General features: G+C 46.9%; 2 protein-coding genes across 22 annotated transcripts in view; one reads left to right on the plus strand and one right to left on the minus strand.

Moving 5' to 3' along the window:
• The first annotated feature begins 5,656 nt into the window (after window positions 1–5,656).
• MAP3K12 (mitogen-activated protein kinase kinase kinase 12) lies at window positions 5,657–33,556 on the plus strand. Its single transcript, XM_035100429.3, has 13 exons — window positions 5,657–6,149; window positions 10,082–10,265; window positions 12,069–12,260; window positions 13,630–13,788; window positions 16,359–16,517; window positions 17,749–17,857; window positions 19,257–19,366; window positions 21,683–21,799; window positions 24,073–24,210; window positions 26,884–27,439; window positions 29,227–29,297; window positions 31,294–31,564; window positions 33,333–33,556. The coding sequence occupies exons 1-13, from the start codon at window positions 5,687–5,689 to the stop codon at window positions 33,429–33,431; spliced, it is 2,628 nt and encodes an 875-aa protein (XP_034956320.3). The 5' UTR covers window positions 5,657–5,686; the 3' UTR covers window positions 33,432–33,556.
• Window positions 33,557–41,295: 7,739 nt separating this feature from the next.
• The window catches only part of PCBP2 (poly(rC) binding protein 2), a 24,736-nt gene continuing 3,475 nt past the window's right edge, over window positions 41,296–62,556 (minus strand). Inside the window, exons 5-15 of one of the 21 annotated variants that reach the window (XM_035100452.3) lie at window positions 62,071–62,187; window positions 59,774–59,905; window positions 57,978–58,106; window positions 56,888–56,962; window positions 55,028–55,114; window positions 54,156–54,197; window positions 52,932–53,004; window positions 52,528–52,566; window positions 51,429–51,481; window positions 49,393–49,562; window positions 41,296–41,680 (exon numbers count right to left, since the gene is read on the minus strand). In XM_035100452.3, coding sequence (XP_034956343.1) covers window positions 41,644–41,680; window positions 49,393–49,562; window positions 51,429–51,481; window positions 52,528–52,566; window positions 52,932–53,004; window positions 54,156–54,197; window positions 55,028–55,114; window positions 56,888–56,962; window positions 57,978–58,106; window positions 59,774–59,905; window positions 62,071–62,187 — 954 coding nt within the window. In that variant the 3' untranslated portion in view covers window positions 41,296–41,643. Of the gene's footprint in view, window positions 41,681–44,270; window positions 46,377–49,392; window positions 49,563–51,428; window positions 51,485–52,527; window positions 52,567–52,931; window positions 53,005–54,155; window positions 54,198–55,027; window positions 55,115–56,887; window positions 56,963–57,977; window positions 58,107–59,773; window positions 59,906–62,070; window positions 62,188–62,556 lie in introns of those variants that run through there. The other 20 variants (XM_035100442.3, XM_060272054.2, XM_035100581.3 and 17 more) reach the window with 20 other exon arrangements.

Raw genomic sequence — 62,556 nt, forward strand, 5'->3', positions numbered from 1 at the left:
GTCAGGAACAATGCGCTGTGTGAAGACCCAGGCGCACGCGCACACACATACATGCACACAAACCTTTCTCAGGCAGGTGTCCAAGAATTAGGACTGCTCCTCTCACCCCAAAAGCCTGCATAGGTAGGTAGGTAGGCAGGCAGGCATATTTATTCATTTATTGTATAGAGTTGTAGCCTGCTTCGCATCCCCGAAGCAGCTCACAGTCATACAGATGGATGCATTAAAAGCAACACAATAGCAAGCAAACAAAAGAGTTGGTTATCCATTCATTCATTCATTTATTAACAAGCAAACAAAAGAGTTTAGTTAGAGCATGATCAAGTGTCGACTGTTGTTTTTCCCATTATTGAAAATATTAATAGATGCTCTGCTGACAGACGTCATCTGGATCATTTACTGTGGTGCTGTTGTTACTGTCACTGTCTCCTGCCTCTGTCTTGCCCTTTCATGCAGGGCAATTAAGGACACAACTAGAACCTTGGTGGATCAGGCCAAAGGCCCATCTAAGCCAGCATCCTATGCAAAAGGCCATAAGCAGGAGATAAGGGCAACAGCACTCTTCCCCTCCTGTGGTTTCTGGCCACTGGTATTCAGTGGCATCCTGCGTCTTGGTGGCAGATGGCACCATGACAAGAAAAAGGGTATTCCTGTTGCAGCTGACGCTGCCAAAGCTGTGTTCCTCTTCCCTTTGCTCCTTCAATCACCAAACAGCCCTTCCGCAATCATCCTTGCCACTTGGCAAGCACATGACAGCAGCAAGTGGACTCAAACAGTTTTCTCCAGCTCGGAGTTGAGAAGGGGCAGAGGGATCCTCCTTGTTTGTATGGTGCTTGGGGGGGGGGTTCCCAAAGCTCAGTACAACTGTGTGCATGCGCTGCCGAGACCATATAACACAGGTCTTGGAAGACCTACATTGGCTCCCAGGACATTTCCAAGCACAATTCAAAGTGTTGGTGCTGACCTTTAAAGCCCTAAACGGCCTCGGCCTAGTTTACCTGGAGCATCTTCACCCCCATCATTCTGCCCGGACGCTGAGGTCCAGTGCCGAGGGCCTTCTGGCAGTTTCCTCCCTGCAAGAGGTGAGGTTACAAGGTTACAGGGAACCAGGCAAAGGGCCTTCTCGGTAGTGGCTCCCTTCAGATGTCAAGGAAATAAACAACTATCAGACTTTTAGAAGACATCTGAAGGCAACCCTGTTTAGGGATGTTTTTAATGTTTGATGTTTTATTGTGTTTTTAAAATCCTTTTGGAAGCCGCCCAGAGTGGCTGGGGAAACCCAGCCAGATGGGCGGAGTATAAATAAATTAGTAGTAGTAGTAGTAAAGGTAAAGGGGCCCCTGATCGTTAGGTCCAGTCGCGGACAACTCTGGGGTTGCAGTGCTCATCTTGCTTTATTGGCCGAGGGAGCCGGCGTACAGCTTCCGGGTCATGTGGCCAGCATGACTAAGGTGCTTCTGGCAAACCAGAGCAGCGCACGGAAACGCCGTTTACCTTCCCACCTATTTATTTACTTGCACTTTGACATGCTTTTGAACTGCTAGGTTGGCAGGAGCAGGGACTGAGCAACGGGAGCTCACCCTGTCATGGGGATTCGAACCGCCGACCTTCTGATCGGCAAGCCCTAGGCTCTGTGGTTTAACCCACAGCGCCACCCGTGTCCCTAGTAGTAGTAGTAGTTTGCAAAAATCACAATGCAGGGAAAACCGTGAAGCCAGCCAATGTGGCAGCATCCTTATTTCAGACATTGTGATATATTGGTATCAGTATGTCGCGATGTTTAGCTGGTGATATATCGCAATGTTGTAAACCAGATATTGCCCAGCGCTAGTTACAACCTACAGCACCTCATTGCAGTGGGGCATCTACAGCACCCAGATGTTGTAGGGCTACGACTACCATAACCCCTGAATATCGGCAATCTAGGCTGGGGACCTGATGCCTGACATCATCGGGAGGACCATTTGTTCCCCATCCTTGGTTGAGAGCATGAATTATGAGCTGAATTCACAGCTCAGCCATGAACTCACCAGATGGGCTCGCACATCCCCTGCCACATGGGGGAAATAAATGCCGACCTTCCTATCTGAACATGTGCATGGTTGTGCTGGAGAGCTCTCTCCTTCTGTATTGTAATACAAACCAAGGTGCTCGTTGCAAGCATTGCTGAGATGATCTGCCCAAAAGGGTCGATACGAATGCTAAAGTTTATTCAAATTTTAAAGCGCTTATGAGAAATGTTTGCTCTTGGGGTTTAGGGAATGATATTCATGGCTGGTCATCTAGCTTTGCACGTATACATGTATAGCTGTGCAAGGAGGAGGCAGGATATGATTCATTTTTATTTTTATTATGATTAATGTAGTAAATGCTTTTCTCTCGAACACGCACACACATGTTCCTTTGTGTTCCTTAGGTTTTCAACAGCCTAGTTCTTCCTTTTCTTCTGAAAAGAACCAAGATACATTGCATCTAAGTGGGGTTTTTTCCCCCCAAGTGAGAGATTTTTTCCCCTTGAAAAATAATGGCAATTGACAGCCTTGGGATATGAGAAGAATTGATTGCTTTGGGGCCCTTCTAAGGCTAGAATCAGATGCAGAATTTCCTTTGCACACCATAAAACCCTGGCCTTGATCTCCCAGAAGAAGGAAGCCAAACAAACCCAGCTCTCCACAGGCTCTCAACATGCTGTCTTGGCACACAGATGTTTCCATCAAAGGACTGGTTCACACTGTCTTTTTTTACTTTATTGAAACAAAACCCTCCCCCGCCTCCATCACTTCTGATGGACTTTGAATTCTTTTCATCTGACATACGCCTGTCATCTTCTGTTTCCCGTTTAAGATAAAATATCCAAAAACTTGTTTGTTCTACCTTTGGTTTCTTGATCCTATCAAGACCCATATCTGCAACAGAGGCTTCTCTTCTTCTGCTAATAGCAAGAAGAATTCTTTTTTAAAAACAAAACAAAAAAACCTGCCTCTATGCCTCAGTTCTGAGGTCTCACAAGGGCTGTTATTTACACTATTAGAAAGATCCACCAAATATTGCGTGGTAACTTCAGCATCCTGACTAGTTTGGCCCTCTTGCTTGCAATTAATTTTAAATATTAACATTTCTGCTATTAGGAAGATTAACAAGGTGATAAATAAATGGGTAGCCATTTTTTAAAAGGCAGCCTGCCTAAAGCATGCCATTTTTTTTATTTAATATGTTTATATGCTACCTTTCCACATGAAAGTCTGAAAGGTGGGTAACATAAATATATAAAATACCATTCAGATTTTTTTTTAAAAAAAAAAAGAACACACAACCCATCATACTAAGGGTTGTAGCCAATGCTCATTCTACACAGAGTAGACCTACTGAAGTTATTGGACATAGCTAACATAGTTGGCTATAACTCTAAAAATGTAAGTGTATTCAGAAACAGGTCCCACTGGGCTTATTCCCAGGTAAACAGACAGAGGATTGCAGCCTTAAACACACAAAAATAATGAGAGTCAAGCATGGGCAAGAAAGGACGAGACTCAAAGCTGAACATTTGATCAACTGAATTGCAAAGGTGGTGTGTGTGGGTGTGTGGGTGTGTCCGTCCGTCCATCCCTGAAGCTGAGAGATGCCCTGCGAGTTCTTCTTTTATCCGTCTTCGCTTTCTGATGCTAAACTTCCTTTTCTTGCTCACTGCTCTGATCGAGTAATCCCCGTGGCACTTTCAAGACCGTCTTTGTTGGTTTCGCCATGCACTATATTAACATGAAAGCTTCTTAGCATCCTTTCTAAAGGTCTCGTGTCCTTTTCTTTCTGGCTTTCCATTAAGCATCCCATTTCTTCCAGGCCACCAATTCCATCTCCTTAATCAGTCCATTTGTTTGGGGCTCCCATACATGCCGTGTAGCTTTTCCCCATGCCACCCAGCTCTCTCTCTCTCTCTCTCTCTCTCTCTCTCTCTCTCTCTCTCTCTCTCTCTCTCTCATCTCCTTTCTTTTACATTGTCCATATGCAAGTCCCCTTTTGAGACCTGCCTTTGTTACACTGCTTCCGGGGACCCAATTTTAGAAGAAAGCCTCTGAATTGTTTTCCCTAGCAGCCATTTTTAACTTGTGTCATGTTTTAGCTGCTTTGCATTTAACTGCTGCTGAAATCAGCTAGGGCCTGTACCAAAGGACTTTCAGTCTCCTTTAGATGGACTGGAGCAGGTTAGGGAACATCACGGCATATTGCAAGGGGCTCCTTGAGCAGAGTGGGAAGCTGTCGCATTAGACAAATGCCTTTGAGTTACGGAATGAGCAGCTAGAAGTTCCAAGTTCCTCCTTGTCCCAACAAAAGGGGGACCTACAGCTTCAGTCCTGCAGTTTTTAATTAAACCATTTTCTCCATGCCATCACAAACACTTGCCGGGGACCCCCCCCCCGGGCTGTAGACCCAGGAAAGTCACCACTGCCCATCAAGGTAATAATGTTGTCTAGTTCAATGGCTAGTCCATTAGTGTTGCTTTAAATTGGGGAAGGGACTGGGCTAAATCTAACTGAATGAATGAATACATAAGCAACAAATAATGAATGACTCAAATAGTGGCTTAGGAATGAGCCTTAACAGGAAAGAGTGTTGACTGGCTTATAGCCTTGGATCTCGTATCAAACAATATGCAAACTCATATAATACCAGTGGCTGGTTCTTGGAGCAAAAAGAGAGGCGTTAGTGCCATTGTGTAACATCGGCAACCATTAATCCATTCCTGTCTCCCACTCCACACCAGTTGAGGAGTGGTGATGTTCACCAGAGAAGCATTATTTTCCCATTGGAATTCTCTCCCCAGCCACTGACCCCTAAGATTCCTTCCATAGATGTGCTACTGTCACAAACATACATCTGGAAATAAAGGGGGGGAGGGAATCACAACAGAAATGTAGTGTACGGGAGAAGGATGCAGCAATCCACACATACGGCAATTCTTCACTCACAATCACCTCCCATTGGGGTTGAAATACATGGCCTACAACTCCCATGATCTTTAGCTAGCAGGACCAGTGGTCAGGGATGATAGGAATTGTAGTCCAAAACATCTGGAGGGCCGAAGTTTGGGGATGCCTGAAATACATGCCCTTGTAAGTCATGTGCAGTTTTGCTCCTTGAACTGTTCCCTGTGGGCAGTTCTGCAGCAGTCAGATGAAAAGGGACTTTTGCGATGGGCAGCAACAGGGCCAGAGCTGCCAAGTCTCCCGTATTCCCCGGGAAACCCCCATTTTTCCAGCTGTTCCCATCCGAAAAAACAGATTTTTTTTGTTTTTCCCCGGTTTATTCTGGCACGGCGGCCATTTTGGAACTGGGTGGAGCATGCTCAGAAGTGACTTTTGATGCTGCTTTGCCCAGTTCCAAAATGGCGGCAGCGCTACTTCCGGTCTGCTACTTCCGGTCCACTCCCTTATTTCTCAGGCTGGAACTTGGCAGCTATGAACAGAGCAGGATTATGGAATACTGTATAAGATGTAACTAACTCTATGATCCAATTCCCCTTTTGATACCCAGGCTCAGGATATAGTTATGAATATGTCAAAACGTTGCTCTTCAGATCTGGCAAACTCAGTAATGATATTGGTAGTCTTAATCACCATGCTTTCTTTTTGTCTCTATCTCTTTCCCCCTTTAGGGACGAGCTGGACGTCACCTCAAGCTAGACACCGCCATGGCGTGCCTCCACGAGACCCGCACACCTTCACCATCCTTTGGCAGTTTCAACACTATCTTAACGGAGAGCTCCCTCCGCAAGCTGGACCCCGACGCCTCGGACTGCACCCCTGAGAAGGACCTGACGCCCACCCAGTGTGTCCTGAGGGATGTGCTGCCCATCGACGGGGGTGGAGGCGGCGGCAGCGGGCACAGCCCCAGCCCCAGCGAGGAGGGGCACGACCAGTTTGCCAACAGTGTCCTGCAGCTCCACGAGAATGAAGCTGGCGGGGGAGGCGGGGCCGGCGCAGGGGCCGGCGCCGGGAACCCCGAGGTGCGGCCTACCCGTTACCATGCCGACCAAGTCCGGATCCACTGCCACGCGGGGAGTGGCTTCCTGGAAGGCCTGTTTGGTTGCCTCAAGCCAGTCTGGACCATGATCGGCAAGGCCTATTCCACCGAACACAAACAGCAGCAGGAAGGTGAGGAGACAGTGGTGGGGCATTAAAGGAATCTTAGTGCGATAGGGACAACAATGGAAGGGGGCAGAGTACGTCCTCTGTGTGCAAAAAGTCCTGCATTTGATCACCTATTTTTTATTATTATTTAAACATGCTGCTTTTTATTTACTTACGCAATTCAAAGTGACTTACAGCAATAAGTAAGCAATCAAAAAGCAGTAGGTAAGCCACTTTCCAGCATCTCGGGTTTGTTCTATCCTGAGATGTGAAGCTAATAGCTCCCCCAGATGGTCCTGTTTATTGAGCATTCATCCTGATTTGCTTGCACAAAGTTTACGCGGTGGTTAGATTATATCTGGCCTTTATTGCACTTTCGTTCCAATTTGTTTGTGGGCTGGTTAATACAACAATGAGCATTCATCCTAATTTTCTTGTGGGGTGTTCGCAAATCTTCCTGTTAGGTCACCCCACACTTTTCCGTGCATCCCTTCTCCACTTTCCAAGCTGCAAAAAGTTTGGGATTTTTTGGTTTGATTTCGAAAAGCAGATTTGTAGCTCCAGAGTGACACAACCGTTTAATAATGCACTTTAAAGGTGGAAACCTAAAGTAGGGCGTGTGCTTGAATTTGTCCCACAAATTACTGGCAATCTGGAAGTGCCCTAAGTCGGATGTGGTGGCAGCAGGGAATGGCCAGAGGCCATTCATTTGCCCTGTGATCTTTCTGGCTCATTACTGCCCAGACAAACACGGCAACGCCAACCTCTCGGGTGGCATCTGTGCCCAGGCGTGGCTCCGACCAGCTTAACTGGTTATATCCTTGAGATGCAAAGTGCATCCTTGGGAGAATCAGTCTCCATCCTGGGGACACATTCAGTGGTCAGGGATTGCTGCAATGCGCTCTACCTGGGATTGCCTTTGAAACGGCAGCTGATCCAGAACGCAGCCATTAGACTCTTAATGTTTTCTAGCCAGAGGGATTGTATTGCATAATTCTCTCCTGAAAAGATCTGCGCTATTTGCCAGTTTGCTTCTGGGCCCAAGTCAAAGTGCTGTTTTCGACCACTGAAGCCTTCAGTTAAATAACTGCTTATTTAACGTGAGCTGCTCCAGTTAACCTGCAAATACAAAGAACTGCAGGGAGAAGGAACATCCTCTAGCAGCGTGTGCCTAACCATTGTAATATAGATTGAGTATGTGCACCTGCCAAGATGGGTTTTGTTACAAATCCCGCGGGGAGATTTTTCCGTCCTAGGCAGTAATTGTGGTAGGTGTCGTTTGCTCGAATTCATTCTCTATACTCCAGGCTTGTTAAGCAGGGAAGCTTAACCCTTTCCTTACAGTGAGGTGCGTTGATTGCTTACTGTGCAAATAGATGTAAGGTGAGGAACAGGATTGGATTAATGGCTGCTGATGTCACTCATTGGTAGTAATGTGCCTCCATAAATAGGAAGCTGTCTTATACAGAGTCAGGTCATTGGTCCATGTAGCTCAGGCGTGCAATGCCTGGCAGATGCTCGCTAGTTTTTTCAGACTGGATTCCCTCTCAATCCTTCCTGAAGATGCTGGGGCAGGGGTCAGCAAAAATTTTCAGCAGGGGGCTGGTCTACTGTCCCTCAGACCTTGTAAGGGGCCAGACTATATTTTGAATGAATATATATTTGAATGAATTCCTATGTCCCACAAATAACCCAGAGATTTTTAATAAATAAATTGCATTTTAAATAAAAGGACACATTCTACTCATGTAAAAACATGCTGCTTCCTGGGCCAGATTTAGAAGGCGATTGGGCTGCATCTGGCCCCCGGGCCTTAGTTTGGGGACCCCTGTGCTGGGGTTTAAACCTGGGACCTTTTGCATGCAGATGAGATGATCTACTGCTGAGCTACACCCCTACATCTGGGGAAAGTACTGCCATGCAGCTTATAGACAGAAGAGGCGTATGGGGGGCCCCTTACAGAATTCCCCAAGCAAAGGCTTACCTTTCCTTGCCTCTCAGTTTTCTGATGATGCCTCTCTCCCATTGACTACCCCTGCTCTAGAGTCTGCTAGTTGTGGCCTTGCAGCTTTGTGAGCTGGCAACCCTAAGGACTAATAAGTAGCAAATGGGGTGGGTGTTGATGACCTCACACCATCCAAGTGAATGTGGACCATCATTACGATGCTGGTGTGTGTGTGTGTGTGTTAATACACAAGGGGTCATCAGCCCATTTTCTCTCACCTGTGGTCTTCTGAAACAAATAGGACAGGTATTTCCAGCTGTTACAACTGAATGCTTCTTACCTACAGTGGTACCTTGGTACTCAAACGGCTTGGCTCCCGAACAAATCGGCTCCCAAACGCCGCAAACCCAGAAGTAAGTGTTCTGGATTGTGAACATTTTTCGGAAGCCAAATGCCCGACGCGGCTTCTGCTTGAGTGCAGGAAGCTCCTGCAGCCAATCGGAAGCCACAACTTGATTTTTGAATGGTTGCGGGAGTTGAACGGACTCACGGGACAGATTAAGTTCGAGAACCAAGGTACCACTGTACTTCCTCCTCCTCTGAAAACACGTGGATGGGTCAGGACAATTTTCAGGCTCAAAATGTAGAATCAAGTCCCACGTTTATGGCCCCATGATGTGGGCAGGGGCCAACTGCCTGTGGAGAAGCAAAGAACTGTGAGGAGCATTGGCCCATGAGGCAAGGGGAGGTGACCACCTCAGGGGGCAGGATCCACAGGGGCAGCAGATCCCCATGTAGATATTCATTCCCCCTTTGTTCCTCTGATGTAGGGAACTGTTCCTTGGCAGGGAAGGCGGGCACCATTTTGTGGTTGTACTCAGGTGCCAAAATGTATTGGAGCAGGCAGTGCTTCGTCACAGGGACATACGAACCTCCTCTACAGAGCCAGACTGTTGGTCCTTCTAGCTCAGTATTGTCAACACTGACTGGCAGTAGCTCTCCATGGTTTCAGGGAGGAGACATTCCCAGCCCTACTTGGGGATAGCAAGGGTTGAACCTGGGACCTTCTGCCCTTCCCCTCAGCCCTGGAAATCCCTCCCTCCCTCCCTCTCTCTCTCTCTCTCTCACACACACACACACACACACAGAGAGAATTATTATTATTATTATTATTATTATTTATTATTTATCCCCCGCCCATCTGGCCGGGTTCCCCCAGCCACTCTGGGAGGCTTCCAGCAAAACATTAAAATGCAGAAATCAAACATTAAAAGCTTCCCTAAACAGGGCTGCCTTGAGATGCCTTCTAAAGGTCTGGTAATTGTTGTTCTCTTTGACCTCTGGTGGGAGGGCATTCCACAGGGTGGGTGCCACTACCGAGAAGGCCCTCTGCCTGGTTCCCTGTAACTTGGCTTCTCGTAGCGAGGGAACCGCCAGAAGACCCTCGGCGCTGGACCTCAGTGTCCGGGCAGAACGATGGGGGTGGAGACGCTCCTTCAGGTATACTGGACCGAGGCCGTTTAGGGCTTTAAAGGTCAGCACCAACACTTTGAATTGTGCTCGGAAACGTACTGGGAGCAAATGTAGGTCTTTCAGGTCTTCAGGACCGGTGTTATGTGGACTCGGCTCCCAGTCACCAGTCTAGCTGCCACATTCTGGGTGAGAGAGAGAGAGAGAGAGAGCTTCTGCAATTTCCCTACAAATTGGCCTCACACTTTCAAGCTACCTTCACTGCCATGAGGGATAGAAACTTGGTTTGAGTATTATTATTTTTTAACCAAGAGCTGAGATTCTCAGAATTCTGAATCCCTGCCATGTTTCCGTTTGGCCTTCTAATACACGCTTGTTTTTTTTGCGATTCCTACATGAGGGTTATGTCTCCCTCAAGCCCTGTGATCTTGGCGGAAGGAGTGACTCGCTTCCATCCCGGTCGAGAGTCTGCCTTCCTCCTCCTCCCTCTCCTTCCCTTGAACGGTTGTCGACAGCCACCTTCTCTCCCTCCCAAATGCAGACCCCTGGGAGGTGCCCTTCGAGGAGATCATGGACCTGCAGTGGGTGGGCAGTGGGGCCCAAGGCGCTGTATTCCTGGGACGCTTCCATGGGGAGGAGGTGGCCGTCAAGAAGGTGCGAGACCTCAAGGAGACGGACATCAAGCACCTGCGGAAACTGAAGCACCCCAACATCATCACCTTCAAGTGAGTGTGGGGTCTGGGTGATGGGGGGGCGCCATGTGGGGGGGGGACCTGCCGGCTTCCAGTAGGACAGTGCCCAAGCAATAGACCAGGCATCCCCAAACTGCGGCCCTCCAGATGTTTTGGCCTACAACTCCCATGATCCCTAGCTAACAGGACCAGTGGTCAGGGATGATGGGAATTGTAGTCCAAAACATCTGGAGGGCCGAAGTTTGGGGATGCCTGCAATAGACCCTCCTCCTGCTGGGTTGTCCACCTGCGCTGGGCCCAAGCCATCTTTCCCATGAGAGCATATAGCTAACTGTTTGTGTGCTTGGTTCAGCCTTCTACAACTTGGTGCCCACCAGAGAATTTATATAAAGAGTGTTTATAAAAGTGTTTGTTACTGCCCTGTCGTACAATATCAAACAAAACATCTCCCTGGAGACCTAGAGATGTGGCGATAGGCTGCTCTGCCTCCTTTCTTTTAGCAAATGTTTTGTGCCACTGTTGTTGTTGTTTAGTCGTTTAGTCGTGTCCGACTCTTCGTGACCCCATGGACCATAGCACGCCAGGCACTCCTGTCTTGCACTGCCTCCCGCAGTTTGGTCCTGAGGGGCTCATCTTCCAGCGTCATAACTTTTATATGCCTGTTGTCTTTGTCCATGGAGTTTTCTTGGCAGGGATACTGGAGTGGCTTGCCAGTTCCTTCTCCAGGTGGATCACGTTTAGTCAAAACTCTCCACTATGACCTGTCCATCTTGGGTGGCCCTGCATGGCATAGCTCATAGCTTCTCTGAGTTATTCAAGCCCCTTCGCCACGACAAGGCATTGATCCATGAAGGGGTTGTGCCACTGGGGAAGTGGTAATTCTGTATTGATTTGTTTTGGGTGTTTGTATGTGATGCCAATAAAAGGTTTGATGACGATGATGATCAAACACAACAATATATAAAAAGAAAACCCTTAAAAGGAGGACAGAATATGTTAGGTCCCTTGATTTCAGTAAGTCTTCTCTGAGTAAGACTTAGTTTGTTGTTGTTGTTGTTGCTGTTGTTGTTGGTTCCCCACCCATCTAGCCAGGCCTCCCCAGCCACTTTTAGCGGCTTCCAACAGAATATTACAAACACTCTAAAACATCAAACATTAAAAACTTCCCTAAACAGGGCTGCTTTCAGACGTCTTCTAAAAGTCAGAGAGTTGTTTATTTTCTTGACATCTGATGGGAGGGCGTTCCTCAGGGCTGGCGCCACCACCGAGAAGGCCTTCTGCCTGGTTCCCTGTAACTTCTCGCAGTGAGAGAACCGCCAGAAGGCCCTCGGGGCTGGACCTCGGTAATCAGGCTGAACGATGGGGGTGGAGACGCTCCTTCAGGTATACTGGGCGGAGGCTGTTTAGGGTTTTAGGGCCACTCTTTGAATTCTGCATGGCGGGAATATCATAGAATTGTAGTTGGAAGGAACAGTAAGGGTAATCTAGTACAATCCAAGCAATGCAGGACTCACAGCTCGATAGCTGATAGGTGGCCATCCAAACTCTGCTTTAAAATCTCCAATGAAGGAGACTCTGTCTGCCATAGGAAGGTAAGAGTTGCACCTGTTGGCCCACCCGCTTTTGCCTTCGGCCACTCCTTCTTTTGCTTCTGGCCCCACCCACCACTGTCCTGTGGCCCCCCAAGAGGTTGCACACAATGAAATACGGCCCTTGGACCGGAAGCAATGCCCCAGTCCTGTGATAAAGCTTACAGAGTTCTGTATCACTGCTCCGTGTTATGCTGAGTGTTCCTGCTGGCCTCTAACATGCCCTGCGCTTCTTCCTTCCTCTTAGGGGTGTTTGCACCCAGGCCCCCTGCTACTGCATCATCATGGAGTTCTGTGCCCAGGGTCAGCTGTATGAAGTGCTGCGTGCCGGGCGCAAGGTCACCCCCTCGCTGCTGGTCGACTGGTCCATGGGCATTGCTGGCGGCATGAATTATCTGCACCTGCATAAGATCATCCACCGTGATCTCAAGTCACCCAAGTAAGAAGGGGAGGGGGCAGACTTACAGTGGGGAGGTGTGGCTGGGAGTTACCGGGGGACAGTGAGCACTAGGGCTGGGTGATATCTGGTTATACAGACACACCACTAAGACTGTGTTCATGGAAGACCATCTTACTCGGCCACAAGTGATTGCCAAGAAAGAGAGGGAGAGAGAGGTTTTGGGCATCGCAATGTGTCATCAACTAAACATCGTGATATACAGATAATAATAATAATAATTTATTATTTATACCCCGCCCATCTGGCTGGGTTTCCCCAGCCACTCTGGGCGGCTTACAACAGATATATCACAATGTCTGAAATAAGGATGAAACTATGTAGAAGTGAACAGGAGGGCTGGGCGATATCTGATTTTCAACATCGTGATACAGTGGTGCCTCGACTTACAAATTTAATCCGTTCCGAAGGCACCTTCGTAGGTCAAAAAATTCGTAAGTCGAAAAGCGCCATTGGAAACGCGTTTTTCCATAGGAATGCATTGGAAATGGGAAAATTCATAAGTCGAAGCATCTCCATCTAAAAATTCGTAAGTCGAAAAAACCCTATCTAAAACCGCCGCGGTTTCCATTCGGATGTCGGGAAATTCGTAAGCGTGCGGACATTTGCCCCACTCGTAAGTCGGAAAAATTGGTTGTCGAGTCGTTCGTAAGTCAAGGTACCACTGTATATCAATATCAATATATCACAATGTCTGAAATAAGAGTGAAGGACAGTCTGACTGAGCCATCTAGGTAGAGGCAATGACTGGCTTCATGGTTTTTCCCACAGCGCGATTTTTGCATAGTATGCACAAAAAACATCATGATTTGTGATATATTGCCAGGTCAAAAACTATGGAACCAATATCATGACATGAACTTCAAACCAGTTTGGGTTGATATAGCAATATATCGCCCAGCCCTAGTGATCACAAGATGGGATTAGGGTACCGGGTCAGGACTTCCCTCTGGTTTAGAATCAGCACTGCTTTTAAAGTGGCCATAGGACTAGGAATTTCAACATGTCATGGTCACAAGGGGCAGTATGTATTCTGCCTCCCTGCCAAATTACTAGCAAGGTAATCCAGATTCTTTGTTAGAACATAGAATCATTGAATTGTAGAGTTGGAAGGGACCTCGGGGGCCATCTAGTCCAGCCCCATGCGGTGGAGCAGTCTAAAACCAGAGCGCTTCTCCCTCCATTAGAAAGGAAGTTATCCTCTTGCTGTGCTCCCCCTGCTGACTGATGAGAGCATGACTTCTCTTTTTTTATTTCCCTTGGTCATGCGCACGGTGGGAAGATCAACATTGCAGTGCCTCATGCTTCTTCTCTGCTCTCCTTTCCCCACCCCCACCCCACCACCCAATAGCATGTTGATCACTTACGATGATGTGGTGAAGATCTCTGACTTCGGCACTTCCAAAGAGCTCAGCGACAAGAGCACCAAGATGTCCTTTGCCGGAACGGTGGCCTGGATGGCCCCAGAAGTCATTCGGAATGAGCCTGTCTCTGAGAAGGTTGACATCTGGTGAGGAGAACAGCCTGCTCAGAAGTGGGTAGGGGGGGGAAGAGGGAGGGATCAGGGCTTGGTAGGCCACAAGAGCGCGTACACACACACACACACACACACACACACACACACACACACACACACACACAGAATCATAGAATCATAGAGTTGGAAGAGACCACAAGGGCCATCCAGTCCAACCCCGTGCCAAGCAGGAAACACCATCAAAGCGTTCTTGACATATGGCTGTCAAGCCTCTGCTTAAAGACCTCCAAAGAAGGAGACTCCACCACACTCCTTGGTAGCAAATTCCACTGCCGAACAACTCTTACTGTCAGGAAGTTCTTCCTAATGTTTAGGTGGAATCTTCTTTCTTGAAGTTTGAATCCATTGCTCCGTGTCCGCTTCTCTGGAGCAGCAGAAAACAATCTTTCTCCCTCCTCCATATGACATCCTTTCATATATTTGAACATGGCTATCATATCACCCCTTAACCTTCTCTTCTCCAGGCTAAACATACCCAGCTCCCTAAGCCGTTCCTCATAAGGCATCGTTTCCAGGCCTTTGACCATTTTGGTTGCCCTCTTCTGGACACGTTCCAGCTTGTCAGTATCCTTCTTGAACTGTGGTGCCCAGAACTGGACACAGTACTCCAGGTGAGGTCTGACCAGAGCAGAATACAGTGGTACTATTACTTCCCTAGATCTAGATGCCACACACACACACACACACACACACACACACACAGAGAGAGAGAGAGAGAGAGAGAGAGAGAGAGAGAGAGAGAGAGAGAGAGAGAAATGTGAAGACAGCCATCATGGAAATGGAGATACTGCTCAGCAGTCTCCAGCCCTCTGCAACAGGACCAGGAGAGATCCAGGTCCAAATCCTCCCTCATCCATCAAGCTTGTTGGGCCACTCACTACCTCTCAGCCTAACCTATCTCACAGGCTTGTTGTGAAGATATAAACATGGACGGGGTTGAGGGAGCCATGTGCTCTGGCTTGAGCTAATCCATGTCCCCATCAACCAAAAGTCCAGATAATTTGTGATACAGAGCTGAGACTTCAGATCTGTGTGCATCCTGCGTATGTGTTCATGTTCCATATGGGCAAAGACACCCTTGAATTTTCATATTCTATCATCCTCCTTCACAAAGATACAGTATGCATCTATATTGCACATAGTCCAGAAATTGGCAATCTGTGCTGAACACTTCCTGCTCCACATGGCTGCCATATTTAGATGGCATCAGTCCAGGCAGGAATTGTCTTTATGTTATTTTGCTATAGCAACTAATAAACATAGGCATTTAAAAAGAAGAAGAACCCAAACATTGATTGATTGATTGATTGATTGACTGACTGACATTTATATAACACCTTTTTCTGCTAGGCAGAAAAACCAGGCACTTAAACAACAACAACAACAACAACGGCCTGCAATTTAACAGATGAGATACAGAAGGGAATGCAAGTGGGGAAATCAGTAGAGTCGACTACTGCCTGAGGCATTTGTGTGAGGGGAGGAGAGCTGAATGGCAGACAGACCTGACCAGCAAGGCTTATGGAAGGGGTCTTGCTGTCTGGCCTCTCCCTCTCAAGCAGCCAGGGGGTATAACAACTGCTGGGGGGGGGGAATAATCTACCTGGTTTGGTCAAAATACCGCACCTCACCCTTTTCAGGGGCCATTGGAAGAAAGCCTCACCACATGAAATCACGGGGAAATACCATTTCTCGGTTAATTCACATATTAACTTGTCTATTTATTTTGGGTCACTTATTGCGGAAGAGCAGAATTAAAATGCTAGATGATTTTACCACACAAAATTAGACTGGAAGAGGGAGGAATGCAGAGGAAGGTGTGAGGGTTTTCTACATTCTCTATCCTGGGACGGCAACAGGTAGACAGACTCCTCCCACCCACCACCTACCCCTCAACAACTTAGATTCCCCCCCCAAAAAAAAGTTCAACAACTTTGACTTTCTAAAAGAAGCTCAACAACTTTGGTCAATCCAGTGGGTAGATCACCGCCAGTTGTTTTTATATAGTGGGAGTAGATCACAGTCTCTTGGAAGTTGGACAAGCCTGCTGTAAGAAATGAAAGAGATGGGAAACTGATTTATGGGGAGGCCGGACTGATTAAAATTCACACAGGAGAACGAATATATGTGAAATCTCATTTGATGCTTATCTCAGTAGCTGTGGAAAAAATTGAATGAAAGAATAAAACATCTGAGTGACTGTAGGGCAAAGGTCGGGATTATTACGGACTTTGAGTGACGATTTGGACATTAGAATAAAGACGGCAGTGTGGACAGTTGTTAGGAATCCCCAAATTCTGAAGCATGGGAACTCAAAAAAATTTTATGATTTGGCATAACATTCAGTTTAATTAATATGTATTTGTATAATTTGAAATAATGGATGTGATATAATTGTGTTTTAATTGGAAAATTAATAAAAATAGATTATATAAAAAAAGAAAGAGATGGGAAACTGCTGCAGAGTTTTGTGGAAACGGGAGCAGAATGCAGTCAGTTGCTACATGCCAGGTGGGCCCTGAGATTTAATTTCCCCACCATAGGTCCTTTGGAGTCGTCCTCTGGGAGTTGCTGACGGGAGAGATCCCTTACAAGGATGTGGATTCCTCAGCCATCATCTGGGGGGTAGGCAGCAACAGCCTCCATCTTCCTGTGCCCACCAGCTGCCCTGACGGTTTCAAGATCCTGCTAAGACAGTGCTGGTAAGTCCATGAGATTTTTTTTGGGGGGGGAAGCAAGCCCAAACGCCTCTCTCTGCATCAGGAGTGAGAACCTGGAACCTGGATGTGTGACCCTCCCCACCCGAATCACTGAATATTATACGCTGCCAAGTCATTTTTGGAGACTCACTGGCAGGGAAACAGAAGGCACTTGCGTGGCATTGTGTTCTGCAGGATCCCGTTTGTGGAGGATCGTGCTTGGACACTGAGGTCCAGCTCCGAGGGCCTTCTGGCATTTCCCTCCCTGCGAGAAGTAAGGTTACAGGGAACCAGGCGGAGGGCCTTCTCGGTAGTGGCACCCGTCCTGTGGAACACCCTCCCACCAGATGTCAAGGAAATAAACAACTACCAGACTCTTAGAAGACATCTGAAGGCAGCCCTGTTTGCGGACGTTTTTAACGTTGGATGTTTTACTGTGTTTTTAATATTCTGTTTGGGAGCCACCCAGAGTGGCTGGGGAAACCCGGCCAGATGGGCGGGGTATAAATAATAAATTTTTATTATCCTGTGTTGTGTTGTCAAGTGCTTGCCAGTGTGTCATGTGGAAACATTTCCGTCCCACTGCGAGAACTGTGTGGCACACACTTCACACAAGAAGAACCACATCTGGCCATGGGGGGGGGGATTGGGGGAGAATCTTCCTCCATATTTATTTACCTCAGATATGCAGCGATCAGAATATCACTGGAGGCGTTTTATTTTTATTTTAAAGATGTACCTATTAACCTGTGCTGCACAAAATTCCCTGATGGGAACCCAGAAATGAGCATGGTAATGGCTCCCTTTGCAATAGCCGCAGCAAAATACGGGGCAAATAATAATAATAATAATAATAATAATAATAATAATAATAATAATAATTTATTATTTATACCCCGCCCATCTGACTGGGTTTCCCCAGCCACTCTGGGCGGCTTCCAACAGAAACATTAAAATACACTAATTTCTTAAAAAGCCTCCCTAAACAGGGCTGCCTTCAGATGTCTTCTAAAAATCTGGTAGCTGTTTTCCTTTTTGACATCTGATGGGAGGGCGTTCCACAGGGCAGTGGTTCTGCTGACTGATGCCTTCCATCTACGGAGGGGCACCAATTGCATGCCACCTCCAGTTCCCCATCCCTTTCCTGGATGCCATCAAATACAACCGAGTGCTCAGGGGCTCACCATTAGCTCATATCCACGCCAGCTCCATCCGTCTGTTTCTCTCCATCCAGGAACAGCAAACCTCGGAACCGGCCCTCCTTCCGCCAGATCCTTCTCCATCTTGACATTGCGTCCGCCGATGTGCTGTCTACACCGCAAGAGACCTACTTCAAATCCCAGGTGGGTGTTGTTGGGCCAGTGCCTTTCTTCCAGCCCCGCATTGGGGGTCACAGCCGCTTCCTCTCCATTTTCCTCGTAGAGGTTAATACGGAGCTTTCCTCTCTCTTTCTCACCAGCCTATGTGTTGTTTTATTTATTTGCTGTAGCTATTCCTCTGTAGATTCATGATGGTGTACAGGGTTCTCCCCTCCATTTTGTCCTTACCTTGTGAGATATGTTAGGGGTAGGTTTGGGTGATGGGCCCAAGGCCACCCGTTGAATTTCATGGCTGGATTTGGGCTGGAAGCCAGGTCCTCCTCTGGCACTCTTAGCCAGGGAGGGGGAACCTCAGCCCCATGGGCCGAATGAGGCCTCTTTGTCTGTTGTTGGGACTCTCTCCAGGCCCCAGTCCTTATTGGCCCTGCATCACCCTCTCCTTGAGCCCTTGCTTGGCTGGAACAAGTCCATGAACTTCGATAATGCCTCTTTGCTTGCCTGAACAAGGGATAGAGAGAGGTGCATGTAGAAACTAGCCTACTGGACCAAGGTAAAATTTACCTTAGCATGCAGGCCCTGGAAAGTTGTTGTTGTTGTTTATTCATTCATTCATTCATTCATTTATTAAATGTCTACATCACCTTTCATCCGACGATCACAGGGCTTCTTACAGAAGGCAATGTGTGTCAAACTGCTGCATTAGTAGCACCAGTTACTTCTTGGGGCGCAAGCCTGGGAAATATGTGCGGAGGTCTTGGGATGCCCAGATTACAAGACACACACCTCCCCAAAGGATGTGGTCCAAAGGAAAGCAGAGCAAGACATTTAGCCATCCAGCCTCTGCTTAAAAACCCCAAGGAGAGTCCACAACCTCCTGAGGGAGACCGTTCCACTGCCGAACAGCTCTTACTGTCAGAAAGTTCTTCCTGATGTTTAGTCGGAAGCGCCTTTCTTGTAACTTGAAGCCATTAGTTCGAGTCCTACCCTCCAGAGCAGAAAACAAGCTTGCTGCATCTTCCAGGCGGCAGCCCTTGAGATATTTGAAGATCATATATTAAGGTTGCATAGAGTAGACCGGGTGAGGCACTATTATCGTCTTTCAGTTTCAGTAGACCAGGCAGCAAGACCATCAAACAATACATTCTAGGACTGTCAATCGACATGGCACCAACACAAATGCATTGCAGCCCTTCTTGCCAATGCGTATGAAACCAGTGGCATGTGGGGGGCATCGGGGTGGGGCTTGTATGTATGTTCCTCTCTTCTGCCCATGGACACAGTACAGTGTTTCCTTGTTCAGGCATTTGAACTCTGCCAGAAGACCAAAGCCGTGTTGCTTCTTGTTTTCCATTAGTTTCAGCTGTGTATGTCCGGAATCCAGGAGAGAAACTTATGTATGTCTCTTCTCCCCCCCCCCCCCCAGGCTGAATGGAGGGAGGAAGTGAAGCTGCATTTTGAAAAGATCAAGTCAGAGGGGACATGTCTGCATCGCTTGGAGGAGGAGCTGATCCACCGGCGACGAGAAGAACTCAGGTAAGGTGATGGATATAGGAGTAGGAATGAATCATAGAATCATAGAGTTGGAAGAGACCACAAGGGCCATCCAGTCCAACCCCCTACCAAGCAGGAAACACCATCAAAGCTTTCCTGACAGATGGCTGTCAAGCCTCCGCTTAAAGACCTCCAAAGAAGGAGACTCCACCACACTCCTTGGCAGCAAATTCCACTGCTGAACAGCTCTTACTGTCAGGAAGTTCCTCCTAAGGTTTAGGTGGAATCTTCTTTCTTGTAGTTTGAATCCATTGCTCCGTGTCCGCTTCTCTGGAGCAGCAGAAAACAACCTTTCTCCCTCCTCTATATGACATCCTTTCATATATTTGAACATGGTTATCATATCACCCCTTAACCTTCTCTTCTCCAGGCTAAACATACCCAGCTCCCTAAGCCGTTCCTCATAAGGCATCGTTTCCAGGCCTTTGACCATTTTGGTTGCCCTCTCATGGACACGTTCCAGCTTGTCAGTATCCTTCTTGAACTGTCACATGATACGGTTGAAAAGGTTCCCTCCCTGTTGTCAGGAGCTTGGTGGCGGTGGCATCTGCCTGTCTCGAGAGACAATGGAGTGCACCTCTGGGGTGGGCCTGGGCCTCACTGATGTGGTCCAAAGGAAAACAGAACAAAACATTGGGCGCCAGCCGGGCTGCAGGAGTTGCTGGAAAAAGGCTTACAAGGCGCCATTCAAGTGTCTTAGGGCTCCGCTCCAGATTTTTGTAGGGTTTACATCTTAGCCTTTTCTTCTCCTGCAAAGTGGTGGAGGTTTAGGATCAGAGTTTTCCGTCTCCTAGATGAGCTACCTTTCCAGATTGACGAGCCCCAACTGCCCCTGTTAGGAGCAGGTGCTTATAAATAGTGTGGCGAATATTCTGTATTGTAGCAGATATTAAATATTGAGCAGTTTGAAGTGACTGGAAGCATACAAACTGACTCCTTTGGAAATGAAACATCGCCCAGGCCCATATTATTCACATTTTTTTCTGGCAGGGCTTTTCTTCAAAATAGAATTAAAGCATCAAAAATAACCTTACAATATCTTAGGCTGCCCAGCACAGGCTTAGCATCTTACAAAATATGAAATGATCCAAACTGACCTATAAACAAAGGTCTCTCTCTCTCCAGCCTGGTCTCCAGCCTCCAGTCTATTTGCTCTCCCTTCAGGAGAGCTGTTTGCTTGCATTGTCCTCCCTGTAGCATTCAGAGAGACAACCTGCTTTGCATCTTCACTCCATTGAGTTTGGGAGGCAAAGAATGGAAGCAACTCCCTTCAAATTGGAGATTGCAGCCCAATACCTCTCATATGATCCCAGGTTACAACCCTCACGTGTTAGCTACCAGAGAACGGTTTATCATTACCTCTGCAAGAGCTCAGAGTCCTTTAGAAAAACTCTTGTGGAAAACCCCTCGTTTTAGCAACACACATTTATCCATTTTCCATTTAAAACCTTCCTTGTATGCGGGTGGCGCTGTGGTCTAAACCACTGAGCCTAGTGCTTGCTGATCAGAAGGTTGGCGGTTCGAATCCCCACAACGGGGTGAGCTCCCGTTGCTCGGTCCCAGCTCCTGCCCACCTAGCAGTTTGAAAGCACGTCAAAGTGCAAGTAGATAAATAGGGACCGCTCCGGTGGGAAGGTAAACGGCGTTTCCGTGCGCTGCTCTGGTTTCGCCAGAAGTGGCTTAGTCATCCTGGCCACATGACCCGGAAAAACTGTCTGCGGACAAACGCCGGCTCCCTTGGCCAGTAGAGCAAGATGAGCGCCGCAACCCCAGAGTCGTACATGACTGGACTTAACTGTCAGGGGTCCTTTTTAATACATATACAGTGGTGCCTCGCTTGACGAAATTAATTCGTTCCACGGGTCTTTTCTTATAGTGAAAAATTCGTCTAGCGAATCCCATAGGAATGCATTGAATTTTTTTTGCCCATAGGAACGCATTAATTGAATTTCAATGCATTCCTATGGGAAACCGCGATTCGCTAGACGAATTTTTCGTAAAATGCATTCGTCTAGCGATGCAACCTCCGCTCGAAAAATCCTTTCGTTAAGCTGAAATTTCGTTAAGCAGGGCATTCGTTAAGCAAGGCACCACTGTACATTTTCCATTTTTGTGTGAATTAAACTATTATACTTAACATGTATATCCATTCCCGTAGCAGACAGCACTAGTGAGACAGTGCCCCTCGCCATTTGGGTCCCTGCTGCTAATTCTGAAAAGCAGCAGAGCTCGGAGAATGACTCCCGAGTCCTGTTCATATAGGACGCCTGACAGTGGCTTTCCTCTCTCTCTCCCCAGGCACGCTTTGGACATCCGGGAGCATTACGAGCGCAAGCTGGAGCGAGCCAACAACCTGTACATGGAGCTCAACTCCCTCATGTTGCAGCTGGAGCTGAAGGAGAAGGAGCTGCTCCGGTGAGAAGGCGGAAACTCAAAAACCAGGGCAGGGAAATCTGGGGCCTGCTGGGTGCTCTTGGACTCCAACTCCCATCAGCCCCAGCCAGCAGGGCCCAGTGGGTGACGGGAGCTGCAGCCCCAGAAACATCTGGAGGATCCCACTGCAAGGGGTGCTAGACGTTGCAACTGGTTTTTTACAGGGCCGATTTTTCTCTCCAGGTTTCCCGACAGAGATCTCTCCCCTAGTCCTACCTGGAGATGCCAGGGATTGAACCAGGGACCTTATGGACACAACAGGTGCACTATTCCACTGAGCTGCAGCCCTGGGGAAGGATCCTGGTGCCTCTGGCTGCTCCTGACCTCTAGGTGGCAAGCTGGACCAGGAAGGAGGGCAGGCAGCATTATCCACCTGTGGATCTGAGAAGCATGGCGGGTCCCCCCCCCCCCCACCATAAGCCCAATGATTCCCACAGCATCATTTGAGGCTATACAGGAAGAGGGATGAGGTGCTAGCCAGGGCAAACCCAGTTGAGAAGGGCCATAGCTCAATGGCTAGAGCATCTAGCCTGCATTCAGGTGTCCCAGGTTCAGTTCCTGGCATTTCCAGGTAGAACCAGGAGAGACCCCTGTCTGAAACACTGGAGAGCCCCTGCCAGTCATTGTAGACAATACAGTGGAACTTCGGTTTACGAACACCTCGGTTTACGAATTTTCGGTTTACAAACCCATCTGGAATGGATCAATTCACTTTCCATTGCTTTCAATGGGAAAGTTCGCTTCAGTTTATCAACGCTTCAGTTTATGAACAGACTTTCAGAACCAATTACACCTATGCTTCGGGTTAAGTACGCTTCAGGTTGAGTACTCCGCGGACCCATCTGGAACGGATTAATCCACTTTCCATTATTTTCAATGGGAAAGTTTGCTTCAGTTTATGAACGCTTCACTTTAAGTACTCTGCGGACTGTCTGGAACAGATTAATCCACTTTCCATTACTTTCAATGGGAAAGTTCGCTTCAGTTTATGAACAGACTTCCGGAACCAATTGTGTTCATAAACCGAGGTACCACTGTACATGGTACACTGTACATGGTCCTGATACATGGACCATTGGTCAGACTGGGTACAAGGCAGCTCACTATTTCCCTGTGTCCCAGGGAACCCTATAACAACAACAATAATAATTATAATAATATATTATTTATACCCCACCCATCTGGTTGGGTTTCCCCAGCCCCTCTGGGCGGCTTCCAACACACATCAAAATACATTAAAATATCACAGACTAAAAACTTCCCTAAACAGGGCTGCCTTTAGGTATTTTCTAAATGTCAGGTAGTTGTTTCTCTCTCTGACCTCTGATGGGAGGGCGTTCCACAGGGCGGGTGCCACTACCGAGAAGGCCCTCTGCCTGGTTCCCTGTAGCTTTGCTTCTCGCAGTGAGGGAACTGCCAGAAGGCCCTCAGTGCTGGACTTCAGTGTCCGGGCAGAACGATGGGGGTGGAGACGCTCCTTCGGGTATACTGGGCCGAGGCCGTTTAGGGCTTTGAAGGTCAGCACCAACACTTTGAATTGTGCTCGGAAACGTACTGGGAGCCAATGTAGGTCTTTCAAGTTATGTGGTCTCGGTGGCCGCTCCCAGTCACCAGTCTAGCTGCCGCATTCTGGATTAGTTGTAGTTTCCGGGTCACCTTCAAAGGTAGAGCGCATTGCTGTAGTCCAAGCGGGAGATAACCAGAGCATGGACCACTGTAGCGAGACAGTCTGTGGGCAGGTAGGGTCTCAGCCTGCGTACCAGATGGAGCTGATAAGACAGCTGCCCTGGACACAGAATTGACCTCCGCCTCCATGGACAGCAGTTGACTCCCAGGCTACACACCTGGTCCTTCAGGGGCACAGTTACCCCATTCAGGACCAGTGTCCTCCACCCCCACCTGCCCCATCCCCCAGAAACAGTACTTCCATTTTGTCAGGATTCATCCTCAGTAGACAATTCCGAGATACATGGACCATTGGTCAGACTGGGTACAAGGCAACTTCCTATTTTCCTGTGTCCCAGGGAACCCTGTAACAACCTCCCTGTAAACTTGGGTAACATATGATATGTGTATGCATGTTTCTTTAGTTGGGGCATCGTTGGTTGCTGTAGTTCATGTATTTTAATTGCACAACCATTTACAATATTTGTAGCTTGCCTTCCTGCCCCCCAAAGGATCCATGCCACCCAGCGGTTGGGTGTCTGTGTAGTGCATCCTCATACGTTCTCTATTTTTTCCGTCCCCATCCGTAGGCGGGAGCAAGCCCTGGAGAAGAAGTACCCTGGGCTCTTTAAGCACCATCCTTCACGCAGCCTCCTGCATGGCAACACCGTGGAAAAGCTGATCAAGAAGAGGAACGTGCCTCAGAAACTCTCTCCGCACAGCAAGAGGTGAGGAGTGGCCGGGAAAGGGCCTGCAAAGGAGAGAGGGATTGATGAGAGTCTGTCGCTTTCAGTGTTGTGTGGCATGATTTTGTGGGAGAGCAGATGTAGAGTACAGTTCACAACTCAGCTTCCTAAGAATCTCAGCTTCCTTTCTTTTATTTCTCTAAAACAATCAAGCTTCTAGCCCTCGTCGTTACGTAGATGCACTGGAAACTATGTAGGCAATGTCCAATCTCATGGACATGGAGGAATAGCTGAATAAGGTTTGCTGTAGTTGTGGCTTCTGTTGCAAAGCTACTGGCTCCCTCCACATGCCAGTACATCATGCATGGTATTTTTAAAATGAAGAATAAATTTAGGCAAATTTGCTTAGTTTGCATAATTTATTCAGCTTGCAGAATTCAGCTTTTCGGGGTGCAAGATTTCGCTTTCCTGTGCACAGAATCTGTCTCTTCATCTACATATCTGTACACATACCTGTGTTTGCATAGGGTACACTTAAAGCTATTTAATGTTTTCCAACACAACCTCCTAAAATGCAGGGCTTCAAAATAAGCCCTGGTGCAAAGGGCTTTTTACAACGTCAGTTGCATGCAATACACAGATCTCGAAATGTGACGTTTGGCATCTGGTGAAGAATCTAGGAACCTGAAAGTCCTTGCTTTTTGTTGTTTGCCAAAAATAAAACCAAGTTTATAGCCCTTATGATTTCCAAACAAGCACAGCAATTTTTTTGGTCAGTATTTGGTGGAATCTCAAAATTCAGATGAAGGCAGGAAATAATTTCCAGTGACCAGGAAGCACGGCTTCAGTGCATTAAGCTCAACAAATGGAACTGGTTGTTTTGCTACAACCTGTTATCTATCGGCCTGGCAGGCTTTTTCTCTAGTGGCACCATTGTTGTGGAAATGTGAAATGTGAGAGGTCCCATCAGTATTGGCATTCCGCCGGTTCTTGAAGACACACCTGCTTAGCAAGCATTCCCCTGATCTCATGACTTGCACCTCCTGCTTTAAGTGTTCTTTTAACTGTTTTAACTGTTATGCTGGTTCATGGGCTTGTTTATTATAGGTCTTCATTACAGATGTTTTGATGAAACCGTTTCACTATGTATTCTAATTAGGGGTAGCTATATTTTTATAATCGGTTTTCCATTTGTTACTTTGTTGCTGGCTTTTTATCTGCTTGCCAATGGTCTTGGTATCTTCTAGAAAGGAAAGGTAGCATATAAAATCAGTAATAATAATTAGAGGAATATGACATCAGTGACAGTAAAAGAGGATGGAAATCAATAAAGCAAACCGGGAATGACGAAACAAGACCCAATAGTGGGTGCTGACAGGGTGGGTGCTGACAAGGGTGGGGAACATTTTTTCACCCCAAAGGCCTCATTCCCTTCCAGGCAACTTTCTGGGGAACACATGTCATTGTTGGGCAATGCCAGGAGCAAAAGTGGTTGGAGCAACAAATCTTTGTATAGCAGGCTAGTTTATTTTATTTATTTATTATAGACCACCCTTCAGTTTGCAGAGTTATAAAACAGAATAAAAACATAAAAATAAGTAAAACAAAGCAGCAAAACAATACCCCCCCCTTCCCACAGACACATTTAAAAGGTTGTAGAATATTAATCGGGTGGGACCCAGGTTGCGCTGTGGTTAAACCACTGAGCCTAGGGCTTGCTGATCAGAAGGTCAGCGGTTCGAATCCCTGTGACGGGGTGAGCTCCCGTTGCTTGGTCCCAGCTCCTGCCAACCTAGCAGTTCGAAAGCACATCAAAATGTAAGTAGATAAATAGGAACCGCTACAGCGGGAAGGTAAACGGCGTTTCTGTGCGCTGCTCTGGTTCACCAGAAGCGGCTTTGTCATGCTGGCCACATGACCTGGAAGCTGTACGCCGGCTCCCTCGGCCAATAATGCGAGATGAGCGCGCAACCCCAGAGTCGGTCACGACTGGACCTAATGGTCAGGGGTCCCTTTACCTTTACCTAGAATATTAATCAGCCAAAGGCCTGGTTGAAGAGGAATGTTTTTGCCTGGTATCTAAATACAGCAGAACCTCAGTTTTCGAACGTAATCCGTTCCAGAAGACCATTTGACTTCCGAAACGTTTGAAAACCGAAAACTGAAAGGGGAAGCCTCAATATAATAGGGAAACTCAGAACAGAAGCCATGTGGCATGTTTGGCTTCAGAAAATTCTTTGAAAACTGAAGCAGTTCCTTCTGGGTTTTCGGTATTCGAAAGCCGAAACATGCGTCAACAGACGTTCGACAGTCGACGTTCCACTGTATATGCAATGAAGGTGCCAGGTGAGCCACCCTGGGGAGAGCACTCCACAAACTGGGAGCCACCGCAGAAAAGGCCCTGTTCTCGTGTTGCCACCCTCTGGACCTCACATGGAGGAGGCATAGAATAAAGGGCCTCAGATGATTATCTCAGGGTGCAGGTGAGTTTATATGGGGAAAGGCGGTCCTTGAGGTAAGTTATTATGCACTTACACACAGACACACAGACACCATCCTCCATTCTGGCAAGGCAGCGTTATCAGAGTTCAAGGGAGATGCAAAGAAGGGCCAGCATGCGGTTGAACTCCCGAAGCGGAGCTTCCCCATCGCCACTGTAAAAGGCCAAACTGAAACAACTGTGGTTGTTCATGTCACTTTCGTTCTCTTCCACAGGCCTGACATTCTGAAGACGGAGGTCATCATGGACCCCACCCTGCCCCAGCTCGCCATCCCCGTGTGTCAGAAAGGGCCCCCATCCCCCGGGCGCAGCCGCCGGGCAAAGTCGCGCTACCGGAAGGTCAGCACCCGAGGCAGCTGTGGGGAGCTGGCCGATCCGGGGGGAGCCAAGCGCCTAGAGCCCTGTGCAGCCCTCAGGGGGCTCCAGCACGACCTCCTGTTGCGCAAGATGTCATCTTCCAGCCCCGACCTCATCTCCACCACCCTGGGGGCCGAAGGACGCAAGGGGGCGGCCGGCCCCGAATCCCCGCCGGCCGAGCAGCCCCGCAGTGAGACGCCCAGCGAAGACACGGCCTCCGTCCCCTGCTCCAGCAGCCCCGAGTCACCCTCTTCACGACAAGGCGCCGTGGGCCCACCAGGGAAGGCCAGGCTCCAGCCGGGAGAGGAAGCCGAGCGGGAACAGGGCAGGGGCAGCCGAGCAGCGGCCACACCGCAATCCCAGCACCTCACGCCAGCGGCCATGTTGTATCGGGCAGCCGTCACCCGGAGCCAGGTAGGGCCGGGGAAGGGGAGCTCTTCCTTCCCTCCATATAAAATATGTGAGGGGGCCAGGACCCTCCCAAAATTGGTGGGCATTTCCATTCAAATGGTGTGCATGCACCGCATTTTGTGATCAGTTGTGCAGGGTGGGGCTTACCTCCCCCCCCCAATATTTTATTCAAGTTAGTGCCCTTCCTTCCTTCCTTTTCCTTGCTTCTCTCCTCCCCCTTCCCTTTTTTCTTTTTCCTTCCTCCCTCCCTCCTCTTCCTCCTCTTCCTCCTCTTCTTCTTCTCTCTCTCTCTCTCCCCTCCCCCCCTCTTCTGTTTCGTTCATCTTTCTCAGGGGTAGTCAACCTTTTTATACCTACCGCCCACTAATGCATCTTTCTTGATGGTAAAATTTCCTTACCGCCCACCAGTGCTTGATGGAAGAAGGATTCAGATTGTGCCATAGAACCCCCTACTGCCCACCTAGAATCCTGAAACGCCCCCTAGTGGGCGGGAGGGAGCAGGTTGACAACCCCTGGTTTCTGAACATGTATGAGAGGAGAGCAGCAGACAGGGCTGTTTCCAAAGACACAGTGAAAGAGAAATATATTTTCCTGCCTCCAAAACAATATATAAGAAGAGGGCAAATGAAACATCCCAGGGGAGGGTAAATCCAGAGTCCTGGAGCCCTCGCAAAGCAGGCCTTGTTTCTTGTGAAAGATGCACATACTGGTCTCAAATCTTGCAGAAATTCACATGGGAAAAGATAGACCCTGAGACTATCCAGACCCAAGCTGTTTATGCCAAGTGCAAATGGCTGTCCAGGTGTTGCTGGGCTGAACTGAATGGAGAAGTAGGGTGGCCAGGTGTCCTGCTCTCCAGGTTCCTCTTTTTGAAAGGGCTGCCCCATCCCAAGTCTGTCTTAATGATAAAGAACCCTACAAATAGGGGGCTTGAAGCTGCCCATCAAGGATCTGTACCTGGACAGGCCCACAGGTCACACACATTCTTCCCCACAGCGTTGACATATTATTCCACTGAAATGTATGTCCAAATTTGCTTCTTCGTCTATAGATTGGCATGCACAAATTTTTATAGAGATTGGTTGCCCTCTTTTTATGATGCATTTGGCTCCCATCAGACTCGGCCGTCATAGTGGGTGGCCAGAGTTGATGGGAGGTAAGAGTCCAGTGACAATCTGGAAGACCACAGGGGTCCGTATCTCTGGTTTAAGGCAAGCGGGTGTACTGGAGCAGAAACAAAATGTTAGGCTATTTTGAGGGTTTACGTCCCCCCCCCCCCACTTCCAGCAGTGCGGACTGTAAATAAGGATCACATGATCCAAGCAATAGGAGAATGAAATCCTAACAGAAGGGGATGCTTTTCCCCTTTTAAAAAAATGTCCCTTCATTTCGGGCAACAAGGTTGTTTGCTCAGTCCAGCCTATCTCCATCCAGATGGGGCCATATGGCCACCATAGTGGACTTTTGCACATCTTTTATCTACTTGGCTGGGAAGTTGCACATTTAAGTAGGTGCTGTGTGCATGCGATTGCCCTGCCTCAGCTGGAGCTGTGGATGTGAAGCACAGGCGAGAGCTTCGAAACACTGCCAGCCAGCTATTCAGAATCTGTTTCTGAGTGCCACGTGCATGTCTGTTTGGATCACGGCCCCGAAAGCCAATAGCACTGAAAATGGTGGAATCTGATTTTTTAAGAATCTTGGAGGCTGGTGGGTTTTCTTTACTCCAGTCCCATTTTAGCCATAACATAGTTCCTTTTTCTCTCCCCGCCCTTGCCCCCTTCTCGGCTCAGAAGCGTGGGGTCTCCTCGGAGGAGGAGGAAGGCGAGGTAGACAGCGAAGTTGAGCTCCCTCTCCGGCAAAGGTGAGTGTTTGCCTGGGTTAGCACAAAATGGGGGTAGACCTCTGGCCCAGGAGCCAGTCTTAGAATCATAAAGTTGTGGAGTTGGAAGGGACCCTAAGGGTCATCTAGTCCCAGGGCCGTCTCAAGCATGTCAGGCGCCCGGGCGCCGTGGTGCGAAGATCGCTCCGGTGCCCCCTGCCAGCCCAGCGCCCTGGTGCCCCGCTCCACCCAGCCTACCCCTAGAGCCGGCCCTGTCTAGTCCAACCCCCCGCAATGCTGTAACCGAGCTAACAAGCCAGCCAAGGGATTGAGTTTGGCCAACCCTCAGCTGAAATCATCTGTCCATTGTGCACCAGTTGTGAGTTCCTGTTCCCTGCTGGAGAGAATGGTTCTCGATAGGTGAAGTGGCCATTCAGCATCTGCTGAAAAACCTTTGATCAGTGGCCTGCACCTTCCTTCCTCTTTTTTAAAAAACAAATTAATACAAATTCAAAAGCTGACTTTCCACCTCCATATGTTCTTTCTTTTTTCCTCCCTCTGGTACTCTGGTCAGTGACTGAAATACAGTGGTACCTTGGCTTTCAAACGTCTTGGACGTCGAAAGTTTTGGCTTTCGTACGCCAAAAACCCAGAAGTAACTGCTTCGGTTTCTGAACGCTTTTCGGAAACCGAACATGCCACACAGCTTCCGTATTGAGTTTTCCTTCCGGAAATTCATACTTCGCTTTTTGAACATTTCGGAAGTCGGTCCTCCAGAACAGGTTACGTTCGAAAACTGAGGTACCACTGTAAATCGATTCATTTCCTCCCTTCGTTGTGGCCCCAAGTACAATAGCTCTTCCAATTTTCATTTCAAAACCCCTTCTCCCTTCACATTGCATGAAACAAATACAGTGGTACCTCGTGTTATGTACTGTCCCCTTATGAATGCTGTGGGTTATGCGCTCCGCTAACCTGGAAGTAGATGCCCCTTGTTGCGACCTTTGCCCTGGGTTGCGAGCGGAAGTCGCACTCCAGCGGCATGGCAGCAGTGGGAGGCGCCATTAGCAAAAGCGTGCCACATGTTACGAGCGGTTTCCTGTTATGAACGGACCTCCAGAACAGATTAAGTGCGTAACACGAGGTACCACTGTACCAATTTCTGCTCTGACTTTTATACAGGATTATAACCTTTCCTCAAAAAAGTTGGAATACAGTAGAGGAAATCCTCTTTTACCTATGTATAATACTCATTAGGTAAAGGTAAAGGGACCCCTGACCATTAGGTCCAGTCGTGACAGACTCTGGGGTTGCGGCACTCATTTCGCTTTATTGGCTGAGGGAGCCGGCGTACAGCTTCAAGGTCATGTGGCCAGCATGACAAAGCCGCTTCTGGCGAACCAGAGCAGCACACGGAAACGCCGTTTACCTTCCCGCACCTTTGAGGTGCTTTCAAACTGCTAGGTTGGCAGGAACTGGGACTGAACAACGGGAGCTCGCCCCATCGCAGGGATTCGAACCGCCGACCTTCTGATCGGCAAGCTCTAGGCTCTGTGGTTTAACCCACAGCACCACCTGCGTCCCCATACTCATTAGTCCATTTTAAAATCGGATGACCTGCATCTTCCAAGGCAGTCTGTTCAACAGGCAAACTGCTTAGGCCAGGCACCCCCAATCTCGGCCCTCCAGATGTTTTGGGACTACAACTCCCACGATCCCTAGCTAACAGGACCAGTGGTCAGGGATGATGGGAATTGTAGTCCCAAAACAACTGGAGGGCCGAGTTTGGGGACGCCTGGCTTAGACAACCAGGAAACCATTCCTTAATGCAGACACACATTCCCTGGGTGCAGCCATCCCATAGCTCAGGGATGCAGCCAATGTGGTACCCTCCAGATTTTGTGGGACTCTGGCTCCCATCTCTAACCGTGGGTCACGGTGGCGGAGTTGGAGGCCAGTGAAGTTGGCTAGCCTAGCACTCCCTTTGCCATGTTGCCAGAGGGTTTCATATTCTCTCTCTCTCTCTCGCCCGACCCAGGTGGCCTCAGGCTATGAACAAGCGGCAGTCGCTCTCCACTTTCAGCTCCGAGAACCTCTCCGATGGGGATGGCGAGGAGGGCACTGCCAGCGAGGGCACAGCATCCCACAGTGGCGGCACACCGGATGTGGCCAGCACCAACACAGACGAACGCCTGGATGCCGAGCGCTCGGACGACGACATCCTGGGGCAGTCGGACGGGCTGTCTGAAAAGGAGGCGGCCATCCAGCTTGTCAAACGCCAGCTCAGTGCCGAGCAGAACCCTGGAGAGGTGGGTGCAGTGCGAGAATGGAAGGGTGCTGGCACCCATTTCAGCTGCCGGGACTTTGTTTTGCCAGTGGGTTTCCCCCTGGTGGTGAACCTGGGCGATGCAGGAGCTTTGAGAAGGCTGTGGGGGCCACTTTTACTGGTGCAGGAAAGCCCAAAATATAGGTTACCTGCAGCCCTGGAGGCCATTGCCTGTTCCTGCACCTACTGTACTGGTTTTGGTGGCTTCTGGTCTGTTGTTAATGTGCATAAGACTGCACCATCAGCAAATGTGGAAGTGGACAGAATTCAGCATTGTGAGTGGATTGGATCACTATTTTATTTTTACATTATTAAATTTCAAGCTGCATAGGAGGGCTGCCTTTTTGGGGAAAAAATCCCAAACCAGAGAAAAATTCCCAAACCATCTTTTAAATCAGAACCAGTGAAGGCATTGAAGGTCCTGTGTCCCTGGAGGCAGTGTGAGGATGGATGGTGGCAAACAGATTGAGGTTGAATCCGGAGAAGACAGAAGTACTGTGGAGGATTCCCTGGTCCTGAATGGGGTGACTGTGCCCCTGAAGGACCAGGTGCGCAGCCTGGGAGTCATTTTGGACTCACAGCTGTCCATGGAGGTGCAGGTCAATTCTGTGTCCAGGGCAGCTGTCTCACCCTACCTGCCCGCTTACCAGTGGTGCATGCTCTAGTTATCTCCCACTTGGACGGCTGCAATGCGCTCTACCTTTAAAGGTGAATGTAGCAGCTAGACTGGTGACTGGGAGTGGTCGCCGAGACCATATAACACCGGTCTTGAAAGACCTACATTGACTCCCAGTAAGTTTCCAAGCACAATTCAAAGTGTTGGTGCTGACCTTTCAAGCCCTAAACGGCCTCAGCCCATAGCGTCTCCATTCCCATCGTCCAAGCCTGGACACTGAAGTCCAGCTCCGAGGGCCTTCTGGCGGTTCCCTCACTGCGAGAAGTGAAGTTACAGGCAGAGGGCCTTCTCGGTAGTGGCGCCCGCCCTATTGCAACGCCCTCCCATCAGATGCTAAGGAAATAAACTACTAAAGTGGTACCTCTGGTTACAAACTTAATTCGTTCCAGAGGTAGTTCTTAAGCTGGAACCGTTCTTATCCTGAGGCATGTTTTTCCGTTCGCATCCTGGGGCAAAGTTCGCAACCAGGAGCAGCTACTTCTGGGTTACCGGGGCACGTAACCTGAAGCGTTCGTAACCAGAAGCGTTCGTAACCAGAGGTACAGTGGTGCCTCGACTTACGAATTCAATCCGTTCCGAAGGCACCTTCGTAGGTCGAAAAATCCGTAAGTCGAAAAACGCCATTGGAAACGCGATTTCCCATAGGAATGCATTGGAAATGGAAAAAATCGTAAGTCGAAGCAACCCTATCTTAAAAATCGTAAGTCGAAAAATCCCTATCTAAAACCACCGCGGTTTCCTTTCGGATGTCGAGACATTTGTAAGCACGCGGCCATTAGCCCCATTCGTAAGTCGAAAAATTCGGTTGTCGAGTTGTTCGTAAGTCGAGGTACCACTGTACCTGACTTTTAGAAGACATATGAAGGCAGCCCTGTATAGGGAAGTTTTTTATGCTTGATGTTTTATCGTGTTTTTAGTATTTTGTTGGTAGCCACCCAGAGTGGCTAGGGAAACCCAGCCAGATGGGCTGGGTATAAATAATAAATTATTATTACTATATTCTTGGGTAAAGGCAGGGTCCTTTTGATCTATCTCCACATACCCCGGTTTTCTCACACTCTCCCTCTCATTCCAGGACGCTGCTGCCTACGAGGATTCGGACTGCGACAGTGCCGAACTGGACCATTCAGGCAGCGGGGAGATGCAGAGACTTCAGGACATGCCCAGTTTGTGATTGCACCCGTCTGGCTTTTCCTTCCCCAGGTTGTACAGACCCCTGGCCCTTCCTCTGCCTCCCTGCACCACGACCACCTCCCCAGATATTTATATAAATAATCTATAAAAGCTCTATATAAATCTATATATCTCATAATCTCTGGAAGGAGAGCCAGTGCGCCTCATCCCTCCCCATCCCGTCCCTGCCTTCTTTCGGACTGGTTGTGGGGTCGAGGGCCGCTTCCCTGCCACCGGGGCTTGCAGTTTTCACTTGGGGCAGCTGGAGACATGGAACAAACGGACACGCAAACCCTGCAGGCTTTCGATACACGCAGAAAGCAGAGTCGATCCCTTCTGTTCTGCTGCCTCAAGTCCTGGACATTGGTCGTTTCCAGCGGAGGACCGAGCTCTAACCAGGCCCAGGGAGTCAGCGAAGGGCCCATGGGGCAGAGAGAGAAGACCCGGGCTGGGGAGTGGTGCGTTCGTCCACCAAAGGAAGCGGCAAGGAGCTCTCGGCGCACTGGCAAGGCTCAAACATCTTAGCTGGACCAGGCACATTCCAGGTGCCAGACTGTTTCTGATCTGGACTCAATGCATGTTTGGGCTGCAGTCAGCACGGAAACCTCCCCCTACCCAGAGCTTGGGAATAAGTTGTTTTCCTTCCCCTTGCCCCCAATATAGCCCTCCCCAAAAGTAACAACCAAAGCCTGAGCGCAACAAGCCCTCTTCTCTTCCAACACAGTCCTTCCTTCGTTCCTCCCCCCCCATACTGTATATATGTGTACACACACACACACACACACACTTGATGTGGCCCATTCCAACGGTGGAATGGGGGGAAAACCCTGCTCCATTTCTCCCCTGCTGGCACCAACATGCACTGCACTTTTCAAGTAATTTATTTATTTTTTAATTTATAACGAGAAATGTTTACATTTGCACTTAACACGTGTCTCTGTCAGATGGGTCTGTGTAACGGGGGGGGGAGTGGGGAGGGAAGTGAGAGATAGAGATCGTGCGCACGGACGGACAAGGCAGGAATTGGGATTTCTGATCCCAACGCTTGATTCTGGCGAAAGCCTTTTAACACTTAAAAAAAGGGGGGGAGGGGAGTCTGTTGAGCATACCCCGGCAAGGAAGAATCCCCTTTCCTCTTGGTTTCTCAGGTGAAGGTCCTGGTTTGGAGAAATATGTCCCTCTCCTTTAATGTTTGTTGCTTATGTGTGTTTGGTTAAAAACACCAAGGGTGTGAGAGCTTAGCATAGGGGTAGACGCGAAAGGGTTAAAACAAAAAGGGGGGGGGACCCCGCTCCTGGTGCAAAAAGGTAAACTAAGGCAGGGTTTCTCAGCCACAGATTTTGGGACCAACGCATTTCCCCCCTACCATTTTGACAACTAGGGGGGCGAGGGCAACTAGGCTGAGACTACTTGGAAAGAGACGAGTTCCTGAAACGAAGCTGAACTGGCTAAAAAATGTCTTCCTCTGCTCACTAGCACTATGAGCTGTGGCTTTTGTGACACCCCCTGCCCAGCTCATTTGCATATGGGGTGTCCCCCTCCAGTGCACATTTTGCCTCCTGCCGGATCTTTGCTCACAGTCCTTACCAGAAGAGCAGCGAAACAGATAGAGCGTGCACCTAAATGCTTACAAAACACACCTGGCTTGATTTGTGAAATGTTAACAGGGGGTGTCCCTGCTTGGCCATCTGATTTCCTTCTTGGGGGGGGGGGCTGGCTGTGGTTTGCTCGCTCCCATCGTCGAAAGCCCTCTCCCCTTACACGCCTGTTCGCCTTCCCCAGACGTGAGTTGCAGAATGGATACCAAGTCCGGCGTTTTAACCGCAATGCATGCTCCAGTTCGAAAGACCTGCCCGTTTTGACAGCAGCATTGCCCTGGTGCTAATTCCCTTTCTGCACACAAGGGGGGGCAGGGGTTGCCTTGGGTGCCCTGGCTCCTGCCCTCCTTGCTTGGTTTTATTGCCGCAGCTGCTCTTTTTCTCCTATTTAAGGGGGAAATGCAGCAGCTTTTGGTGGGGAGAATTCAGTGCAACCAGGAGTAGGCTTTGCATGATGCTGCACAAGCCTGTGTTTTGTATGCATTATTAAGACAAATTCATGCTAACACAGCAGCCTATGGCAAAACACAGCCTGAGTACGCTAGAGCCAGATTTGAGAGGCGTTGCCACTGAAGGTGCTAAATCAGATAGACTAGGGACGTGAGATGTCGTAAGGCAGCTTATAGCCCCCAGAAGCCCCTGCCTTATACCTGCTGCTTCACCTTCTGTGGTGCCGAGTGGCATGCTGGGAAATTTCTTTCCACAGCCCACTAATCCAAGGCCCCTATGCCCCATTGCTACACCAGCTTTGCTTTAGGGATCTGATCTGCTACATTGCAAACAAAGGTAGCCCACTCTTCAGCTAGGCCAGGCATCCCCAAACTTCAGCCCTCCAGATGTTTTGGACTACAATTCCCATCTTCCCCAACCACTGGTCCTGTTAGCTAGGGATCATGGGAGTTGTAGGCCAAAACATCTGGAGGGCCGCAGTTTGGGGGTGCCTGAGCTAGGCTCATGTGGACAGTCTCCTTCAGCTCTAATAGACCGGCAGAAGAGATGTGTGTACTATTATATTGTCCTTTGCACAGCTGTACCTCCTCTGTTGGCTAAACATAATCTGGCACTTAAACCCAATTTCCATTGAAGACAATTAGCCCACAGGGATACACAGAATTGCAAAGAGCAATAAAAGTTTGAAGTCAGGGGGCACTGGCAGCTAGGAGTAACAAGCACTCCACGCCCCCACCTACACGTGTGAATCTTCTGTGCATTTGCTGCACAGCAGCCTCACACATGAGGACTAGCAACATGCTTTTCAATAAAAAAGAAAACTTTAAGGTTCCCCAAATTTTGCACCACCTTTCTGCTTCCAAATGGTTCCAGTTATCAGTATAGCTATTGCTTTTCCCACAGGGCAAAGAAAGGAATTCAAGATGCTTGAATATTTGTTGTTTGGTTTAAATAGGTTTTCAAAAGGCAGGAGGGAAAATCCTCACGAAAAACTGGTCAATCCCTTTAAAACTTGCAGCCCCAGTGATAATGCAACCAGTAGTGTTTCCACTGGGGTCTCTTGAGGCCCACCTGCCCTCCTGGTAGATGGTGTGAGCAGGGAAAATATGCAGCACTGCCTAGCAGATAAAGACAAACCATTGCGCAACCTCCCTGAGATTTCAGAGCCCATTTCTTCTATTAACTCAAGAGCTCAGTTATAGGACATTTGAACAGATGGGCTAAAGGGATCGTGCCAAAAAGTCCATTAACTCCAACAGCAGGTAGGAAAGAGTATGAAATCTGCCAGCTCTGCAGTTAGGTACACAGGACATTGCAAGCCAATCTCTAGCTGGCACCCGTTTTCACAGGCTTAGTGTTCAATACTGTAGAGTTACTCCAACCGAAGGCCAGAAGGGGAGACAGACTGCACCTTACACACTTCCCCAGCATAAGGACAGCCAGAAGCCCTCCCTGTCACAGTCTTTCAAGCAAAGCGTGAGATTTCACAGGCGGTGGGGATCTAAATTAGCATCTGCCAGTGGCACAATGGGAAATCTCACGAAGATTTAAAAGAACACAGCCAGTTCACACTAATCTTGTTTAAATATACTGCTTGACCCACCCTGAAGACTTACGATGGCAAAGTAATCTTAAATGTAAAATGTCCCATTAAAACTTCTTGAAAAACCCAACAATTCTGAAAATTCACGTGTATTGTAGCTTCTTGCCCCTCTTAGCCCAAATAGACTAAATTATGCAGTTCAGGGCATGCTTAAATTTTCCCTGTGCAGAAAGGGTTTGATCCTTTCTAAGGCAGAGCCCAGATAGTCATTTCAGTTCCCTTCACAAGATCTTAACAGTGGTTTCCCATGTACAGAGGGCGCTCGGGTTGCGAACATGACCTGTGCGGGAGGCACGTTCGCAACCTGCAGCAACACACACCTTACTCTGCTCTGTGGGTCTTACGAGCCATGTTGGAAACAGATTTAAAAGGTACCGAGAACCAGCCTCCTCAAATGGAGACGTAACAGCTTGCAGTTGCCCCAGAACAAATTAGTAGAGCACCATACTTCAGCAACAGGGAACATGCTTCCCATGTATGATGTCACAAGTTCAAACCACTGGCACCTCCAGTTAGAACTACAGGTAGCACAGCAGGGAGAGATCGCCGTCTCACATCTTGGAGAGGCTGCTTGTCAGAGGAGAAAATTCTGGACCAAAAGCCTGGCAGTAGAAATGTAGTTTTTAAATAAATGCACAGGGCACCCCATTGGCAACCAGAATCATCAGGCAACACAAACTGCATTCAGCCACAGACGGAATGAAGAAAGTACTCCTTTGCAACGGCCCACCCTCACTTATTGAGAACCAGTCTCCATGGAAATAATACAAACCATTTTACATTGGGCCTCGTCCTTTCCCAAGGGTCTCTGCTCAGGCTCTTCCTGGCTGCATTAATTCCTCGGCACCCCTAGTTAGGCTCTCACAGCATCTTGGTCCCTAGAAAAGGCTGCGCTGCACAGCGAGCATGACATACGACCCATTCCGACCACTCCCAGCCCAGTTTTGTCATTCTTCCTGTGGAAGGAAAGTTCTCAGTCCCTTAGGTGAAGCCATACTTCCTACCACTTTGGATCTGTGCATCCTCCTCACTTGTTTTAACATCCACCCTTGTAAGATAGATCATGTCTGTATGGTAATAACATTGCTAGATGAGTAATGGCACTGCAGATTTCAATTAAAGACCATTTTGTATTCAGCGTTTGCATGTTCTCAATGTAGCCCTGTGCTTTCCTCAGGGGTTCCGAACACAAAATTGCATGTGGTTAAGTGGGGAGGGAAGGAGGAAGAGGAGGGGTAGGTACCAGTGAGGAAGGCATTCCATTTGACCGGTGTCCTCTCTGCTGAATATCGCCAAGGCTCCCAATTCTTAACGTTTCAGCTTTAAGTGCTTTTTCCGAAGCAAGCTTCTAGCCCCATGGCTATAAAAATCTGCTTGAAACTGCAAGGGTGACTGGCTGCTAAAATCTCAGAAGTCAGAGGGGCGGCAGAATTAAGATTGCCAATGGTTGCAATCAGGCCTTCTGCGCCCAACTTTGTTGTTCCTCCCATTAAGAAAATCAGAGCAAAGTGATGCCAACGAAGATGTTTTTGATTGTTTTGAGTTGCCTGCAGCCACTAGAAAGAGAACCTCAGTCCCAATCTCGTATGCCAGCCAAATGAATACTCAATATTGGAGGTAGTACTTGACACACATAAAGAATCTTTATCCCACTTGAATTTGTTTCCCATAGGCAAGTTCAGAACTTTTGGCAAGTAAGAGACATGGAAGAGAGACTATATCAAGTGAAAAAGCATGGGGATAGGAGTTAGCTGGCTAGCACAGGAAACAAGCTGGGAGAGAAGGCAGGGGCTTTGTGTGGTGGTATGAAGAGCCTGGCCAAATGTTGGCTCTGACCCTGATGAGTATAGAAACCCCTGAACACTGCAGATCCCCATCCTGCCTCAAGCGAGAGGCATAAAGCCATGCACAGGGGTAAGTCACAAGATCGAAGAGAGTTCCTGGAGCCCAAAATTATGGGCAGACAAGTAGGGACTAAGACCAGGCATCCCCAGACTTCGGCCCTCCAGATGTTTTGGACTACAATTCCCATCATCCCCGACTACTGGTCCTCTTAGCTAGGGATCATGGGAGTTGTAGGCCAAAACATCTGGAGGGCCGCAGTTTGGGGATGCCTGACTAAGACTGTAGGAGTTGAGGTCTTACAGACTGCACCACACATGGAGAAAGAAACCAGATCCGTACTCTTTTCAGGAACAAAGGAAACTGTTCCCAGGCCTAGTTTAAGCTGCCTGTGACAACTGGATACCTACATTCTGTATATTCACAGATGCAGTGGAAGTGCAGAAGAGCTGTGTGGTATTAGGGCACACACATCTTAAGCTCCCACAATGAAAAAGCAGCTTTAGGTGGACAGGGAATGCTTGAATGGTGTGGGCTGAATGAAATTGAAACTGACAAGTGTGCAGTGTCCTGCATTACCTCCCTGCCTCAGCAGCGGTTTAGGAGCTCTCAAGATGCAGCTGCCAGGCTGCCTCCAGCTTCCCTTCCCCACCCCAGCAACTATTCCGCTTGGCTGCCTTCAGATGGTGCAGGGGCTCTAATGCTCAGGTGGGGGCTACCACCACCTCCCCAGCTGAGCAGCCTAATCCAGCTCCTACTCCCGTGCAAGCAGAAGCGAGGGCAGGGACCTCTCAAGCTGGGAAAGGAGGCTTCACGCTCCCCTGCTGAGCTGCTACGACAGATTCCCCACCCCCGCTTGCACAAAAGTAGGAGCTGGATCAGAGCAGCTCAGCTGGGGAGCACAAAGCGGTTTCCCAGTGGAGATATCCTTGCCCCAGCTTGCACAGGAATAGGAGCTGGATCAGGCTGCTCAGCTGGGGAGGTGCAGGCTTCCTCTCATTTTCCATTGAGGGGTTCGCGCTGGGAAGGGAAGCTTCGCGCTCCCCAGCTGTGCTGCCCCAATCCAGCTCCCGTGCAAGCAGGAGCAGGGGCACTCAAAACAGAAGTGTGGCACTCAAAACAGAACAGTTCGGATTCCAAAAAAAGTTCGCAAACCGAAACACCTACTTCTGGCTTTCTGGTGTTAGATTTCCAAGTTGTTCGTGAACTAAGCTGTTTGAAAACAGAGGTACCACTGTATTAACTTACAGTCAGTGCTTTTTTTCCTTAAATGTTTAGGAGTACTCTCGTTTTCCTACTCATATAGCAAGACTGCCCCCTCAATGATGCCAAACATAGTTTCACAAAATGTTTAGGGGTATACATACCCCTGCGTCCCCCCAGAAAAAATAAGCACTGTTTACAGTAATGTGCAAACCAGCCCACGAGAAGCTCTCATCAGAATCACCTTCTCCAAACAATGTTTAACCCTTCCCCCCATGAAAGGTGGCAACTTCTTTAAACTAAAGTGGCATTTTGTTCACACACAAGAGATTACCTCAAAGCCCTCATAAGGTGGATGGCTTCGTTCTATGTGCAGAAATATTAACGTGTGCATTTCACATTTACATACCAGAAGGATGTCAAACAGGCATCTTGCATATATTTTACAGGAAGGGCAGCTAGTACTCTCCAGGTGTTGTGGATTACAACTCTCAATCTGTGAACACTGGCTGTGCTGGCCGGGGCTTTGGAAAGTCATGGTCCAACTTCCGGGAAACACAATGTTGGCCAGCCGCATTGTATAGTTAGCATTCACCTCCTGAAATTGTGAAAGGCCTGACCCAGTTACAGGAAAGCATTGCAGCATAGTCCTAGGGAATTAGAATTTCTTTATTTTACCATAATGAGATTTGACTGTCTCAATTTGCATCCCGTATTGAAAATAAAAACAGACTTCAGTAACAGAGCCTGCCCCAAGCTTCCAAATGAAAGCCTAGGCATTTGGGTGGCTTATAGAGTTTCAGGCCCACACAAACACAGCTCACTCAGAAGAGATTCTGTGCAAACACTACCAACATACAGCAGTTATACAAGTTTTCATAGAAGTTTAGCGTCCCGTGCATTAGAGGAGCGGGCTAACATCTGTTTTGCATATTTTACTTACTCCTCCCTCCAGTGTGAGAAGGCGGCTTTTAACCCACTTCTCTAGGGGTTTATAGATAATACTAGAAAGCTAGGAGCAGTCACCTCTCAAACCCATACAGGAACCTTTTTAAGCATTTCCAAGCAAAGAAGCTTATTGAAGCTTTACGGAGTCGCAGGCGGTTAATAAAGGCCAAATATAAAGACTCAAGAGCACCACAATATTTTCTATTCACAAGGAAAAAAGCTCCAGTCCATCTTTTTATTTTTTTGAAAAATTTCTGACATTACAGAACTAAACTGAAATGTATTAATTCCACTCTTACATCTCATGACATAACAGAAAAACTTCATGAGCCAAGAAAGGGGGAGAAGCTTATAAACTAAAATATGAATCAGCATTTTAACAGCTGAACAGAGAAAAGGAATTAAAATGCTGCAATTAAAAAAAAATCATGAGTGGGTGGGTAAAGCATGTAGAACTGAAAATTTACAAACTAGTTAAAACCTGGAATCGCTGACTGCTCAGAAACTACACAGATGGATCATGGGGATGAACAGCAGAAACGGTTAATGAGTGAGGCGGTTGCATTGTCCTAGCTGCTTCCCATTCCACCAGTCTCCGAAGAAAGCCTACAACGAGAACAAAGGTTAAAGGCCTTTTTTAAAAAAAATCTGTTAAGACAAAATCCTACCCAAATATTTTAAACCCCAAATGTATGATATAATCAAGTCAGAACAAAAGCCCTTTGGTTCCCCCATCACTCACAGACTGATGCCCCGCAGCCCACACCATGCCAGGCAATATAGAAGGCAGCTGTGGATCAGAAGTGGCCTGGAAGGCCCCTTTGTCATTTAAGATGCCCAGAAGGAATATATTATCCTCAAAGTGTGCGGCTGCAGTAAATTTTACATGGTCCTAAATGTTTAGTGGCTCCTGAATGTTGCTTTTCGGCTGGGCCAGGCAGTCACCAGAACTCCTTTCACTCATTGAGCTTTGTTAGCAGTAGGCACAACATAGTGGCCTCTGTTGCTGCTAGCATCCAAGCTGTGGCTCAGTTTGCCGTGCATGTCTGAATGTCTTGTTCCTGAAGGAAGTCACCAGTATGTATGCAATGGTTGGGCAATTAAGTTCCATGGTTAGCAGGAAAGGTTAACCGGAGTCAGATCATTAATTAAAAAGGCAAGCCGGAAAGGGTTCGATTTATAAATTAGACAACTTTTACAGTTGCCTGATGGTTAAAGCCCAAAGCCAGGCTGCTACTTTATTCAGCCTATGAAGTTTTAACATATTCTAAGCCACGTCAAACTGATCAGGTGAGTTCACTGCTCACGTACCTTTGTAAGCAGTGTTTAAGAGGACCTACATTTGCTTCAGCAATCAATTTGCTACTCCAGCATTAACACACACAAAGGCACATTTTTGTCCATTGCTGATGGGAGGATGGGTGGGGGGGAGGGGACTGCACAAATCCCCAATACACAAGGTTCTTTAAAGGAGGACTCCCACTAGCACCCCTTCCCACATTTGGACCGTTGCAAGCTGACCCCACAAGGGCCTACAGAAACCAACATTCAATTAACATTCAAGGCCCAACTACAATTCAACCAATTCAAGTATCTAAGAACTTGAGATCTTATCCAAGAGGTGGAGCCAAGCTATATGAAACTTACCTTTTATGTTCCAAGGCAAACTAGCTGCCCTTTCTATAGGTTCTCCTAGCTCTGCAAGGTGTGTGCATCCACAAGCAGCTCCTCCACTGCTGGGAGAATATTTAAGATGACCCAACCCCAGGGGTGAAGGCCAAATTGTGCAGGTCTTTCCCAAAGAATTGTGCCACAATCGCTGTGAAAGACCTTCATGATCAGACCCTGCCCATGTGGCCGGATCATTTAAATATTCTTATGCTTCTTTTAGAATGTGAAGGACTACCAAGAAGCCCCAAAGAGCTGAAACTGACAGTTCAATGGGCAGGGTAGAACCATTCAAGGGTGCAATAAGAATAGCTTATGATGGGAAAGTTCGTGCAGTTTGTTGTGCTGCAGTTTGGCTTGTACGCTGTTCTTCTAGAACTGGAAAGGGAGACTGCAGGATGCCCCATCTCACCACCCCACACATACCCTCAAAGTGTAGTTTTGCAAAAACTGCAGATATCCATGAGCAAAGGCAATTTCCTCAAATTAAAAGATGTGGTACTCTATTCCCCATGAACCAGCATTTGTGCATTTGTATTGTCTGGCTTTTAGCAGCATGACCAGTTAAATAGATTCTCTGCCCCCTTGCCTGTAAAGAACAGGGGGAAGGATTTTTTGAAGTGGAGTTGAAAGAAAACAATCTCTTTCCTCAATGCCAATTATGCCCATTTCAGGGCAGAGAAGCATGTGTGCTGTGAAGGCCTACGGTCAACATCTCTCAACTAGATAAGGTAACCAAACCTTTGCTGTTGGGTCTCACTGTGAAGGGGTATCTTGGGGAAAGGGCATAAATTCTGCCAAACCATGAGAAATTTACGTAAGGTTCTTTTAGAATGACAATTTTACTGGGAGCACTAGAAAGCGAACACATAAAGCCCAACATTGTGTCTGCAAATAGTGTTTACTTGACGTTTCTTGAAGCAAGATACTAGCAAATCACGTTATAACAGAAGATTTCTGCTGCCAAGAAATGGACAAGTCATGAACCCATGGATGAGGCTACAAAAGTAATCAGGTTGACACAGAGAACAGCATGTTTCAGAGGCTCCGTGAATGAGTCTCTGCTGGAGATAAACTTATTTGCATTTCTCTGAAAGGGCCCCAAACCTTGGAAGCAGATCTGCTCTGCATTATCCCCCAGCAACCACTTGCACATGGGAGTGAAAATTTATGGGAGGCAAGGGCAAGATTCTAAAAGATGTCAAGAGTGGACATACCATTCATAGTATTACTGGGCAAACCAGTTCAGTTCAATATTTGCTTAGTGTACCTCTGGTATAATAAAATTTGACAGTGGAACACTTTTTGCCTATCTCAACATAGAGCTAATAGAAATTAAAGGCTATTACAGGCCCACATGGATGCCAGCTGGAGCTCCATATCATCAACACCATTGGCTAGTGGTAGTGCTGCATGAACCAATAGCTTTTGGACAACACATAACCAGACTTGCTAGTCGAGAACAAATTAAAGCCCATTAAATCAGCCTCTACAGAACACTATAAAACAAGACGGCCAGCCCAAAAACTTGGTTAAGAGTGGACAATTTTTACTTTATGTGGTTACACTACAGAACAGAACAGTTTTTTTTAAAAAAAAGTTACAATTGTGAAAGTCAAACTGCAGAAACAAAGTACTAAAAAAAGACTTCTGCTACTCAAGGGAAAAGGGTTTGACAGAACTGCATTAAGTCAGCCAGTTAATGGCCTCCCCGTCCCCTATGATAGGATAAGGCCAGGCCCTCCCAGCTCCCTGGATGCAAAGAGTTAACTAGTGCAGCCCCAGAATCAAGCCATCAGTCATCATTTCAAACTTGTTCTAGTAACTTTCTTTTAATACAAAGGATAACACAAGATTCTTAGCAGTTCCAGCTGTCACCGTTTATTATTCAATGTTGCCTGAATTATTATGTTTTTGGAAGGTCTAAGAGTGCTAAAAAAAAGGAAGTGTGTAATGTTCATGTGACAACCCCAGGCTAAAGATCAAGTGAATTTAGGTGCAGACAGAAAGAATGAACATGTACTATGCTGAACACAAGAGCATGTCATCCCGCTGCATTATGTTTTGTCTGCCCAGTTTTCCCACACGGCTTTTAAATAGCCTTTAGTGGAGGAAATAGGCAGCTGCTGGCCTCAAAAGCCCAAGTTGAAAGACCAGAACAAGTGAAGCCAACTTCCTAGCCTCTACAGATTATCACCTCTCAATACAGAATACATGCACCAGGGAAGGAACATCCATTCAGATGTTGGGAGACGTCAGGGGCCTGTATTGCCATCAGGAGATAGGTGCTACTAAAACCACATCTCTAGGTGTCTGAACTATCCACCTCTAAGGACTAAATATCAGAAAGCTGAACAGATTTCAAGTGCTATTTTAGAAGATGTCATAAAGGAAAGCAGCACCCGCAGCATTGTCACAGCTGTTCATTACAGCGAATATGTCACTCCAGGTTCTCTCACTCTCTTAAGTGGCTAAGAAAAGTCTTGGGTGTGGAGAAAGATGGGTATCAGAATCACCCAAGCTTTTTAAAGGTCTGCTGCAGGTTTTTTACATGGGAAGGGTGTGCACACAAAGAATTTTTTCTTACTTTTTCTACTGAGCAGGTGAGTTGTGTACACTGGCAAGTGGCAGTTTGTAAAGGAGCAGGGATAATATTCAGGTCTGAACCTGCCCCCAGCACCATTACAGCTCACACCCTCACAATTGTGTGTTAGGTATCACGAGCCTCCATAGAAAAGTTTATATACTTAAAATGGTGTTAGTGCAGTGCAGTAGTGCAGATAATTTTCAAAAAAAAAAAGTTTAGCCTGGGGGTGCATTGTCAGATTCAACCGGCTTGTGGTCAGAGTTCGGTCCCAATTCAAGCACATCTGTGCATGTTCTCACCGTGACAGCTTTATTACAAGGACAGACATTGAGACAAGTTTGGCCAAAGTAGCCTCTTTGCACAGCTTAAACCAAGGAATTGCAAGTGAGTTATTTCGTTAACGGACCCTAGCATTCCCTGCCCACCCAGCTCCCTCCCCACCCACCTTATTCCATGTAACAATGCAAACAAAACTACTAAAGCAACAGCTACAAGCTACATAATCAAGATCACTACTGGACTCAAACTGATTAATACACTTGCTCAATTGTCTTTGACCTAGCGGAGGTTGCCAGCAAAAAGAAACTCCATCCTAAAGGAATCACAAAGCTCACTTTTCTTTTGAAGTTTTAAAAAAAAGCTCTTCCAAGTCTCCTCTATGGGATCCCCATTGCTGAAAAGCAATCTGCTGTTCCTCTAAGGCCACAAGCAGACACTCAGTAAGGAGAGAATCTCTGTTTTTCCGTTTTCAGTTTGTTAGTAACACATGGCACAGCTGAGGTGGTGGAGGCACCCTTAGCAGCAGACACAACATTTAGAGCCAGGAGAGGGACGGGTTTCATGCCAAGCAGACTGGAGACACAGGGGGCGGTCGGAAGAGGGTTGGGGAGGCTGGAGGGTGCGTCGGAGACCCCCGCTGTCGCAAGCGAGGGGGTGGTGGTGGAGGAGGAAGAAGAAGAAGGGGTGGAGGGTTGAGAGAGGTTGATGCTGAGGTGGTCGGGGATCGTGACGGAGGCTGCCTGGGAGGAGGGTTTAGCGCTTTCTAAACTGTAACAGAGGAAAAAAGGAACAAAAATACGGGTGGGTGGGTGGGAACACCACACAAAAAGCACAGGACACAAACAGCTTAAATAGCATGAAACTAATCTGGGAAGCTTTCAAAACAGCATAGTCAGAAGAAAGGTGGGATGGGAGAGAATGCTGACTGCAAGGGAATCTCAACATTCTCTTAGGTGTACCATGGTGCACTAATAACTCCCCCTCCCACCCAAAACAAAAATCCCAGCCTACACAACAGTTCCAATCCCAATCCCATTATGAATAGTTCCAGGTTTTGATTTCCTCAATTCCAGAAGCAGAAACTTGGTTGCTTCAATACTGAACTACAACACACATTTTGTTGAAGCTGCAGAGAACTGCCACTAAACCTAATGTAGTCAAGGCAGCTGAAATCCTATCTGTTCCTGACAATATCTTGCAACACACCACTCTCCCTCCCTCCCTTGCCCATGCAGCTGTCCCTTCAGATTTAATGCAGGCAGGCTGTAGTTCCTGCCAGTATTCAAAACATGCATTTAGGTAGCAAACCAATTCTAACACTGCATTGTGTTCCACTCCAAGGTTGCCTTAATTAGCAGGGAAGTCTTAATGAACATGTGCATGTCAGAGGTTTTAACACAATCCAGTTTTCTACATCCTTACAGTCAATAAACAGCAGGGGAGGCTATTCCTCATCTAGCCAGAGGATAATTTTTGTTTTTAAAAATGGTTCAAAAAATGAATAAAACAAGCCAAACACCCAAGGGATGGCCTTATTTGTCTTAGAATAACGAAGAGCTTGCAGAATGGGAGGCACATCTCTTTTTTCAGATACAACATTGTGGTTCTCAGTTAGGTTTCCCTGCATACTGAACTACAGCAAGCGGAAATGTAGGCTGCTTCGAAAGAAAAGAGCCATGTATTTTATTTGAATAGCAATATCACATGTTGCAGGAGCAATCTTCCACAATTTCATTTGTTCATGGGATTAAGCTTCAACAGAGCACTTGAGGAGCTCCATTGAAATTTGGCAAAAGAATTCTTGGAATGCCCGGAATACTGAGATAGTTTGCAACGGTTATGACCAACCGCTGTTCTTAAATGAGTTTCTGAACTGAATGAATTTTAACCAATGTTACACTAGTAACATGCAGCCCAGTAAGAGCTGAACACAAGAAGCAGTATCATCAATATCATCAAAATGACCCACACGTCTATCCTCATCTTGAGTCCTATATGCTCCAGAACCGGGTGTTTAAAATGACTGGTCCTCATAGCTTAAACCAGCCTTGACTACCTGGGATTCTTGCAAAATACATTTAGCAGTTCACATCAAGCAGATAGGATTTGAAGGACAGTTGGTAAGCATGACAGAATGTGAAACTTTAAGCATGACTGTTTATATAGCAGTTCCCTGCCCCTCAATATTTTATACTGTAACTTTGCAAACAAATTCTTTTTACCTGTTTTGTGTACAGCATTTAGGCTTTTAGACACTATAAAAATACCCTAAGCCCTTAAGGAGTTCAGAATGGAGAAGTACCTATTAGCCATCTCTCTTACAAATAACTTTTTCCAAGTGTCATCTAGCAGCTCACATAGCAGCCTCCTTTCTTGCAGGCCATAATATATCAAAGGTATAGCTAATTGGTTGCTGCTTGCCACCACAATGCAAAAATACTGTGTCTGTGCACCGTCAAGAAGGAATTCCAACTGCAGAAACTGGCTATTTGTAAGCAGGAAGTCACTGAATGCTGCACAGAACTTCAAATTTGGTGGCAGAAACTTCCTAGTTTCTGACTAGTACAGCTGGGGAATTAACCAGAAATCAACTGTTTCCTGAGCATTCCAAATGGCCACTTATTTGAAAATTGAGGTGTTCTCAACTTCCTCAGGGCAAAGGATCAAGGAAAATGTAGCAGTGTTGCTTTAAAAATCATAGCAGATACCTATTAGGGAGAACACCTACTTGTACAGATGATGTGTTTTGCTATTAGCCAATCATTGAATTGCAGAGTTAGAAGGTGCCCAAGGGGTCATCTAATCCAGCCCCCTGCAATGTATTAACTCATTAGTGGGGAGTTTAGAGAGCTGAAAGCTCACAGGCAAGCCTAACTTTTGCTACATTACAGAAGAAAGGCACTTACGTTGGAGCCAGAAGCTAACCCATAGATTCTAATCATTAACCTGTCATTCTGCAATGAACACTTTAGCTACACTGGAAAGAGAGGGAAGAAATCTAGGACATGAAATGCCAGCTGCTCATGCCTGGGTTTTTAATTATTGAAGCCAATGCTCTCCATTAAGCTGATGCTTTCACTTTTGCCTTGTGAGATCATCTGATCTGCTCAAAAGCTGCAGAGGGCCTCTTGCCAAGTAGGCTTTTTAAGGACAGGGCCCAAGGAGACCCACTGTTTGCTGCAGAGGACTGCTGCAGCCCACAGCTGAGGGTTTTGCTGCTAGCAAGAGTACTCAGGGAGAAAGGGAGCTGCTGCAGCCTTTGCAGTGCAGAAAGCTACACCCCTGGGGCAGCCCCAATTCTTCCCTTTCCTCTATTAGCTACAGTAAACTGGGCTGCATAGCTCCCAGATCTCAAAAAAGGCACCAGCTGTTTGTGTGTTTTTTTAAGGAACAGTTAAGCATCTTATTTTTGTACAGGCTCAGCTTAGCAGCAAGACTCCAGTTTAGTCTACCTTGATGTAGACACAGGACTTTCAAGAAGCAATGTTGGTTGGCTCTGTCACAAACCAGAAATATTCTAGTAAAAAGCCTAAGCTCTGCCAGGGAATGAGTGTTGCATATCCCATTTCTTTCTATTCTCCTTCCTCCATACCACCTACTAGAAGGTCAATGGAGACCTTTTGCACCAGGGAAGTGGGAAGAAGAAAGGTGTTTTTGTTCTATTTCAGCTCAGAGAAACAGCCTTTTTCAAAATGTTGCCCCGATTTTAGTAATCTTTCACATTCCCCAGTTCTGCCAACTCATACATGCATTACCAAGCAGCATGCCATTTGAATAGACTTACCTGACATTAATTAGATATTGAGCCAGGCTAATGCTGGCTGCAGATCCAGTTATGGTAACCTGCCTGTCAGTAGATCCTTCCACTGGATTGGCAATTTTGATCTGCGCCCCAGACATCTGGCGAATCTCATTGATCTTGGCGCCTTGACGCCCAATGATGCATCCAATCAGCTGAGAAACAAAAGTTAATGGTCAAAATGGAGCTTAGGATTCCAAGGTAATCATTTTGTCCTGCTATTCTCTTTTCAGGTCAAGTACAGGCCTTACCTCTGGGAAGCTAGTTAAATTCCAACTCATTATTTGATTAGCATACGCCTACCTCTGTGTTTTCACTATCAGGTAAACATTTGTTAACTCAAGAATGATACTTCAGGTTATTTACCAACAAATATAGTATCTGTGTGCCTATCTTTGCAAGAGTCATTTGTACTGATGCACTAATCAGACAACTCTTTATATATTATCTCATATTGCAGACACTATGCTTGCTCTCTGTGAACCTCAAGATTTCCAACACATTACAGAACAAATACCTAAATTTTAGAAGGCAAATCTATACTCAGGATCTCTTTAAAGTCTTAATTCCAAGTACATATCTCCCTCCATATGAACCTACTCGGACCCAGACATCCTCCTCAAGGCCCTTGTTCGTGTGCCTCCTCCAAGAGAGTTCCGGAGGGTGGCAACAAAAGAATGGGCCTTTTCTGTAGTGGCACCGTTTGTGGAATGCTTCCCCAGAGAGGTTTGGCTGGTGCCTTCATTATAGACATTAAACACATTATACACATTTGGGCCCCAGGTGAAAACACTCCCCTTGTGGGAGGAAGGATTATTGATTTGTTTTGTTCTTATTGTGTATTTTGTGTTTTTTATATTGTAATTTTATGTTGTGATCTATGGGTATAGGGTGGCTTGCAAATAAATATATAAAATGCACTTTTGTTAAAATGGAAGTCTTTTTAGAGAAAGCGAAATCTTACATGCTTCACAAGACTCCCAGCAGTCACTGCACTACCAGACTACCTTCTGCTCTACAGACTGCCATAACAGTATTACCCACAGAGAACAGAACCTAAAACCTTGTTTGTAAACAAAGCTTGGTGGTATAAACCACCCATAAAGTAAAACTGCAGAGCAGAGCACAAATGCACCAAGGTCCAAATAGGCACTCTAGCCTTTGTTGGGCTACTTCAGAAGCCTTGGGTTAGCCAAACAGACTGGCCAGCTTCAGCAGTTGATAGCTCTGTGGTGGCCTGAAGTCACCCCATAAAACTGGCTGCAAAAATCTAACAGACTATTGTATTGTCTCAATTGTTCTCATCTGCAATGCACCCCCAAGAGCATGAAGAGACTCATGCACTGCTGCCAGCTACAGATTTGGTTGCACCCAGTTTTCAATGTATTTGTATGCTCAGGATTTCACCACACAAAAATCCACATGGTGCCTTGTGAAGGGCTGCACTTACTGCATCCCTGCACCTGTTTCGATTCTTATAGGGTAAAAGAATGCCTGCAGTGTCTGGAGACAGCTCAGTACTTTAGTACTCAACACAGCTACTACTACCTCTCCCCTTCTGGCCCCTGAAGTATCTGTGCCCAGCTCTTGTCTCCATTTCCTTCTTCAACACCCTTAAACAGGATCATGTACGCAAACCCATTTCCAAGTTCTAGGTTGCAGGTGCTTATGAAGGACTGCAATGAGAAAGTACAAAAGTTCTCTCTCATTTCAGGTTACAGTCAGGAATCTTAACCCAAGAGCTTCCTTCAAAACAGAAGAGGCAGTAGCCTGGGTGTCCCCATTATGGTATTACAGTCCAATTGCCTTTTCCTTGCCATCTGTAGCCGTGTTGTGAACTCTGCTCTGTCCCTCCACGTGGAGGGCAGCTCTCCAGAGCGTAGGACAGGAACAGTGCTGTAACTCCCTGCTGCAGGACTCTTGGAAGCAACGCCGCAGCCCAGGCCCATCTGAAAGTTGCAGCTCTGTCCCACCTGCAAGCCACATTTTCCTAGAATTCTGCATCTCTGAAAAATACTTACATCATTTGGAATGGTGAGTTCATGAGAAGTAGTTTGAGCTGATGCATCCAAACCTGCTGAGACACAAAAGAGATCGAGACCACTTTAATGCAAGGCACTGTGAGGGGGGGTGGGCAATGAACAGAGGCCAGACCGGTCAGGCTAGCATTTGCGGCAAGAAAAACTGCTAACCTGAAGAGGTTCTCAAACAGGAGAAGAGCGAGATGCAAGATGTTAAATCCAAGCCCCTCTTCCTAAGCACCAGGGTTAAAATCAATTGGAAGGTTTCACCTAACGAGCCCCATCAGCACAAGCCATGCACGAGGGATTCCCCTTGAGCAATGGGGCTTCTCCCCCCTCATCTGGATACCTCAGTATTCCCTGAAATTGGCCAGAGGGGTGGGAATAACTCCCAGAGCAATGCATGGGGAGAGGGGAGATCATTCTGTCTTAAAAGTTGCAATGATTGCCCTGCTGTGATATATGCCACAGCACAATGATAAACTCCACCCACTGGCTCTAAGGCAAGGACCAACAGAATGGTTTTTATTTTGCCAGGATGGGGGTGAAGTAGTGACTGTTCAAATACAGAAAGAACAAATGAACCAGGATGACCTTTTTACAGAGTCCTACAAAGCTGTAGCAAAGACAGACCGCCCCCAAACAAACATGCATTTTCACCTTCCCATTTGTGCCTTATTGTATGTCAATGTTCTTCTTGCCTCAAAAACATCGCAAGAATTGGAGGAATACTTTTGCATTGACCAAAATGGAGAAAGAGTAATTCCACAAAAAGCATGGTCCAACCTTTAGTTTTATTGGCCCAGTGTAGCTGTTTATAGAAACACTTGTGGTTGACCTACCACCTTCACAAGCAAATTGGTTACTAAATGAGAAATAAGACACTTCATTGATTGTATTATGCCCTGCTCTCCAACAGGTTCCAGCTAGATTTCTTTGCAAGAGAAGGGAGGTTTAATAAGCCTGGCCTTTGCACCTAACACTACTTTGCAGTTCCTTTGTACTATATGGGTTAGCAGAATTTGCTGCCTGGGAAAGAATCTCCCACCAGTATTAACACACAATAGAGTTAACTACAGTTTTTTTTTTCAGTCATTACCCCAATAGCCTTTCACATCTGGAGAGCTGGATTCAACGCCTGTCAAGATACAAGGGACAGTAAGTGTGGTGGTCCTAGCTGAAGCCCTATCAGGCTTTCAGCCACAAGACAAACTATTACACAATTTGGCACTAGTGTCAGGATCGCAGCAGCTGGAAGGCAAGAGGTAACTGGCAAAGCTGTTGAAAGGGTGAGGGAAAGAAAGCAACATGAAGACTCTACCTAATAGCAATCTGATCTCGTTTCAGGGCAGTGAAATCCACCCTCACCCCAAGATGGTTACCTGTGGTTTTATATATATGTAAGAAAAATAATGGCGCTTAAGCCAAGCATCTGCACTAAAGGCCAAGTGAAGAAAGACTCTTGGACTGGTAGCTTGTACAAGAAAGGAGGAGTTTTCATACCACTGAATCCAGTGTTGCCATGAGACATTGGAAAGTGTGACTGTTGCATTGCCAACTGGTGCAGCTTGGTCAGCTAGAAAGGAAGAGAGAAAGACTGATGTTAGGAAATTTGGAGGCTTACTTGCTTAGCATACAATTTAAAGGAAAACAGACACTGCAAGCTGAGCATGAGGTGCTGCCCCTTGGGGCAGGAGTTTGGGAGAGGGAAAACTGGGTTAAGGTGCAAGCGCTTCCCTGAGCAGAGATGGGTGCAGACAGAAGGAAAGCACCATGGGGGCGTGAGGCCAACACCCATCTCAAGAGTCCCCTGGCTCAACAGAAGGCATCTGCAGTGAATTGTGACGAACACTAGGAGACAAGCACGAACAGGCAAAGTAACACAGAGGCTGGTTTGCAGTGGTGCTTGGGACTACACCATGCAAGACTCTGTCAAGCATTTGGAGGGTAGAGGTGTATCATGAGGAGTGACCAGAATGGAGTCAGATGCTCTCCCCAGTATTAAACAGTGCAGTTTTCTAGCTCTCTCCCCTACATCTACATACCCCAGCCCCACCCTTGCCTGTTCTAAACATGCTATGAGCAGAGATCAAATTCCTATGTATCTTTCAATGAGAAGCTGCAAGTGCTGCATCTAGCTCAAATACCAGAAGGTTTTGGTAAAGAAGGAAAAAACATCCTTTTCCATCAAGCAAAGATAGCTAATGGCTTTATTAGAAGAAAGCGTGCCAAAGAAAGGCACCCCAAGCAAAAGCCCCACCACCTCCTAGCCACACCTGCACAGTGACTATACATGATGCAGAGTATCATGTTTGGAGACAAAAGCAAAGCAGAAGTCTGAGGCCAGCCTCTCCTCCACCACCACGGTGAAGTGCACTACACCAAGATGCCCTATGCCCTGTACCACGAACCACAATGACAGTATACCATGGAGTTTTGTTTTGTTTGTTTGGGGGGCTTTGCATCAAATTGGGAGGGAAGAGGGGAACTGAAGCTTGGGAAAGTGTACCAAGCTTTGCTGTGCAAGTGTGTCACAGGCCGGCAGAAAAAGGACAGATTAAGATTGGCTACACAAAGAAGTGCTGAACAAAATTTGAGGATCGTTTTTGGTCAGATTTCGGCTTCAAATCAAAACAGACTTCTAAAGCTGCTTGTTGAGAAAGCATGGAGAAATTTTGAAGGGAGAAGTGGGGTGATTTCAAGACAAGAAGTGTAAACAAAACTTACATCTGGCTGTGGAATGGCATACTGTCCTTGAATGGTATAGGCCTACAAAAAGGAGGAAAACAGTCCTATTAAAAACCATTGGACAGCCACCCAGTGACAGACAGATTTCAACTAGCCAGGAAGCCAGAGAGCTGAGGGGGGAGAATTGTTGGTGGGGAGCCTGAAGGCAGGCAGTTCTCTTAAGGGGGCTGCTTGAATTTGCTAGTGTGCGTAGTGTGAGAAGGGAAACTGGTCCCCACCACAAAAAGGATTATAGTATTAGCAGCTGGTTGTTGGTGAAGATTTGTTGTGTAGTGGAGGATTGGACAGTGCTACAAGCCCTCCTGCCCTAGGCATACTCCAAACCAGACCTCCTATGCCTCCAACTGCTTTTAAAGCTAAGAGGAACCAGCTGGGTGTTCATCCCCACCCCACTAAGTAACCCCATCAATATCCACACGCCTAGGAACCTGCAGTGGACAATCTACAGTCAGGTGCTGGGTGGCAGAAATGCATCTGGAAGAATAGGGAGAGAGCAGCAGCCAAACATGATGGTTCTGGGGATTACCCTACTGAAGTGACCCAGCAAGGCACTCACTGTCACTGCATGGGGACTTGCTTAACACTAAGTGAGGCTTTGAGGGCACAAGTCTCTCACCTGCAGGCCAGGGGCGGGGGGGGGGGGGAGTGCAGCCCAGGTTGGAACTGACGAAGCAGCTACCACCTGCAGGGCTGACTACTGGCCTGCCAGGTAGTGTTTGGTGGCCTTAATCCAGTTCCCAATGAACAGGAGTTCACAGCACAAGCCGCCACCACCAGTCTTGCCACCCTTGTTGGCAGTCTCAAAGAGGCCAAGGATTGAATGGGCCATGGAGACTGAACTCCCCTCTCACCTCTTGAGGTGGTCCCTCCAGGTCAGAGTTGAGGCACATTGATGGGGCGGTGTGGGGGTAGCTTGCACTGCCGCTGCTGTACCTGTCCTGTGGATAAATAGAGGACTTCAGTCTCCAGGGCTGTCAATCCAAAACCTTTCGCCAACACCAAAGTCATATAAAACTTACTCTGATCAAGGGCTAACCTGTACTAAAGACAGACGCTGGCTTACTCCAACTCATGTCACATCAGTAGCACCAGACAATGCGAGATTTCCCAACTGCCGGCACCTTCAGGGGCAGGGGGGCCTGCGCAGGCAAAAGGAGTCTTGCTCTCTAAAGGCATAACAGGACTAACCTGCCACAATACCAACCTCAGGATGCAAGTGAGGTTCTGCCACTGTATCTTCAGTAACCTCCCATGTGCCTTTCCACTGCCAATTAACTGCCTAGCAAGCTGTCAAGAGCCTCTGGGAGGGTAGGTAATATGAATGGGGCAGGAAAGAAAAGGGAAGGGATTGAGGCAAGAACAAGAGCACGACAGCACCTTTCCCCCAGCAAGAGGTATCAGCCCGATAGCCCGATATAAGTGGCATGTGAATGTATAAGCACTGGGTGAACCACAGCCAGACCTGTCCAGGTGCTGCCTCTAAATTTCTATTACTGACTAAAACTATCCATTAACACCCTGCTCTGCCATTTCTCACTTTCACAGCCAGCATTTACAGCATTTATACCCCACCCATTAGCCAAAAAGGCTCTTAGACAGGCTTGCAAATATTTGCTTAGTTCACCCCACCAAACTCACTTTGAAGCTTCTGCACTGTTGGTATAGCCTTCTTTTAAAAAAATAAAAAAAAATACAGGTGGGCATTGAGGCACTGTGCTCAAAAGCAGTCCAATGAAAAAGTCCCCAGAGTGTTCCAACTCCACTCCACATACTTATGCAGAAGTCTTTTCTGGGCATGAAGTTCTGAGAGGCTTTAGCTTCTCAAACCCTCATGCCTCAACCTCACATGAGATCTATCTGCCTAAAACAGTTGCAAGTATCTGCAAGTCCAGCTACAACTTTAAAATGCCTTGTATGATCTATCTGAACTCGCACAGCCCACTCAAGCAAACATGTTTCAATGAAATCCATGGTAACGGTAACAGGATTCCAGCAAGCTGAGAGACTGAAGTCCCATCCTGCAATGGCCACAGCAATGCTCTGTTTTACCAAAAAATTTAACACATCTGTACCCAACCTTTCTGTGTACTGGAAGCAATTACGTAGTAAGCATTGGGAAGCGAGTCAAATACAGTATTATTTGGCTTCTCTTTAATGTGTCCTCCCCAAACTGTAGTTAACATTTAAATCATCCTTAAGTCATTATCTAGGAAAAGGAAGTAATTCCAGAATGTTCTGGATTTTGGATTCAGTATCATAGGATTATCAGCCATATCTCCACCTCACATTCCCAATCCTCTGGGTTCCAGTTCTCCCAACACCTGTCCTCCTCGTTATTCAGCCCCTGCTGCTTTAGAACAACTGTTCAGAATAATTCAAAGCCTACTGCAATCAGCCACTAAATTTGAACAATGTCTTAAATTGAAGGCCAGGAAAAAATGTGGGCTTACTTGTGGTCTCAAATTCCAGCTAACTCCCCCAACCCACACTGCTGACTACAATTCCCAAAGGACCTCAGAGCCCGTTGAACATTTGAAAGCAGCCTCCAAAGAACAAAACCAAAGCAGCAGAGGTAGCACTATGCTGGCCAGATGGGCAGCACAGGTGATAAAAGCATGCAGAGTGATTTGATGTGTGCTGGCAGTGTTGAAGCTTGGTAGGCTACTATATTATTACCCCCAACCCATGCCCAACAAGAGGAATGTCCTTACCTGACCGCCTGCAAAGATGACAGGAGAACTGGATGGCTTGGGTCGGTAGGGGATGGTGACACCCTTTGGGGGAGACTAAATTATAAAAAAGGAAGAGTAAAAACAAGGTTAATTATAGAGATTCTGGTTACAAGACACTGTTTTAGCATCTGTCACAAAGCTATATGGGTCAGTTTATTAGCTGTCTGAACTAATGAGCTACCCACTTCAGTCTTCTACAATTCCTCATTTGATTAGCACTGTTGTGGAGGCAGTAGTGCAGGCATCCCCAAACTTCGGCCCTCCAGATGTTTTGGTCTACAATTCCCATCTTCCCCGACCACTAGTCCTGTTAGCTAGGGATCATGGGAGTTGTAGGCCAAAACATCTGGAGGGCCGCAATTTGGGGATGCCTGCAGTAGTGTCATCAAAATCCGAGACACAAAGCACTGATTTAGATTTCTTCACAATTTTCTCACATCTGTGGTTCTAGACATAAAAGGCAGGCTTTGTCAAGGTGTTATGGGCAAGTGAGCAGATCAAGCCACTACAACAAAAGGAGGGACATGCACAAGACCACTTTGCAGGGCCTCGGGTTGAATCAGACTGCAATTATTTGTTACATCAAGTAATCACCAATCTGAGTTCATGTTTCACCAATCCTTTGCTTTTTGAAAGCTGCTCATATTAGAATAAGGATTAATACCTCCAAGTGCACCTTCAGTTTTACTGCAGGTGTTGCTTTCATGCAGCCTAAACTGATTTTATACTGACTTGGCTCTCATGGTTCTCTTCCAGGAATCACTGTGGACATGAACCCACTAAGAACCAATGGTTTCTTTGAAAATATCCAGTGACCTTCATATCACTTAAAACCAAAACTACACCACCACTATGGAGAGGCAGCTGCCAGTATAAGAATTCTGTAGCAACTGTTCCAAATCTAGAAAGCAGCTGGCCACAATCCAGTGACAATGCTCCTTTTGCTTGTCTCAAAAGCTTTTAGCAACAATCCCTCTGTAGCCTCTCTCATTCATTTGTGCATTGTGTGCACATTTACTCATTTTAATCTAGTACCTTAAATAAATCAGGTCCCTCCACCATTACTCACCTCCAGCATGACCACACAGATCTGTTTGACGCACTCAATGATGGACTGTGGAATCCCAGCAATGGTGATCGCTCTCTCAGTTGAGTTGGGCAACATGTCTCCAGCCACCTGGACCTGTGCCCCCGTGCTCTTAAGATTAAAAATACCAAGTCAGGTTTTCAGCCTCATGTTTAGTGGCCTCACAGAAGGACAGCTGATTTATTAGATATACAAGTAGCAATAACTTAGCATCTTCTCCAAAGTGATTTAGAACTAGTCATGAGAAGTTAGTGCATTACAGAAATCACAAGATCTGTTGCAGCATACTATCCAGTTTTCTTAACAAGCCTCTGAAGTCAGCTTTCACGAGGACAAATTTATTGCTCTCAAAGCTGCATAAATAAACTAGGAGGTGAAGACAAGGTTTTGCAGGCACCATTGCTACTGAAGACTGGACTTATCATTCAATCCTGTATGACAGCCACAGGGACAGAATCCCACAAGTCCTATCACTACGTACTTACTTTCTAGTCCACAAAGGTGGGGAAAAGATAGTAGTAGTAGTTAGGAGCTTTAGATAAAGGAAAATATAAGCATGGAACGAATCTGAAAATAAAGCCTGGGGGGGGAATTATCCAGAAGAGAGAGGCATGCACCCTTGGTTGAGGCAGGAAATGAACTACAGTAATGGAAGAGGCTTCATGATGGAAAGCCAACTAAAAGCAACTTTCTTCTTTCCTCTTAAGCGGAGGAGGATGGGAACAGAGGAAGCAATATCCATAATCGATACAAGGTTAGTGTAGGTTTGTGAGACCAGGGCCAAACTTTAGGAGACAATAGTTCACCTATTGCCACAATGCTGAACTGGCAATTGGTATCTGTAGGCCTGCAGCTGACATTAAGTACGAGTGCTTGCCAACATGGCATTCTGCCCAGAGTACGTAGTCAAGACAATTGAAACCAACTGCAAATGGATAGCAAATAGGAAATCTCTATTTCTAGGCTAGCTCATTTTTAAAGTGCTGCACAAGACAGAAACGGGCAATAAAAATCAAAATTCATTATAATCCACCCTAAACACTCGTGGATGGGCTGAAAATGCAGCCTGCTCCAATGCTTTGGAGAGTAACTTTTGTATTTTGGGGGATTCAGCTACGTAAAGTTTTAACCTGGCCTATACCACTTAATATGCCATGTAGACATATTTATTGTTCTGAAATGTTTCAACCCATGCACCCATTTGTTTTTAAAATGAGGGTTTTCAATCAAATGGAACTGGGGTCTCTCCCAAGACTCAAATTGAGAGAAATACTACACAACCAAGATACATGGAGGAAAGGCTCTAAATGGGCCCCCAAAAGTGAATATTAATAGTTATTTTATGCTGATACAGTAGCTGAGGTATTAACACTCCAATGTGTTCGCATTCATAGCACCAAAAGATTTAATTTGGAAAGGGGGATGGAAAGAGATTGATTAGTTAGGCAATGTGGTCAATACAAATCCCAGATGCCATCCTTGCATAGAACTCAACTTCTTTAAAGGTCTGGCAATGAATTGACCCTGGAGATAAAGGACGGGAGACCAAAAGGGGAAAACAAACTTACAAAAAGCACCTGACTCCACTGCACTTGCCTCCAGCCGCTCTTCGTCTCAGTTTCATGAGCACTAAATATAAGCAGCTGTATTAAGCAGGATGACGCAGAGTCTATGTGTGGCATTCAACCTCAATACATTTGGCACAGGGCGGGGTCATGGTGAAGGGGACTGAGTAGCATTTTGCAACACATGCGAACTTCACAAGTCTAAGTACACACCTCTCTTATCTCCTTGATCTTGCAGCCTCCTTTCCCAATGAGAGAGCCACATTGGCTGGCAGGTACCACAAGTCTCAGAGTGACGGGGGGCCTGCTAGAAGCCGTGCTGTTGGTCATTGAGCTGCTGATGTCCTGAAAACACAAGTTAACAAACTTCAGCTATCAAAATTTCAAATGGGAGGTTAAGATTAGCCATTCTTTTCAGTTTTTCAGTAATCAAAATTTCAAAAAAATGAAGATGCTCAAGATACAAAAAAATGTGAGGTTCCGGCAATGCATACACTCATAGAGGACCAAAGAGTCTAAATATTTGTTCCATCAGTATAGTCCATCAATTTGTTATCTATGCAGCACTTATGTTTATAGCAGGGTTCACAACATACTGCCTGTAAATGCACATGCCAACAGGAGCCTTCCCTGCTGCTCACTAGGTCCCCTCCCCCCATTAAAATTAGGCTTGAAAGAAGTATTCTGTTGTAGCCTATAGAATAGGTCACAATGTGTGCTTGGTTGTGATGTGTATACAGTGCCCACAAGAGTTTATCCGGTTTGCAAGTGTGCCCACAAGAGTTTATCCGGTTTGTAAGTGTGCCCACAGGCCCCAAAACACTGGAAATCTCCGGTTCACAACAGCTTCTGCTTAGGAAACTGTTCTCATATAGTCACAGCCAGAAGCTGTATTGATACAATTTTTAAAATATGGCTAAGCTGCTTAATTCACCTTGTTCTTCCACAATATCCTGATGACTCAATTCTCCTGCACCATAAACTCCTTGATGGAGTATGAGTAGAATGCAAAAAGCATGGTCATTAATTGTTACTAAGCCACCTTGGGAGCATGAACTGGAACATGTACAATTTTCTTAAGCTTAGTTATATTCTTAATAAGGAGATATACTTTATGGTGCCCTTGGGCTAGCTAATTAACTCCTCCATGTACTTTTCCAGAGATTTCTCTTACAGCATGAAACAAGAATATAGCAGGCATCTAGAAGTAAGTTCCTATCCAGCAAAAATACAGAGTAGATAATCTCTGCATCGCAGAAGCTGTCCATCTACACCAGGCATCCCCACACTGTGGCCCTCCAGATGTTTTGGCCTACAACTCCCATGATCCCTAGCCAACAGGACCAGTGGTCGGGGAAGATGGGAATTGTAGTCCAAAACATCTGGAGGGCCGAAGTTTGGGGATGCCTGATCTACACTGTAAGATAGTGGGGGGGGGAATCGCTGCAGCCAGATGTCAACTCTAAACTGGTTCAGTAGAGCCAAGCCTGCACATCATTCATGAAGGCCTGGCACCCAAGAAACAAAAACCTTCTGTTAGTGCCAGAGCTTATATTCAGTATCTTTCATACATTGGCTATGATGTAAGCCTTACAAACAGCACAGCCTAAGCATCTAAACTCAATAGCTGCAAATCTCCATGCCAGGAGCAATAAGACACCACCTTTCACAAGTCAAGGACAGAAGCTCAAACCTTGTGGGGGCGGTAGGGGAGCAAAAAGTGTTCTCGGGTTACTGACATTCTGCTAATGCTCAGGCACTGAATTTCAAAAGTTTAAAGAGGCACAGCTTACCACAAATCATACAGCTGCAGTTAAGTGAATAGGCATTTTGCTTTAAGAGGTATCACTAGAGAAGAACCTTCGCATCTTGCTAGACTTACTATTTTAGCTTGCCAGAAAGTCAATCTTATGCTTCAAACTATAGTGTTCTAATGAAACAGCAGGGCAAATGAACTTTGCAAAGAATATAAGATCCTAAGTAAAATGATGACTTCACCAAGCTAATTTGAATGGCAACTGAAAACCAATTGCAATTTGGAACATTGTACCAGTCCGAATTTGGCAGTAAACTTGCAACTGAGCAACATAAAAAGTGAACTAGTTTGCAGAACATGGAGAAATGCTTTTAGATATGCAGTTCTCTATATTCTTGAGCAATGATCAAATTGTTTTAATCAGAAAGCCATTCCATTGCTATACTACCGAATATCAAGATTAATCCCCGTGCTCCAAAATTTTCTACTCAAGGGAGTCCTAGAGTCCACTGTGTGTAATTGAAATTCCATGTTCCCAAAAATGTGGTGTATGAGTAAATAAAGCCCATTTGTATTTCTCATTGTGTTTGTAGTAAAGATGGTAACCACATTCAATACTGCCAGAAACGATGGGTCCACATCACCACCTCCAACACATCAGCAGATGAAACACACATTATTCCTGTGTTGCTTCAGGAGGAGTGTAAAGTGTTTCTCTCAGCCAGACCATCAAAAAGGGGGGGGTGTCACATACCTCTTCCAGTTTGTCAATGATCATAGCAAATGCTTTGAAAATTGCATTAGTGGGTCCAGCAAGAGTGATAATCCGTTCTGGGCAGTTCCCTTCTGAGATGTTAATGCGAGCACCACTCTAAAAGAAGGGGGGGAGGGGAACAGAGTTATAGACTCATTAGAGTTAGAGGGGATCCCAAGGGTCATCTACAAGGCAGGTCAAAGGAGACTCCCCTTTCCAATTCTGTCTCTTCCCCCCACCCGTTTGACTTTCTAGTAAGACAGCCATTCTATGCACACTTAATTTTGGAATTAAGGCTCAATGAATTTACTGTGACTTACTCCAAATAAACATGGAAAGCATAAGACTGCAGGTTTTAGTGCATTAGGCAGATCAGAAAGAAGTGCCTAGCAGAGATACTGACAAACACAGCTTTCAGAAGTTGAGATACAAATAGCTACCACTCCTTACCATCAAGACTGGTTGGTTTTTTTAGGAAGTCATAAA

Source organism: Zootoca vivipara, chromosome 2, assembly GCF_965207765.1.
Source record: "Zootoca vivipara chromosome 2, rZooViv2.hap1.1, whole genome shotgun sequence".
Lineage (NCBI taxonomy): Eukaryota > Metazoa > Chordata > Lepidosauria > Squamata > Lacertidae > Zootoca > Zootoca vivipara.

Bases quoted from the DNA above. Each gene is read 5' to 3' on its own strand.
- MAP3K12 (XM_035100429.3), top strand. From the start codon at position 5,687: ATGGCGTGCCTCCACGAGACCCGCACACCTTCACCATCCTTTGGCAGT. The intron at 10,266-12,068 runs GTGAGTGTGGGG...CCTTCCTCTTAG, and splicing joins CCCAACATCATCACCTTCAA to GGGTGTTTGCACCCAGGCCC. The intron at 21,800-24,072 runs GTGAGAAGGCGG...CCCCATCCGTAG, and splicing joins AAGGAGAAGGAGCTGCTCCG to GCGGGAGCAAGCCCTGGAGA.